This window comes from Mustelus asterias, chromosome 5 (assembly GCF_964213995.1).
Source record: "Mustelus asterias chromosome 5, sMusAst1.hap1.1, whole genome shotgun sequence".
Taxonomy (NCBI): Eukaryota; Metazoa; Chordata; class Chondrichthyes; order Carcharhiniformes; family Triakidae; genus Mustelus; species Mustelus asterias.
The window spans coordinates 120,604,301-120,676,389 of NC_135805.1; the positions used below are offsets into that span (position 1 = coordinate 120,604,301).

The following is a 72,089-nucleotide window of genomic DNA, read 5'->3' on the forward strand; positions in this document are numbered from 1 at the left end:
GTTTGGTTGGTACAGTGCATTTAGTTGTAAAGGATTATATAATATCATGGTTTTTTTTCATTTGTAATTGGTAGAAGTTATTGTTAATTCTCTTTCTATGTGTTAACTGTATTCTTAATTAAATTTTGTTTTTTAAAAGCTCACTAGTGGGTCATTTGAATTATACCTGAGGTGAAACATTATGGGCAGAATTTTACGACCTCTTTATGCCCATTTTGCGATGGGAAAATATTGTAAAATTGGGCGTAAAGTGTCTAGCGCAAATGGCGCCCATTTTTGCGCCTGTTATAATTTTACAATACTCAGATTTGTGGCACGGTCAGTCCCTCATCAAAAATGGGCAAGAGGCTGCTTAATATATTTAAATGTTGATTTTAATGTGTTTGGTGCTCAATCATCCGAGCTCACTTGCCTTTACGGCATCACCGGGAGAGGTTCTCTCCGGCGGGGAAAACACCTGCTCCCCATGAACAGGGAACAGTCATGTTGGCCTCGTTGGTGGAACCGGAGACCATTGAGGCCCCACGGGGAGGCTGAGTGCAAGCCAGGAGTGGCTCTTAGGCAGTGCTAGACTGGCAGTGCCATCCTGGCACCTGAGCAATGCCCACCAGGCAGTGCTGGAGGTGGGGTCCGTGGGGCAGTGCTGGGGTGTGGCCAATGGGGGATTGGGGACAGTGGGGATGGGCCAATGGGGGAAGGGGGGGCCTGTTGCTACGCTGCCTGCGATCGGTGGGGGTGAGGAGGGGGACCTGCTGCCACACTGCATGTGATTGGTGAGGGAGGGAATAGGGGCCGTAATCGGTCTGAGCAGTAGGGGGGGTTGCGGGGAAGGGGTGCTAGTTGAGGCTCCCTGTAGTAGCCAAGGCCTGACAGCTCTCTCCCTGTCTGTCGGACCCTTGCTACTGATAATGCACATGTGCAGACCTCTGATGCGGCACATGCACCAACCTCTAATGCTGCACATGCGCAATACCTCCCTCGACAGATTGTCTGGCAAATACCAGGTGGTATCTCTGGCCTATCACAGCCTCTCTGGCTAGAAACTTTTCAGAGACAGAGTGCATAAGATTGGGTGTGAAAACTCAGCCAAAAAACAGATCTGGAACTCTCTCATTTTCAGAATAGCTGGACACTTAGAATAAATCTCATAAAATTCCACACGTTATGCTTATGCGCACCAAATTCAAAGTACAAAACTTATAGTCCAGACTGACTTCATAAAACATTTGGAGTTTCTGACCTAGATTATAACACCAGATGCTGTCAGACTTGCTGCATTTTCCAGCATTTTCTGTTTTTGACTTAGGTTCCCTTGATAGATGTGAAGCTGATTTTAATACATTTTAATAAATTTAAATGTATTCATGCAGTCCCCTTGGCACATAGTCCTCTCTCATTCATGCCTCTCTGACGTAACGTCAGCAAGGTTCTCGACTGGCTTTTAAAAATGTAAACCTATTGAGGGGATTGCCCCAGGGGGTGGGTTGGGGGTGGGTGGGGGGGCGGGTGGTGGAGATGGGAGAACATCGCTAGGCAGTGCCCTGGCAATGCCCTAGCACTGCCACCTGGCTTAGGTGGGCCAAGGTAAGATGCTCTTTCAGAGATTTGGTGCAGACTTGATGGACCAAATGGTCTCCTTCTACACTGCCATGATTCCATGGTTCCATGGATTCTATGGTGTCATCACCCTCTGAAGCCTTCCGTTCTTTCATGCTATTCTCAAATTCAAAAGTATATAGCCCCTTCCCGGTGACACCATTGACTGCTTGTGGCTCTTTGAAACCTAGTCAGTCCTTGACAGTGAAAGCCAGTGAAGGAAAAGTCTGAGGTAACAGAAAGAATGATAGATTAATTTTCTTCTTGTCCAGAGTCCTTTATCTCAGATAAACACGGTAACTTCAAAGGATACAGAAGATGGCTACAATGCGCTGTCAATTCCTATGCTTTTAGTTTGATGCTGAACCTTTGGCAGTTTGTCAGACATTAAATTACATTTGGCATGTCCTGAAGGATAGAGCTTAACATTAAAACTGAGAGCCGTCCTCATTTCCAACCCTGCATCCTGAATGAAATTAGTTATCTTTTATTTGCAGATTGACAAATATCAGAGAAAAGAACCAAAGATCATTATTTGCTAAGGTGTTGGAAGATGAGGCAGCTTTTAGAAAAGTAGATAAGCTATCAATGTCGTTGTACTACTAAAGTAATTTAATCCACCATAAAAATTGCTCTCCCTATCCTGCAATGCTACTTCCACTTGTCAGCTTTTGTGGGTAAAGTTTATGGCTATTATAAATGGTGCAGGGCTACATTAATCAGATACACCATTCTTTCAGTCCTTGAGTTTAGTGTCTGGCTCCGAAGCATGGACCTGGATCCACCTATTTCCAAATTCTGCTCAACTATGTCCTGTCTAAAAGAATGCTCACTGTCTCAGGACAATTTCTTTCCTTCATACTCAGGTTTGCTGAGGATTGGAAGATTTATTGACCTGTCTCCTGATTATTTATCTTCCTGCATATTTGGTTTGATGTGTTGGCACCTGTCTCATGATGCCATCGGTCACTTCCATCACTACCAATTACTAATTAGACCATCTACAATCCAATCTGTAGTCTTATTGCCTGAGATTTACTGAAATGAGATCATCACCTGAGAATTATAGCACAAAACTCTTATTGTGTATGCTTGCCCCTGGCTGAAAAGTATTCTAGCTGGCTGAGGCGCAAACTTAAACATACTTGTTTACTTTACATAAAATACTTGAGTGAGCAGAATACAGCAATGTTCAATGAATCATAGAATAAAGGCATATCGTAGAATCATAGAATCCTAGAATCAAGGAATCCCTGCAGCACAGAAGAGGCCATTGGGCCCATCAATTCTGCACTGGCCCTCAAAACCACACCCTATCTAGGCCCAATCCACCACCATAACCCTGTAACCCCACGCATTGATCATGGCAAATCCATCTAACTGACACATCTTGGGACACTAGGGTCAATTAGCATGGCCAATCCACCTAGCCTGCACATCTTTGAACTATGGGAGGAAACCCACTCAGACACGGGGTGAATGTGCAGACTCCACACAGAGAGTCACCCGAAATTGGAATCGAACCCGGGTCCCTGGCACTATGAGGCAGCAATGATACCATGCTATTTATTATGGTAACAAAATGTAGCTCTGCCTTTGTTGTTGATGAGAACCCAGCTTCGAACTAGTTAATCTCTGATTAATTGGTCATATTTCCTTGTTACGGAATGTACCCATCCATAAATCCAATGAAGTCTCTCTACATATCTGATTATGAAAGACAAATCTTTCTCTTGCCTATAGGTCTCTAGATCTTCCACCCACAATTACTCAAAACAAAGGAACCCAACTATATTGTCGATTAAATATCACCTCTTAATGATATGACCATTTGCTGAGTGACTTCTGTGGTGCCCCCACCATTACTGAAAGCGATTGCAACATGCATAATGAGACAGTCTGATGGCTGTTCTATTTGTTGCCCAAATTGAGAACCATTCCATCACCAGGATGTGAATTATTATTGTTTCTTAATTAACATTTTAAATGGCTGTAGAAATAACTTAGATCTCAAACTAGTTGGCTTTAAATATTCAATGCGAAATGCTACATTTAATGGATTAAGAATTCTATAAATTAACAAGCTTAGATTGATTAAGATGCAGAAAAACAGTTGGTAAAGCTTCAATATAAGATTAATTTGATCATGAAAGTGATCTTTGATAATGTACAAAACAGAACATCTGGAACTATGCTCACAGTATCTTCACTCCCAAATTGAGCTTCTGTGTAGCATTATGTCTGTTTAGTGCAATAACGTAGGTGGGTTATTCAATGCATCACAGGAGTTTTACTTGGAGCTGCTTTACATAGCCGCCCGCTTTGTCCCTTCAAACAAGACACATGCCGTTAGCTCCTCAAGAAAACTCCTTCATTTCTTTGTAAATGCTCATCTACAACTCTCCTTCCTTAACATTCTCCATTTCTTCCTACTCTTTGTTGATCCCTTCTGTAGATTCTTGGATGACGTGGATACAAAAGGCATCATGTGTCGGGAGCGGGCGAGTTCTCCCCTGGGCACGCTAAGACACATGGAATGTAAGAGCTGCTCAGTGTTGTCAATAAACTTTTATTGTCGGTATGATCTCTGGTCACCAGTTATTGCAACCCCATACTTTCTACATGGTGTCAGGAGTTGGCAGATTGGCACAGGGTCTTTGCCGTATCGACCCACTGCAGACAATTGGAGAAAATGCAAAAGAGAGTGACATATCTATTGTGGTACCAGCAAATCAGACAAATCAAAGGTATAGATGTACACTCTCTTAAATTTAGTGGGCCCTGAGATGGTCAATAAATTAGAATCCTTCATTTTGCAAACTGAGAAAGAGAAGGAGGACCCCCAGATGTTAATAAAAAAAGTTTGATTCACATATGTTATGTCAGTAAAGAACATTATACTGGATAGATACACGCTCAGTACCACCAACCAAAAAATTTAATGGTATTATTCAGTCATACACCACAAGTCTAAAAATTCCAGCAAAAAATGTGCGTTTGGCACCCTTGACAATGAACTTGTGAGAGATCGCATTGTGCGTGGGGTCCATAGCGATGTTACCAACAAGCAGCTTCCTTGCAAGAAAGACTTAAAACTGGAATCTGCCATTGACATCTGTATGCAGAATGAGCAATCAGAGAAAAGCAACAAAGAATTAAGAAGGGAAACAAAAGTTTACGCCGTACAGGGCACACCCTGCCCCAACTACGGCAACCATCGCCCACAGAACAGAACTGCATGCTTTGTGTTTCATAAATGCTGTATCACCTGTGGCACATGGAACCATTTGAAAAATGCTGAAGATGAAAGCCACAGCAGCCTGCCTCTGTCACCAGCCACACCACAGCCAGTCACTACTCCAAGGTTCAGAACACAAACAGGGTAAATGAGATTGAGCTCAATCAGGGTAACCAAGGTACTGAGCCTCCAAAAACACTCTATTGTCGGCTCCATAGCCCTGTTCAACTTTGTATGTTGTAAATAGTTTACACTCTGTGACTGTCCTATTACACTGTTACATGTCCATACTACTGGTTGTCCCAACCTAAACGGGGAAGGTGTAGTCTGGGTGGTCATGTTGATGCTGGGATAAAGCAGGTACAAAAAGGGTCACATGTCGAGAGTGCAGGAGTTCTTCCCTGGGCAGAAACACAGCTTGCAAGAGCTGCTCAGTATTGTCAATAAACCTTTATTGGTGTTAGTCCCTGCTCGTCAGTTATTGCAAGCCAGTACTTTTTAATGCCTTCAGCAAGATAGATTTCTAATGTTACATCCTGGGTATTGCCATTGACCAGAAACCCAGCCTGGATGTGGAAAGGATATTTCCTCTTGTGGGAGAATCTAGAACGAGGGGTCACTGTTCCAAAATTAGGGGTCATCCTTTTACAACTGAGATGAGGAGAGTTTTTCTCTCTCAGATAGTTGTGTATCCTTGGAGTTCTCTTCCTTAAAAGGTGGTGAAAGCAGAGTCTTTGAATAGTTTCAAGGCAGAGGAAGAAAGATTTTTGATAAGCAATAAGGTGAAAGGTTAGCAGGGGTATTCAGGAAAGTGGAGTTGAGGTTGCAAGCAAATTAGCCTTGACTTTATTGAATGGCAGAACAGCAAATAACTCGCTTCTTGACATCCCAAAGCCTATCAACTATGTACATGGTACAAGTCGGGAGTGTGACAGAATGCTCTCCATTTGCCTGGATGATTTTGATTTGATTTGATTTGTTATTGTCACTTGTATTAGCATGCAGTGAAAAGTATTGTTTCTTGCTCACTATACAGACAAAGCATACCGTTCATAGAGAAGGAAATGAGAGAGTGCAGGATGAAGTGTCACAGTCATAGTTAGGGTATAGAGAAAGATCAATTTAATGCGAGGTAGGTCTATTCAAAAGTCTGATGGCAGCAAGGAAGAAGCTGTTTTTGAGTCTGTTGGTATTGGTCCTCAGACGTTGGTATCTTTTTCCCAACAGAAAAAGGTGGAAGAGAATCCAGAGTGCGTGGGCTCCTTAATTATGCTGGCTGCTTTTCTGAGGCAAAGGGAAGTATAGACAGTGCCAGTGGGTGGGAGGCTAGTTTGAGTGATGGACTGGGCTTCATTTATTACTCTTTGTAGTTTCTTGCAGTCTTGGATAGCACAGAAGCCATACCAAACTGTGATACAACCAGAAAGAATACTTTCTATGGTGCATCTATAAAAGGATGAGTGCATCTCCAATATAACTCAAGACATTTGACACCATCCAGGAAAAAGTAGTCCATTTAATCAGCACCCCATCCACCAGTTTGAACATTCACTCCCTTCACCAGTGGAGCACAGGGCAGAATGTACCCTCCACAAGATGCACTGCAGCAACTCACTAAGACTCCTTTCAAAACTTTACCACTCAGAAGGACAAGGGCAGTTGAGGCATGGAAACGCCCCCACCAGCATGTTCACTTCCAAGTCACAGGCCATCCTGACAGGGAACTATATCGCCGTTCCTTTACTGTCGCTGTGTTTAAAATCTGCAATTCCCCTCCTAATAGCACTGTGGATGTACCTCCACCACATGGACTGCAGCAATCCAAGAAGGTGGCTCACCACCACCTTCTGAAGAGCAATTAAGGGTGGATAATGCTCACTTCCCATGAACAAATACATTTTTTAAAGAAATTTGAGATAATTGATAACTGTTTAGTATTATCCTACTGTCAAGCAGTGCGCATAGGGTCAGAATTTGACTAAATATCAAATAAAGGTGATTAGTGTGTCTTTAGAATTTAAATATGACACTGTACTTGGATCACTTTTTTTCTTCATTGATTACCAAATACATTGTTTGCAAAGAAACTCTCCTTGAACGTAGTGCTGTATTGCTTTAGAACTATTTATCACTCTACTTACCAGAGGTCATTAAATAATGGAGACAGGGAGATGTATCACAACACCGTCTTGTTTTCATAACTCTACACATGTACAGAAAACATGATTATGAAAGCACTTTCACAGCACTTACAATCCATCTAGCAGTGGGGTGTTTACTTTGAAGTGGCTTACCATTCAGCTTAGTAGTAAAGTCATTGATTTCCATATCAGGTGGTAATTCATTTAAAGAGTATAAAATGATGCAGTTAGCAAATTGAAGATGTTTCTGTACAGTTATATTCCTAATCCTTTCCAACTTGACTTTCAAGCTTTTAGGTAATTGTTCTGTGCAGCTCCATTTTCCCTACAGCTCCATTTCCCTTCCCATTGATTTTGAATGTCGCTTACTGGCCTTCCTGCCAGTGTGTTGAATTTGAGTCTTCCGCAAGACTGGGACAATTTTTCTCCCCCTATTCAGCTGTGCCTCCGTTACTGCTTGCAAATTCAAATTTCACTTTCGCACAATTTTCCTCACCTTGCTCAAATTTGCTCCTGGATCTGCGAATAAATTGACTCAGGAAAATTTAATTTTTATTAACCATATTCCATTCTAGCAAGGCTAGCATTGATTCATAGCCATTCAGAATTGCTTTGTGTTCAGTTCTCAGTGAACAGCTCCTTACTCTCTCAGCTGCAAATAGCAATTGTCTGCTGTCTGTTTCAGCCCATGATACTCATACTGTGGGCTTACAAACCTTTTGACTTGCAAAGTGGTCGTCCTTCTGAATCCAGCCTGAATCTGCTTCTGGGGCTGATCTTGATTTGTGTGATGCCTTGTGACTGACATCAATGCTATGGCCTGAAGTTCTTGACCATCTGAAGTGCGAAACACCTTCCCAGTAACACATGATGGCAACATAGCAGACAATGCATTTCCAATGGGACGTCTTCATGTGGCATACCTTTGCCGATAGTTGAGGAAGTCAATCCTTGAAAGGCAGTTTCTACCACAAGTGATGCACATGAAGCTTCCAAGTGTTGCTGTGGACTGTTGTTTTTGGCACACATTCCCAGCGGCGGGTTCCCCTGGAGCATAATTCATGTTGGCTGGTCAATTAATGGCCACCCAGAATGAAACACATTCTGTGAAAGGCTGAGCGCTGTCGGAGAGCACAGGGTGGTGGCAGGTGCCAAGAAATGGGAGGATGCGGGCTGGTGCTTCCATGCTCCCTCAGGGGGCCAGCATCTTCAGAGTTATCTCAGGGTGCTGTTGATCCTTGAAGTATAAATATTGATATTAAAATGATGCCACAGGTGCCCAGGCTGCACAATCTTTCACAGACCCTGGTCCCCTGACACATCTGTGAATGTTATTTCAGTCCCGACAGTTCATCCCACCCTGGATCAAGGTTGCCGCTAAAATCTAAAGGCCGCCTGGCCAAGCGGCCCACCTGCCAACCATTAAACCAGCTGGACCACGCAAAATTGCGTTCAATTGGCCCCTTAATGGACTAAAATTGCATGCCCGATTGTCAGTGGGCATTCTTCCGACTGTCTCATGCACCTGCTGACCAAATATTTCACAAGTGCATGCTAACGTCTGGGTACGTGACCAACGTGTTCTCTTGCGATTTCATATACTTCCGGTCGGGCGCGTGCCCACCTGAGCAACATAAAATTCTGGCCCATTCCCGAACTTCATTGACTCCTGGTTTGTCAAGAATTTTTAATGTTTCCACGAGGTTAACCCATAATAATACGTGAAAGCTCTGCTTCAAGGATGGTATGAAGAGCTAAACATCGATTCTTGTACTTGGGCGACACTAGCTGAAAATAGAAAAATAGAAAATAGAGAGTCCTCCTGTGGGCTGGCATGTACCATCATGATGACCAGTGGCTACTAGGACTTGGAAACAGGTGCCAATGCCAAAAACAACAGCCCACAGCAACACTTGGAAGCTCCACATGTATCACTTGTGGTAGAACCTGCCTCTCAAGGATTGATTTCCTCAAAGGTATGCTATATGAAGAGATCCCATCTGAAATGCACTGTTTGCTGTGTTACCATCATCTTTCTTGGATGGAAAGATAACAGAGCATGTATTATATCTATACATTCACAGGCTTAGGTTGGTGTTTGTGTGAATGCAGTGTGTTTCTTATAATAAGAAATATTATATCCAAATGGCAATGAATTTGAAATAACACAAACTCTTAGATTAATTGCCTGAAATGGGCTAGTTGTATGTAAAAGAAAGAGGCCCTCAAAACCCTGTAGCTATTCAGTAAAAATCCTATCAGAATTTCTTCAGGAGTTCAGCAGTACGGCTCGAAAGTAGTAGTTTCTGAGCCTTGTGCTTTTGGATCTATAGTAAGAAGAGCGGAGCTCCCTACTACCCTGAGAATAGGAAATGAGACCAGGAAGTCTGAGTTTCTGAGTGTCAGGGTTTCTTTGAGACTTTGCCTTTGATTTGATTTGATTTATTATTGTCACATGTATTGGGATACAGTGAAAAGTATTGTTTCTTGTGCGCTATACAGGCAAAGCATACCTTTCATAGAGTACATAGAGGAGCAGGAAAGGCGAGGGTGCAGAATATACTGTTACAGTCATAGCTAGGGTGTAGAGAAATATCATATTAATATAAGGTAGGTCCATTCAAAAGTCTGATGGCAGCAGGGAAGAAGCAGTTCTTGAGTCGGTTGGTATGTGACTTTTGTATCTTTTTCCTGACGGAAGAAGGTAGAAGAGAACATCTCCAGGATGCGTGGGGTCCTTAATTATGCTGGCTGCTTTTCTGAGGCAGCAGGAAGTGTAGACAGAGTCAATGGATGGGAGGTTGGTTTGCGTGATGGACGAGGCTATGTTCACAACCCTTTGTAGTTTCTTGGTCAGAGCAGGAGCCATACCAAGCTGTGATACAACCAGAAAAAAATGCTTTCTATGGTGCATCTGTAAAAGTTGTTTATTTAATAGAGTTCCCTAGATATATATCAAGCTCATTGAAAACCTTCTATCCCAGAACGCACCACTGACTTGCTGAACCTTTTGGGTCACCTGATGTGCCCTCTTGCATCTTCTCTTTTTTTGTACTCACTCATTTGTCTTGCTATTTTCTCCTCCCTGTTATGTTTGAACTTTTTAAAACATTTTAACTTATCTTTCCACATAGCTTGCACTTTTTTTTAAACATACTTCACTGACCATTTCATGGGTGGCACAGTGGTTAGCACTGCTGCCTCACAGCTCCAGGAATTCGGGTCCATTTCCAGCCTTAGATCTGTGCAGAGTTTGCATGTTCTCCCTGTGTCTGTGTGGGTTTCATCTGATGTTCCAGTTTCTTCCCACATATGTGCAGATTTAGTGGATTGGCCATGCTAAATTGCCCTGGAGTGTCCCAAGATGTGTAGATTATGGGAATTAGCAGGGCAAATACATTGGATTACAAGAATAGGGTATGGATAAAATTCTTTCTCAGACAGTTGGTGCAGACTCGGCACTCCTTCTGCACTGTAGGGATTCTATGATTTTTTTTGTGTTCAGCCTAATTTTTTTGGATGACAATCAGCTTCAAAGGGCACATTCCCAACCAAGGGAAATCTTATTGGGTCACATGATACTTGCAACCAGGTCAATATTTGAAGGATAATGCTCATTAAAGAATTACTGTTGATAACTCCTCAGCAGCAAAAACAGCAGCTAGTAAAATAAACTCATCTAAGTTGGAGGATGATTACACGAGAAAGGATATACTGGCACTGGAGGGGGTGCAGAGGAGATTCACTCGGTTGATTCTGGAGTTGAGAGGGTTAGTTTATGAGGAGAAACTGAGTAGACTGGGACTATACTCATTGGAATTCAGAAGAATGAGGGGAGGTCTGATAGAAACATATAAGATTATGAAGGGATCATAGAAACATAGATACCCTACAGTGCAGAAGGAGGCCATTCGGCCCATCGAGTCTGCACCGACCACAATCCCACCCAGGCCCTACCCCCACATATTTACCCGCTAATCCCTCTAACTGCACATCTCAGGGACAATTTTTTTTTTAACCTGGCCAATCAACCTAACCCGCACATCTTTGGACTGTGGGAGGAAACCGGAGCACCCGGAGGAAACCCACACAGACACGAGGAGAATGTGCAAACTCCACACAGACACTGACCCGAGCCGGGAATCGAACCCAGGACCCTGGAGCTGTGAAGCAGCAGTGCTAACCACTGTGCTACCGTGCCGCCCTGATAAGAATAGATAAGATAGGAGCAGGGAAGTTGTTTTTACTGGCGGGTGAAAGTAGAACTAGGGGGCATGGCCTCAAAATAAGGGGAAGCAGATTTAGAACTGAGTTGAGGAGGAACTTCTTCACACAAAGGGTTGTGAATCTGTGGAATTCCCTGCCCAGTGAAGCAGTTGAGGCTACCTCATTGAATGTTTTTAAGGCAAGGATAGATATATTTTTGAACAGTAAAAGAATTAAAGGTTATGGTAAGCGGGAGGGTAAGTAGAGCTGAGTCCACGAAAAGATCAGCCATGATCTTATTGAATGGCGGAGCAGGCTCCTAGTTCTTATGTTCATATGTTCTCATTAATGTATTCTATCACTGAAAACAAGTAATGTTGAAGAGGTTTTATGATAGCCTCAAAGGGCAAGGGGTAATCATCAATAGACCTCCCCATGGGCTTCATGGAGTACAAACTCCCTTATTGAGCGAACAGAAGCTTGGCCAATTAGAAGTGAGCAGCAGGGGGCTAAAACACATTGCTGGTATTCTCTAGGTCCCTGGGTATTGACTTGCATGCAAGGTAGCACAGCACAGTGGTTAGCACTGCTGCTTCACAGCTCCAGGGACCTGGGTTCGATTCCAGCTTTGGTCACTGTCTGTGTGGAGTTTGCACCTTCTCCTCGTGTCTGCATGGGTTTCCTCCGGGTGCTCCAGTTTCCTCCCACAGTCCAAAGATGTGCGGGTTAGGTTGATTGGCCATGCTAAAATTGCCCCTTAGTGTCCTGAGATGTGTACGTTAGAGGGGTCAGCGGGTAAATATGTAGGGATATGGGGGTACGGCCTGGGTGGGATTGTGGTTGGTGCAGACTCGATGGGCCAAATGGCCTCTTTCTGCACTGTAGGGTTTCTATATTTCAAGCCACAGGTATGGCTCTTTCCTGTGTTAGCATGAAAGGGCTTTTGGTGATGGAAGATTGGCTTTGGCAGGACTATTACTTGAAAGTTCTGTCACAGGCCAATATTTAAGACTATGTCAGTGTAATGTCTGATTAAAACTGTGACTGTTAAACTGAACCTAGTTCTTGAGGGGTTACATTCATTTGCTAACAGGGGTAACATGTGTAAGTTACAGAAGGGGCATCTGAACCAACATCCAGAGTTAATGAAAGATAGTTTGGCATTCCAGTGATGGGGCACATTCACTACTGCTGCAACAGTTCCATCAATTTGAACTGGAGCTTTGGACTCATCCATGAGAGGGAATATCCTTTCCACTCCCACATTATTATGACCATTCAGGATCATATATACTTCAATTCTGCAGTCGTTCCCCATTTAAGTAATACTCTGCTTTTTTATTCTTCTTTTCAAAATGAATAACTTCACATCTTCCCACATTATACTCCATCTGCCAGATTGTGCCCACACACTCAACCTACCTATATGCATCTGCATGCACCTTATGTCTTCTTAACAACATACGTTCATACCTATCTTTGTGTCATCTGCAGATTTAGCTACCATGACTTCCCTCTCTTCATCTAAGTCATTGATATAAATTATCAAAGATGAGGCTCCAGCACAGACCCTTGCAGGACTCACCAATCACATTCTGTCAATCAGACTGTCATCATTCCTGTTCACCAGGTAAATAACAATTGCAGTGTTTATTGATATCATAGAATCATAGAAACCCTACAGTGCAGAAGGAGGCCATTCGGCCCATTGAGCCCCGACAACAATCCCACCCAGGCTCTATCCCCTCAAGCCCACATATTTACCCGGTTAATACCCTGGCATTAAGGGGAAATTTATCATGGCCAATCCACCTAACTCGCACATCTTTGGGCTGTGGAAGGAAACCAGAGCACCCGGAGGAAACTCACGCAGACACGGGAAGAATGTGCAAACTCCACACAGTGACTGGAGGCCGGAATTGAACCCAGGTCACTGGCGTTGTAAGGCATCAGTGGACTGGAGGCCGGAATTGAACCCAGGTCACTGGCGTTGTAAGGCATCAGTGCTAACCACTGGGCCACCGTACCACCCTATTATGTAACTATAATACAGAAGCTTGCAGACTCATGGCTGCCAGTCAGCTTCCAGAATTGAACTGATATAGAAGCCCACACTTGCTAAGGTGATCCCCCACACTGATCCCTGATTGGTCACCTGGGTCACGTGACCCTCTTGGCAGATTGCCCCATAAGAGGAACAAACACACAATGACCCATTTATGCATACTCTCTGTTTTCTGCCAGTCAAACAATCTTTTTTCTATGCTAATATGTTACCCCCAACATGATGTGCTTTTATTTTCTGCAATAACCTTTGATATACCCCACCTCCCCTCACCACTGCCCAAGCACCTCTTTCATCAAGCCAGCCCCTCCCCCCCATATAAAAGTCTCCAGAGTACAGAATCAGATGCCATACTACTCCACCCCAGATTGAACATTTGTCTAACTCTTAGATCAGACTCGTGCCAACAGAGGGACACTTTCCTTCTCTAGGAACAGTGACAGGAAACTTCTCCCCTGGAGATAGAATCTACAGCTCCAAGGTCATGAATCAGATTTGTCTGTTCCTACACTTTTCTCCCCGCACAACTAGAAGCCAAGTTTGTCAACCTGGCTGATTTACAGGAACCGCTCAAGGCCAAATAACCTATGCCCTGAAGTTGAAACTCTACAGCATATGGGGAAATCTGACTTTCCATGTTTCTTGTCCAAAGTTCCAATACATCCCCCCCTTTCCCGTACCCCCAATCTGCCCCGATTAACATTGAGTTTATAAGCGCATCAATGCAAATACAGGGAAGCTGTTATCACCAAACATAGCAACTAAAAAGAACATAGAAGTACAAAGAACAATACAGCACAGGAACAGGCCCTTCGGCCCTCCAAGCCTGTGCCACTCATGTGCCCACTCGACCATTCTTTTGTATCCCTCTATTCCCAGTCTGTTCATGTGGCTATCTAGATAAGTCTTAAACGATCCCAGCGTGTCCGCCTCAATCACCTTGCTTGGCAGTGCATTCCAGGCCCCCACCACCCTCTGTGTAAAATACGTCCCCCTGACATCTGTGTTCAACCTTGCCCCCCTCACCTTGAACCCGTGACCCCTTGTGTTCGTCACCTCCGACCTGGGAAAAAGCTTCCCCTGTTCACCCTATCTATGCCCTTCATAATTTTATACACCTCTATTAGGTCGCCCCTCATCCTCCATCTTTCCAGGGAGAACAACCCCAGTTTACCCAATCTCTCCTCATAGCTAAGACCCTCCATACCAGGCAACATCCTGGTAAACCTTCTCTGTACTCTCTCCAAAGCCTCCACGTCCTTCTGGTAGTGTGGCGACCAGAACTGGACGCAGTATTCCAAATGTGGCCTCACCATTGTTCTATACAGCTGTAACAAACAGGTTTTGTCTGACATATCATTTTGGGAATTGGTACAAGCACAAGGATCTGCCTTGCTTCAATTTAAAGACTCTACATTTTATAATTTACAAGAATATGTCGCCATAGGTACACCATGGTAAGACTTTTTGACATATCTTTGATGATTGTTTTCTGAGGCATTGCTGTTCTCTTTATGAAGGAGAACATACACAAGTTGTCCAGATTTGACATTTTGTGCAAGAAGATGGGGTGAAAACAATTTCTCATTCAGCCTAGATTGTTTGTCTGGGTATCTCCAACTTAAGAAACGTTGCAGCAAGGTGGCTACTGAACTTCATTGAGCCTGTTTTGTAAATGTAAACAGGTGTACTGAGGATTAGTTGTAGAGTCCAGTATCTATTGCCCAAAGGACTAATTTGGCCAGTCCATTTTTCAGCCCATTGTTCAGACATTCCCAATGGCTACCTAAAAACAGGGCTTCTCACATCTGTAAGTGAGGAGCCTATCACCCATTCTGGCCCTTACTGAGAAATTAAACATTGTAGAACAGGGCAGCACTGAGGCCTAGCTCACTCTGGAATCTTTCAGAATATGAAAGCCATCACTTTCATGAATCATGAAGAGAAAAACATGCCTATGGAGCCAAAAGGAGCAGGATTACTCCCTCGATTTGGCAAGATTTCAATAATCTCCCCTTATTGTTGCATCATTACCTGCCTTGGAACTTAACATTTGGGCCATATTAGTGAGCTAAGAACCTGAAGTCGGTCCTTATAAGATAAAGGTGGGCTGTCCATAAAGGGTAAAATTGGTCGATCACTTTCTCAGAAATATACAATTTCTGAGAGCATAATTTCACAAAGTCACAATGTAATTTAAAATTAAGGAAATGTTTCAGCCGGTTGGCTTTTGTCATTACAAGATGCCAATTCTACAGTCTGTCCAGTCCAAAATCTTAAATGGGACCGCAGTCTGGTGCCAAATGATCTTACAATCCATTCCAGCTGGTGTTCACCATAATAAAGAAATGCCTCTTGAAACCTATCCCAACCATGGCTTCACAATGCTAAAATCAGCTTCTTGACTTGCTAAAACCAAGCTCTGACATTTTAGAAACATAGAAAAACTACAGCACAAAACAGGCCCTTCGGCCCCACAAGTTGTGCCGAACATATCCCTACCTTTTAGGCCTACCTATAACCCTCCATCCTATTAAGTCCCATGTACTCATCCAGGAGTCTCTTAAAAGACCCTATTGAGTTTGCCTCCACCACCACTGACAGCAGCCGATTCCACTCGCCCACCACCCTCTGTGTGAAAAACTTCCCCCTAACATTTCCCCTGTACCTACCCCCCAGCACCTTAAACCTGTGTCCTCTCGTAGCAGCCATTTCCACCCTGGGAAAAAGCCTCTGAGAGTCCACCCGATCTATGCCTCTCAACATAGGGAGTGTTGCTCGGGCTGCAGTGGAGAGTGACAGTTGGTGTCTCAGTGAGGGAGTGTTGCTCGGGCTGCAGTGGAGAGTGACAGTTGGTGTCTCAGTGAGGGAGTGCTGCTCGGGCTGCAGTGGAGAGTGACAGTTGGTGTCTCAGTGAGGGAGTGCTGCTCGGGCTGCAGTGGAGAGTGACAGTTGGTGTCTCAGTGAGGGAGTGTTGCTCGGGCTGCAGTGGAGAGTGACAGTTGGTGTCTCAGTGAGGGAGTGTTGCTCGGGCTGCAGTGGAGAGTGACAGTTGGGGAAGTGTGGGGAAGTTTTTTTTGTTTTCTTTTTTTCTTGCTGGTAATGGCTTCAGGGATGGCAGTTCAGGCAGTATGCTGCATCTCCTGTGGGATGTATGTGGTGAGGAAATCCAGTAGTGTTTCAGGAGATTTTAGTTGTAAGAAGTGCATTAGATTGCAGCTTCTGGAGGAGCGTGTAAAGGAGCTGGAGGGGGAGGTAGAGGAACTCCGCATAATTCGGGAGGCGGAGGTGGAAGTTGATAGGAGTTATAGAGAAATAGTAACTCCTAGAAATGAGGCTTGGGTCAATGCCAGGAGGAGGGGTAAGAAGCAATCGGGAAGACAATCCCCTGGGGCGGTTCCCCTCCATAATAGGTTTTCGGTGCTGGAGGCTACAGTTGAGGAGGAATCAACTGAGCATAGAGAGCAGATCTCTGGGGGTGAGCCGAGTGAGAAAGCTCAGGTGGTTAGGGGCTGTAAAAGACTGGGCCTTGTGATTGGGGACTCCACAATTAAGGGGACAGATAGGAGGGTCGGAACTAAAGGTAGGGACTCAGGGTTGGTGTGTTGCCTACCAGGGGCTGGGGTCCGGGATGTGTCTGACAGGGTATTCAGGATTCTTAGGGGGGAGGGAGATAAACCACAAGTTATTGTACATGTGGGGACACACGACATAGGGAGGATAGGGGAAGGGGATATTAGGCAGGGATTTATGGAGTTGGGGTGGAAACTAAAGGCCAAGACTGACAGAGTGGTTATCTCTGGACTCTTGCCTGTACCACGGGATAGTTTAGAGAGGAATAGGGAGAGGGAAGGTTTGAATTCATGGCTGAGGGGATGGTGCAGGAGGGAGGGGTTCAGGTACTTAAGCAATTGGGGCTCATACTGGGGAAGGTGTGACCTCTATGAGAAGGATGGTCTACACCTTAATCAGAAGGGGACCAATATCCTGGGGGGTAAATTTGCTAAGGCCATGCAAGGAGGTTTAAACTGATTCGGGGGGGGGGAGGGATCCTGAGTAGTGGGGCTGAAAGTGAGGGATGCATGGATGGGGACTGCAATGCACGGCATTGCAGAGGTGGGGTGGAGCAGGGTTTGAAATGTGTATACTTCAATGCCAGGAGTATTCGCAATAAAGTGGGTGAACTTGCAGCGTGGATCAGTACCTGGGACTTCGATGTTGTGGCTATTTCAGAGACATGGATAGAGCAGGGGCAGGAATGGATGCTGCAGGTCCCGGGGTTCAAATGTTTTAGTCGAAGTAGGGAAGGAGGTAGAAGAGGGGGAGGGGTAGCATTATTGGTCAGAGATTGTATCACAGTGTCAGAGAGGAGGTTTGATGAGGACTTATCTGTTGAGGTAGTATGGGCGGAGATTAGAAATAGGAGAGGAGAGGTCACCCTGTTGGGAGTCTTTTATAGACCTCCTAAAAGTTCTAGAGAGGTTGAGGAAAGGATTGCGGAGTCAATCCTGCTTAGGAGTGAAAGTAATAGGGCAATTGTTATGGGGGATTTTAACTTGACTAATATTGACTGGAATTGTTATAGCTCTAGCTCGTTAGAGGGGTCAGTTTTTGTTCAAAGCGTGCAGGAAGGTTTTTTGACTCAGTATGTAGACAGGCCAACTAGAGGTGAGGCTATATTGGATCTGGTGCTGGGAAATGAGCCAGACCAGGTGCTAGACTTGGAAGTTGGTGTGCATTTTGGTGATAGTGACCACAATTCGGTTATGTTCACCTTAGTGATGGAAAGGGATAGGCATGAACCTCGGGCCAGTGGTTTTAGCTGGGGGAAGGGTAATTATGAGGCTATTAGGAGAGAATTAGGAAACATAGGTTGGACTAGGAGATTACAGGGACTGGGAACGTCCGACATGTGGAGTTTTTTCAAGGAGCAGCTACTGCGAGTCTGTGATAGGTATGTCCCTGTCAGGCAAGGAGGAATTGGTAGGGCTAGGGAACCGTGGTGCACCAAAAAAGTTTCTTTGTTGGTTAAAAAGAAAAAGGAGGCTTATGTTCGGATGAGACGTGAGCACTCGGGTAGTGCACTAGAAAGCTTTAGATTGGCTAAGAGGGAGTTGAAGAGCGAGCTTAGAAGGGCTAAAAGGGGACATGAGAAGACTTTGGCGGATAGGGTTAAAGAGAATCCTAAGGCGTTCTATAGGTATGTCAAGAACAGAAGGTTGGTTAGGGCAAGTTTAGGGCCAGTTATAGATGGCAGAGGGAAGTTATGTGTGGAACCGGAGGAGATTGGTGAAGCATTGAACCAATATTTCTCTTCGGTGTTCACGCAAGGGGACATGAATATAGCTGAGGAGGACACTGGGTTGCAAGGGAGTAGAATAGACAGTATTACAGTTGATAAGGAGGATGTGCAGGATATTCTGGAGGGTCTGAAAATAGATAAATCCCCTGGTCCGGATGGGATTTATCCAAGGATTCTCTGGGAGGCAAGAGAAGTGATTGCAGAGCCTCTGGCTCTGATCTTCAGGTCGTCGTTGGCCTCTGGTATAGTACCAGAAGATTGGAGGTTAGCGAATGTTGTCCCATTGTTTAAGAAGGGGAACAGAGACTTCCCCGGGAATTATAGACCGGTGAGTCTCACTTCTGTTGTCGGCAAGATGTTGGAAAAAATTATAAGGGATAGGATTTATAGTTATTTGGAGAGTAATGAATTGATAGGTGATAGTCAGCATGGTTTTGTGGCAGGTAGGTCGTGCCTTACTAACCTTATTGAGTTTTTTGAGAAAGTGACCAAGGAGGTGGATGGGGGCAAGGCAGTGGACGTGGTATATATGGATTTTAGTAAGGCGTTTGATAAGGTTCACCATGGTAGGCTTCTGCAGAAAATGCAGATGTATGGGATTGGGGGTGATCTAGGAAATTGGATCAGGAATTGGCTAGCGGATAGGAAACAGAGGGTGGTGGTTGATAGTAAATATTCATCATGGAGTGCGGTTACAAGTGGTGTACCTCAGGGATCTGTTTTGGGGCCACTGCTGTTTGTAATATTTATTAATGATCTGGATGAGGGTATAGTTGGGTGGATTAGCAAATTTGCTGATGACACCAAAGTCGGTGGTGTGGTAGACAGTGAGGAAGGGTGTCGTAGTTTGCAGGAAGACTTAGACAGGTTGCAAAGTTGGGCCGAGAGGTGGCGGATGGAGTTTAATGCGGAGAAGTGTGAGGTAATTCACTTTGGTAGGAATAACAGATGTGTTGAGTATAGGGCTAACGGGAGGACTTTGAATAGTGTGGAGGAGCAGAGGGATCTAGGTGTATGTGTGCATAGATCCCTGAAAGTTGGGAATCAAGTAGATAAGGTTGTTAAGAAGGCATATGGTGTCTTGGCGTTTATTGGTAGGGGGATTGAATTTAGGAGTCGTAGCGTTATGTTGCAACTGTACACAACTCTGGTGCGGCCGCACTTGGAGTACTGTGTGCAGTTCTGGTCCCCACATTACAGGAAGGATGTGGAGGCTTTGGAGAGGGTGCAGAGGAGGTTTACCAGGATGTTGCCTGGTATGGAGGGGAGATCCTATGAGGAGAGGCTGAGGGATTTGGGATTGTTTTCGCTGGAAAGGCGGCGGCTAAGAGGGGATCTTATTGAAACATATAAGATGATTAGAGGTTTAGATAGGGTGGATAGTGATAGCCTTTTTCCTCTGATGGAGAAATCCAGCACGAGGGGGCATGGCTTTAAATTGAGGGGGGGTAGTTATAGAACCGATGTCAGGGGTAGGTTCTTTACCCAGAGGGTGGTGAGGGATTGGAATGCCCTGCCAGCATCAGTAGTAAATGCGTCTAGTTTGGGGGCGTTTAAGAGATCCGTAGATAGGTTCATGGACGAAAAGAAATTGGTTTAGGTTGGAGGGTCACAGTTTTTTTTTTTTTTAACTGGTCGGTGCAACATCGTGGGCCGAAGGGCCTGTTCTGCGCTGTAATGTTCTATGTTCTATGTTCTACATCTTATATACCTCTATTAGGTCTCCTCTCATCCTACGTATCTCCAAGGAGAAAAGATCAAGCTCCCTCAGCCTATCCTCATACGGCATGCCACTCAATCCAGGCAACATCCTTGTAAATCTCCTCTGCACCCTTTCAATCTTTTCCACATCCTTCCTGTAATGAGGTGACCAGAACTGAGCACAGTACTCCAAGTGGGGTCTGACGAGGGTCTTATATAGCTGTTTCATTATCCCCGGACTCCTAAACTCAATCCCTCAACTGATAAAGGCCAGCACACCATACGCCTTCTTAACCACCTCCTCCACCTGCGGGGCCAATTTTAAAGTCCTATGGACCCAGACCCCAAGGTCCTTCTGATCCTCATTTTGGTGTATTTATTTATTTCGTGGTGAAAAAGAATGCAGGAATTAAGTGACATAGTAAGATAATATTTTGTCTCGACATTTTATAACAAGAACATTTGTCCCCAGACCTTGGTGATATTTGCATCAGCCACATTGTTCACAGGAATGATGGGGCAAGTCACACCACAACATAATCAAAGTTCTACCATCCTGTTTCAGCTAGGTCTGTTTGCTAATTAGCTTTAATTGAAAAAGCAACTTATCACTAAATTCACAGGAGCTTTAACATTGTGGCTCAGAATTTGGCAGTCAATGGTGAAGGAACAGCACTCACCATTCACTGTGCCAACAGCTGCCTGCAGACTTGTCACAGTCTTTTGAGTGGCAATATGTTGTCACCTGGGGCTGGATTTTCAGTCACCCCTAGGCCTGAGGTCGGGTATGGGCACACTTTGAAAATATCGTAATTGAATGCCGTATCAGTCTACTGAGGCCTCCATGAACACACTGCAGTTTTCAAAGCTCGGGTCAGGGGGTGCATCAACCTGCACGCCTCTAAGGGATTTGCTATTAATCTCATTGAAGGGCTTGTTAACAGGTGAGAGAGGGACAGAATTACATTTTTAAATAGTAAGGACAGGAAGAGCGAACAGTCTGGGCAGGTTAATGCATCGGCATTTGGAGAAACAGCAGGGATCCATTGTTTAATTTTGCTGCAGATTTAAATGTTGGGATTTTATGGCCCAGTCAGCAGTGGGCTTCGCCAAGGTTGGGACAGAAAATTTGGAGAGCAGCCAAAAGTCAATTAACTTCTACCAAATTTTCCCGTCCCATCCACGACAATGCCTGCCTCTGACAGGGCCAGAAAATCCTACCCAGGAAACAAAGGGGTAGGTCAAACTGACATTTCTCAAGTATTGACAAAAAGGGTGGGTTTTCCCCCCATTGCACTAAGTGCGTGAGCAGGCATGAAAAGCTGCATTCTACCTGCTGATGCCAATAGTAGGTTTTTGCCATAGGAGTGAGGATGCCCTGAAGCTGAAGTGTGCTCTTTATTATCAATGACACATGCCCTTGAGGGCTTCGTGGTTTCTAAACATTTTGGGCTTTGCAAGGGCCAGGTCTGGTCAGGAGGGCACAATGTCTGTGATAAAGAGGAGGCAGTTTAATTCCTGGCAGGAAAGTTAGAAATCATAGAAACCCGACAGTACAGAAAGAGGCCATTCGGCCCATCGAGTCTGCACCGACCACAATCCCACCCAGGCCCTACCCCCATATATTTTACCCACTAATCCATCTAATGTATGCATCCCAGGACACTAAGGGGCAATTTAGCATAGCCAATCAACCTAACCCGCACATCTTTGGATTGTGGGAGGAAACCGGAGCTCCCGGAGGAAACCCACGCAGACACGAGGAGAATGTGCAAACTCCACACAGACAGTGACCCAAGCCGGGAATCGAACTGATGCGCGACAATCAAGCACGAGGTACAAGGCTTCAGTGATTGAAGGCTTTTATTGACAAACAATGGAACTATTTAAACACGAGTACACCATTCCAGACTGGAGGGGTCCCGCCTGAGCAGAGGGTCTTATACCTCTCCCAGGAGGCGGGGCCCGACCGGGATGTGCCATAACAGCATCCACCACAGGTATATTAATCCCACAGTGTAAACACCCTAACCCAACAGCAACATTGGAATAACCCCACAGTGGTAACCAACGATGGTTCACCACATTCACCCCTCCTTTGAAAACAAAGGCCGGCTGGGTGCGAAAACAGACTACATATATACAAAAAAAATCTACAAGTCCAGACGGTCTGGAGGACCGCACCATCGCTGTGATCTCCTCAACACCGGTTGTGACACCGGAGCAGGTGCTTGCGGTGGCGTTCTCTCCAAAACAGCGTCCGGCTGTCCCCTCGAGGACTCACGAGCCGGTTGACCCTGGTGAAGCGGTGGTGCAGGGGATCCCGGTACCTTCTGTGGTGGCGCCGATCTCCGAGTCTCAGGCAAGCTGTACATGGGAGTATAACTGTTATGCACTGGTCCCGGTGCTGACCGCGCCACGTCCGGGGAAGAAATAAGTGATAGGGGATTCGTGACAGGGGGTATGGGAGCGACAGGAGTTGCTATGTCCCCTGCGGGCGCCAGGTCTCGAATCGAGACTGTGTCCTCTCGCCCGTCAGGATATGCCACATAGGCATACTGAGGGTTGGCGTGGAGGAGTTGGACCGGTTCGACCAAGGGGTCGGACTTGCGGGCCCTTACATGTCGCCGCAGAAGGACGGGTACTGGGTACGTCAACCAGGCTGGTAAAGATATCCCCGAGGACGACTTCCGAGGGAATGAGAACATCCTCTCGTGGGGAGTAGCATTGGTTGCCGTACACAGGAGGGAGCGAATGGAATGAAGCGCATTTGGAAGGACCTCCTGCCAACGGGAGACTGGAAGGCCCCTGGACTTCAGCGCCAATAGGACAGCCTTCCAGACTGTAGCATTCTCTCTCTCCACCTGTCCGTTGCCCCTAGGGTTGTAACTCGTGGTTCTACTAGAGGCAATCCCGTATGAGAGCAGGAATTGCCTCAAGTCGTTACTCATGAACGACGAGCCCCTGTCGCTATGTATGTAGCAGGGGTACCGGAACAGGGTAAAAAGATCACGGAATGCCTTGATCACCGTGGCAGTCGACATGTCCTCACAGGGGACAACAAACGGGAACCGGGAGTATTCATCTATGATATTGAGAAAGTACACGTTCCGGTCCGTTGAGGGAAGGGGGCCCTTAAAATCCACACTCAGCCTCTCGAAGGGGCGAGTGGCCTTGACCAATTGTGCCCGGTCAGGTCGGTAAAAGTGCGGTTTGCATTCCGCGCAAATCCGACAGCTTCTCGTTACTGACCTGACATCCTCCACCGAGTAGGGCAGGTTGCGGGCTTTGATGAAGTGGTAGAGCCGAGTGACCCCAGGATGGCACAGGTCATTATGGAGGGCGTTCAAGCGGTCCTCCTGCATAGTAGCGCATGTTCCGCGCGAGAGGGCATCCGAGGGCTCATTGAGTTTCCCTGGACGATACATAATATCGTAATTATAGGTGGAGAGCTCAATTCTCCACCGCAAGATCTTGTCATTCTTGATCTTGCCCCTCTGCATATTACTGAACATAAACGCCACGGATCGCTGATCCGTGATCAGGGTGAACCGCTTCCCCGCCAGGTAATGGCGCCAGTGTCTGATGGCCTCCACAATAGCCTGGGCCTCCTTCTCCACCGCTGAATGCCGAATTTCGGGACCTTGAAGGGTGCGGGAAAAAAACGCGACGGGCCTGCCTGCCTGGTTTAGTGTGGCGGCCAGGGCGAAATCCGATGCATCACTTTCCACCTGAAAAGGGATGGATTCATCCACCGCGTGCATCGTGGCTTTCGCAATGTCGCTTTTCAAAGCCTTGAAGGCCAATTGGGCCTCCGGCGTGAGTGGGAAAGTCGTGGACTTGATGAGCGGACGGGCTTTGTCCGCGTAGTTGGGGACCCACTGCGCATAATAGGAGAAGAAGCCGAGGCATCTCCTCGGTGCTTTTGCGCTAGCGGGCAAGGGAAGTTCAGTAAGGGGGCGCATACGGTCTGGACCAGGGCCGATGACCCCGTTTTCCACCACGTATCCCAGGATAGCTAACCTGCGCGTACGGAATACACACTTCTCCCTGTTATAGGTCAGATTCAGGCGAGACGCAGTGCGCAAAAAGTTCTGGAGGTTTGTGTCATGGTCCTGCTGGTCATGGCCGCAGATGGTGACATTATCCAGGTACGGGAAGGTAGCCCGCAACCCGTTCTGGTCCACCATTCGGTCCATAGCACGCTGGAAGACCGAGACCCCATTGGTGACACCAAATGGAACCCTAAGAAACTGATACAGACGACCATCCGCCTCAAAAGCCGTGTATTGTCGGTCCTCTGGGCGGATGGGGAGTTGGTGGTAGGCGGACTTAAGGTCTATGGTGGAGAACACCCGGTACTGCGCAATCTGATTGACCATATCAGATATGCGCGGGAGAGGATACGCATCCAGCTGCGTATAACGATTAATGGTCTGACTGTAGTCGATGACCATCCGGGGTTTGTTCGCGCTTTTAACCACCACGACCTGTGCTCTCCACGGACTAGCGCTGGACTGTATGATCCCTTCTTTGAGGAGCCGCTGAACCTCAGATCTGATGAAGATCCGGTCTTCAGCACTGTAACGCCTACTTTTAGTAGCGATGGGCTTGCAGCCTGGTACCAGATTCTTAAATAAAGAGGGTGTGGTGATCTTTAGTGTGGAAAGATTGCATGCGGGGCACTTTGGACGATTTGGAGGCTGCGGCTGATTCCCTACTGCCAGCGAAGGGAGTGGCCCACCGTACTGTAGGATCACACTCTTCATGTGGACCATGAAGTTTAGTCCGAGGAGAATTGGCGCGCAAAGATGCGGCAACACAAGGAGCCTGTATCGCTCGTAAATTGTGCCCTGCACCTCCAGAGTTACCACACAACGCCCTTGGATCGGTACAGACCGGGACCGTGATGCCATAGAAATTGTCTGTTTGGCAGGTAGAACCCGGAGTCCACACCTCTTTGCAGTGTCAGGGTGAATAAAACTCTCGGTGCTCCCACTGTCAAACAGACAATACACAGTACGACCATTTACCTTGATGTTCATCATTGAACAGTCAAGCCTGTGATGCTTAGCCTGGTCCAGGGTGATCGACGCCACCGTTGGCCCTTGGACGTCACTGCAGGCAGCCGAGGTTGATGCTGGGGACCCCTGCTGGTCGCTCCTGGTCATCGTCGACCAAGATGGCCGCCCCCATGAATCGCACGTGGGTGAGGGCGCCAAGCATAGCGACTCCTGGTGGTCATCCTCCTCCTCCGCCAGCCACAATGGCGTCGTCCTGGGTTCGCACGTGGTCGGACCTCGTGGGTACTGCGACGCCGATGGAGATTGTCTCCGTTCTGGAGGGTCACAGGCTGCACTGCCGTTCTTGGGCTTCGATCTGCAGACTTTCGCGTAGTGCCCCTTTTTACCGCACTGACTGCAGATCACCGTTTTAGCTGGACACTGTTGCCGTGGATGCTTGGCTCCTCCGCAAAAATAGCACCGCGGGCCGCCTGGGGCTGCCGCCGTCGTCGGGTCGATATGGGAGCGCGAGCCCGTGGAGCGAGGAGGGATTTGTGACTGCTCCTGCCACGTTGTCTCCACGTGGTCTTCTGGATACAGAGCCAAGCTTTTCGACGCCGCCTCCAGCATCTCAGCCATCTCCATCGCTTGGGTCAGGTTGAGATTCCCTTTCTCCAACAGCTTGAGCCGGATGTACGAAGACCCTACCCCTGCCACAAACGCATCTCGGGCGAGGTCGTACATGTACTGCTCAGCCGACACAGCTTTGCAGTCGCAGCCCCTGGCAAGCTGCAAGAGCTCATTGGCGTAGTCCTCCATGGTTTCGCCCGACTGCCGACGTCGTGTAGCGAGGAGGTAACGAGCATGGATCTCGTTGGGTGGTCTCGTGTATCGCTTTTTCAAGAGCTCGAGGGCCCTCGGATAAGTGGTGGCCGCACGAATCGCGAGGTAGACCGTGTCGCTTACCCTCGCATGGAGGACCTGGAGTCTGTCGTTATCCGTAGTAACTGCTGCAGAGGCTGCCAGGTAGTCCTCGAAACACTTCAGCCAGTGGCCGAAGGTGTTAGAGGCGCCGACCGCACGTGGGTCCAGCATCAGACGCTCTGGTTTCAGCATTTGCTCCATACTCTCTTTACTGTCGAGAGTTTCGTGTTTGTCAATAAAATTGATGCGCGACAATCAAGCACGAGGTACAAGGCTTCAGCGATTGAAGGCTTTTATTGACAAACAATGGAACTATTTAAACACGCGTACACCATTCCAGACTGGAGGGGTCCCGCCTGAGCAGAGGGTCTTATACCTCTCCCAGGAGGCGGGGCCCGACCGGGATGTGCCATAACAGCATCCACCACAGGTATATTAATCCCACAGTGTAAACACCCTAACCCAACAGCAACATTGGAATAACCCCACAGTGGTAACCAACGATGGTTCACCACACGAACCCAGATCCCTGGAGCTGTGAAGCAGCAGTGCTAACCACTGTGCTACCGTGCCGCTATGCTCAGGTGGTCCACATCAATATTAAGCTAAAGAGAAATGCAGCCCAGCATCCCAAACAGAGACTGCCTCATGTCCGTGTGATTGGAAAAGTGGACAGATGACTGAGTCATCCCTAAATGGATTCACACCAGCAGAATGTCATTGGCTGTCTTGTCCCATGTGTCAATTATCTTAGTCACTATTGATGTTACACTGAGTGCATAGTTCCATTGCTTGAGATGGATCTTCTTGAGGAGACTTGTCGCTTTGAAGGTTTACATCTGCGAGTTCACTGAGGATCGACTCACAGCTCCTGGCTCTTGTAGGGTGGTGTTGTGACTGGGATATTGGACAGACGCTTGAAGAGGCAGCAACTCCTGACATCTGATACCCCCAAGATGTCTTCCTCCTGTTAGCATCTCATCTCAGCAAGCCCCGTGAGTCTGTGTGGTGCCCTTGACAGTGACAAGTGCAGGCAAATGTAACAACAGCAAGGCTCTTCACCAATCAGATTGCAGAATCTTACTGAGACATGCAGGAAATAACTTTAGCCTTTACCCCCCGGATAAGGTGTGATGGAAACATTTAAAAAATCTAAAACCAGATCGTGGTTAGCACTGCTGCCTCACAGTGCCAGGGACCCGGGTGCGATACCCAATTTGGATCACTGTGCGGAGTTTGCACGTTCTCCCTGTGTCTGCGTGGGTTTCTTCCTGGTGCTTCGGTTTCCTCCCACAGTCCAAACGACGTGCTGGTTGGGTGCATTGGCCATGCTAAATTCTCCTTCTGTACCTGAACAGGCACTGGAGTGTGGCAACTAAGGGATTTTTACAGTAACTTCATTGCAGTGTTAATGTAAGCCTACTTGTGACTAATAAATCAACTTAAACTGAAAACTTAAAAACTTAAACCCAGCTCCAGTTTCCCTCTTCAGGGTTTGACAGAGCTGTTATGGGCTGCCAATCCGCTCCTGGATCTTGGCCAGTCTAACCTTGGCTTTCTCAGGTCTTCAGAAATCTGGCTGCTCAATCGTGGGGTGAGGACAACCTCAAGGAAAGTCAAATGTCTTTAATGCCCTGCTTGTGAACCAGGAGCAGTGAGAGTATTTACCCCCACCCCCATCCCACCATGACTCCCTTAGTTCCTCCCTACCTTACCCTTTTCCCCACAATCAGACCCTCCATTGAAAGATTACTGCCCCCAGATTGTGGCTTACGTCAAAGAAACTTTACAGTTTTCTTAGGCACTTGAAGCACTCAGTTGATGAATAAATGTAAATTGAGGCCCTATAATGTCAATGATGTTTGGTAAAAGCTGATGGACATTTGGTAGACACCCTTTAGGGTAAGTTTGCAAAGCCCAGAAAATCAGGAGTCACTGCTCCTTCAACAATCCCCCTCCCCATCCCCCTCCCCAGGGCGGCACGGTAGCACAGTGGTTAGCACTGCTGCTTCACAGCTCCAGGGACCTGGGTTCGATTCCTGGCTTGGGTCACTGTCTGTGTGGAGTTTGCACATTCTCCTCGTGTCTGCGTGGGTTTCCTCCGGGTGCTCCGGTTTCCTCCCACAGTCCAAAGATGTGCGGGTTAGGTTGATTGGCTTTGCTAAAATTGCTCCTTAGTGTCTTGAGATGCGTAGGTTAGAGGGATTAGCGGGTAAGTATGTAGGGATATGGGGATAGGGCCTGGGTGGGATTGTGGTCGGTGTAGACTCGATGGGCCGAATGGCCTCTTTCTACACTATAGGGTTTCTATGATTCTATGATCCCCCCTGCCAAAGGGCCCGATTTTACCAATCGGTGCCGAAGGGCGGGATCCGAGCGTAATACAGATCCGAGCCTCTTTCCAGCGCGCCCATATGCGTTTTGCCGGCTCTGGTCCGATTCGCGCTGAGGGCGGGGCTTAGCGCTGCCGGAACGATCGGAGCTCTGAACTGCGCATGCGCAGTTCGAAAAAAATCTGAAGCAGCGCGCCCGGACGGGGAGAAAAAAGCAGAGAGAGCGGCTCTCTGACACAGGCCATCTGCCGGGGGCCAGGGGGGGGGGGGGGGGTGGGAGGAGAGGGGGTGTGACGTATCATCCTCCGTGGGGGGGAGTGGGAGGGGAGGGGGTGTGACGTATCATCCTCTCGGGGGGGGGGGGGGGGGGGGGGGGCGGTGGGAGGGGATGGGGTGTGACCGATCATCCCCTGGGGGGGGGGTGATGGGAGGAGAGGTGGTGTGACATATCATCCTCTGGGGAGGGTTCCGCTGCCACTCTGTGGCCGATCGGTGGGGAGGGAGGGGGCAGGGGGTTCCGCTGAGGTGAATAATGACAGTCGTGGTGTTTGAAGTATGCGGCCACTCCGGAGAGGAGGGATTCATTCCTCTGGCGGGGAGGAGGGACCAGCCGCAGAGTGGCAGAGGAAACCCCTGCCCCTTCCCTCCCCACCGATCAGCCGCAGAGTGGCAGCGGAAACCCCCCCCAGAGGATGATGCGTCACATCCCCTCTCCTCCCACCCCCCCCCACCCCCCACAGGGGATGATCGGTCACCCCCCCCTCCCCCCAGAGGATGACCTGGGTCAGAGAGCCGTTGCAGTCTCTGACCCCGCTCTTCGGAGGCTGCAGCGGCGACTTTGGATTTTTATTTTGCAGGTCGGTTACAGCGTGGATCCGCATCGGACCAGAAGACGGTAAAGTGGGATTTGGTGGTAGAGTTGGGCGCGCGGTCCATTAAGTCGATTTAAATGCATGCTAATGCATTTAAATCGTCGGGCCGCCCAATTCGGGTGCAGGCCGGACCCGCGCCCGAATCAGGTGTCGGTAAAGCCGTGATCTGCTCGGAATCGGGTGCAGATCGCGGTATAGGCCCGGCGCCCAACTTTACCGTGATTTTCGGGCGCAAAGTTTTGGTAAAATTGGGCCCAAAGTCTCCTGAAACCTCCAACAACTTACCTGAGTTCTGGTTGAGATGTGGGCCATTTTAACTTCTCAGGTCACAAGCCAACATGCTCTGTCTGGATTCCCAGTGTGGGTGGACAGCTTGACTGATAAAATTGAAATGAGGTCCCAGCCTTCAGAATGGGCTGGTCATCCCACTGCAACTCCCAGGTCAGCAATTTACTTGGCAAACTGGCTTTCTGCTCAGTGGGTTAAAATTCCCTCTCCTGTTGCTATTGCACTGACAGCAAAGTTACAAGGGTGAAGCAAAAGCGATTCGAAGGGAATTCTCTGCCTAAGTAAATATAATCTAAATTCCACACAATTCGGTTTGTATTTGTACATTCAGATTGAGGTGATATCCAAACCTGAGACTGAATAAACATATTCCATCCTAGTCATATACTAATGCAAGTCTTCTCAGTCCCTCTCAATATCCTTGCTTCTCTGACAACTTCGTTTATAAGTAACTGTTTATCTCCCAACTTAATCCACAAAAGTTAGAATTTCTCAATCAGCACAAAATTTGAAAAGTGTAGAGGTAAAGAACAGTACAGCACTGGAACAGGCTCTTTACCCCACCAAGCCTGCGCCAATCATGTTGTCCTATCTAGACCAACCACCTGTATCCCTCTATTCCCTGCCTGTTCATGTGTCTATCTAGATAAATCTTCAATGTCGCTAACCGATGAACGCAAGTATGCTATATGCTTTCTTCACCACCTTTTCCACTAGTGCTGCCACTTTTAAGGATCTATGGACCAGTAATCCCAAACCTCTCTGTGTGTCTGTGCTCCTGACGGTTTTGCCATTGATTTTATAACTCCCACCTGAATTGGATCTACCAAAATGCATCACCTCGCATTTGTCTGGATTAAATTCCATCTGCCATTTCTCCGCCTAATTTACCAGCCTATCTAAATCCTGCTGTATTCTCTGACAATCTTCATCACTATCCGCAACTCCAGCAATCTTTGTGTCCTCTGCAAACTTGCTACTCAGGCCAGCTATGTTTTCTTCCAAGTCTTTTAAATATATTACAAACAACAGAGGTCCCAGTACCAATCCTTGCAGAACACCACTAGTTCCAGATCTCCATTCAGAAAAATACCCTTCCACCGCTACCCTCTGTCTTCTATGGCCAATACAGTAAGAAGTTTAACAACACCAGGTTAAAGTCCAACAGGTTTATTTGGTAGCAAAAGCCACACAAGGCTTTTCATACTGTGTTTACCCCAGTCCAACGCCGGCATCTCCACATCATGACTTCTATGGCCAAGCCAGTTCTGAATCCATCTAGCTAATTCATCCTTGATCCTATGTGATTTAACCTTTTGCACCAGCCTGCCATGAGGGACCTTGTCAAATGGCGGCACGGTGGCATAGTGGTTAGCACTGATGCCTCACAGCACCAGGGACCCGGGTTCAATTCCAGCCTCGGGTCACTGTCTGTGTGGAATTTGCACATTCTCCCAGTGTCTGCATGGGTTTCCTCCGGGTGCTCAGGCATTTGACAGGCATTTGACAATCCTAAGGATTATCCTAAGGACTAACTTGCACATGCAAATCTACAGATAAAGTGCAATATTATTATTCAGTTGTAGTGGAGATAGAGCAAACAGTGCAAACTGTTTGCAAAGTTGAGGAGGTTGGAATCTGTTAACAGTTTAAACTGTGTGTTGGACAGTGATCCTGACATTTTTAAGATATATGTACCATAAAAATGTGAGCCAACTTCAGTGCATTTACAAACCTGATGTGCATTTAGTTGCTCCCATGCTTGTCTGTTCACAAGAATAAGCATTCCTTGTGGGTTTTTATTTTCCATTCAATAATAAAAATGGAGAAAAAAAATTAATAAATAAACAGACAAAATGCCAAGCCTTCACCCAAGGTCACTTACTGCTTAAACCGCATTATGCTGTCCATATCTCAAACAGTGTTGGCACTTGTCACTGGCTCTCATGACAAAGTTGAACATAAAACTTCTTGACAGCAGAAGAGAGGCTGAACAGAAGTCAGCGAGGGCAATCAAGACTTGAATGAGAAACCAGTCTTGACACACTGGAATACAGAATTTAGGTCATCTGGCTTTCAGTAACATTTTTTTTCCTTTTCTTCTATTGAAGAACTTCAAAAGTAAGAATATGAAAGGTAATCAGGGGGACATTAGGGGGGGAAAATTCAATTCATGGATGTATATTAAACCAGCATTAAAATTGGTGTAAGATTTCAGAATGTTGTAGTCCGCTTCATCGTGTGCACTGGACTTGTACCAGAGGCCATATTGACTAGCCGTAGGGACACCTTCAAGAAAGCCCCAGCAGCCTAACAGCTTTTGTAAATTAGAATCTTGCATGTGTTGAAAAATTTGTCTTCCAAATCACCCACAACTCCACGGTACTGCTATGTTACCGAAGGCTGTCTTCAGGCAAGATTCTGGTTAGTTGTCAGTGGAACTTTAGACCAACCTCTTGTGTTTGTTTGCTCTAGCAGAGCTAAATAGGTAATGCAGTTTTGTTTTGGAGCTAGAGGACAATCTCTGCCCAGAGGGCTCATGCATACATTTACTCTGTCATCCTGGCATGTTGTTCAGTCTGCCATTAGGGCTGGATGATAAGGGAGGGGAACAGCAATTAATGAGTTGATAGGGAGTGAAATTGAGCTTGTGCTGAATCCTAGTGTAAAATGGGCAGTGTATGATATAGGAGTGCAACAGCAATAGTGAGGGGCACCAGCCTGTGTCTCTTCTGATTATGATTGAATAACAGCCCACTCACCTGACGAAGGAGCAGCGCTCCGAAAGCTAGTGGCTTTTGCTACCAAATAAACCTGTTGGACTTTAACCTGGTGTTGTGAGACTTCTTACTGTGTCAACAGCAATTAAATCAGAGTGCAGGGATCTGTAACTGCTCCGAGGGCTTCTCCTTGCTACCATCTTTCCTGCAGAGCAATAACTGAGAGCCAGGAGTGAAAACCATCAGAGGGTAATTCCCCTTTAACAGCCTGTCACTCACATTTGATTTTCCACCCCTCTTCCCCAACCCTCCGATCAGCAAACTGGCAATACAATCTACCAATAGCGCTTGCAGTTCATCAATCTTAATCAGAAGAGACACAGGCTGGTGCCTCTCACTATTGCTGTTGCACTCCTATATCATACACTGCCCATTTTACACAAGGATTCAGCACAAGTTCAATTTCACTTCCTATCAACTCATGCAGACTAATTGATATGTGGTAAACCATTGTTAGCTTATTGCCTGTGTGTGAGACATGTCTGGACACGGCCCTGCCTGGGACTCCTCCCCCCCCGGTCCAGGTATAAAGGCGACTGCTCCCCAACCCCCTGCCTCAGTCTGGACCAGTTCATCGGCATGGGTGTGCTTCAAGTCTTTTGCTAATAAAAGCCTATTTGTTCTTGCATACAAACGAGTCTTTGCCTGATTGATGGTGCATCATGATAATTCATTGTGCATATATGCAGTGGGTTATCTTTCTGCAGGCTATTCCGCTGCTCAATGGATGAGTGAAGGAAGAGGTTTGGGGATATTCACCAAAATCCTGTTCCCATTCACACCAGGGGGATCTTACGGTCCTGACAACAATGCACCCCTACCGCAGGTATCCAGGCAACGAGGTATGCATTCAATGGGAAGCTAAGTTTACAGTAAGATCCCATCGCCAGCAACCACGTGCCATCTACTACTGCCATGAACATGCCGGACAGATGGACAGAAATCCCTCCCCATATCTTAAATTATAGCACAGGTCGGTAGCATAGCTGTTTGCCTTTATTAGAAGGCTTTTCAGGACAAAGCATCAATAGAGATGAGATTTTCCATTTCCATTTCCATGCCCCAGAAATTGAGTTAAATTGATCCTTCATTGACAAGGAAGTCAAGGGTAATGGTGGGCAAGGGGTTGTTGGAGGGAGTGGGGAGGAGGGGGGGGGGCAGGGGGGGTGTGGACAGGAGAGTAGAGTTGAGGCCACAATCAGTTCAGCCATGATGTTATCAAATGGCAGTAAAGGCTCGAGAGGTCAAATGGCCACTCCTAATTCTGGTGTTCTTGTGTGTGTGTTGTACAGTCTTTCTCTGTTGGATTTTAACATGTTATACAGAAGAAATTTATAATTTGCATCAAAGTTCATAACCTCGAGCGTATTGTTCTCCTTTTTATACATTGCAGCCAGCTAGAAATGTGGCTCGTTTATGAGAAAATTAGATTAATCACACGCTTGTGGCTTGCAACTTTTAAAAAGGATAGGTTTATACTGACCTTGGTCCTGCCATTCTTAACAAGAGGCATCAGAAACAAGCTGTTTTTCTTTAGTCCAAAGGGAAGGGTCATGAAAGGATTTCGACCCAAGGTAGTCAGGCATGAATCACTGAGTCTATCAAGGCCAGCTCAGAATCCCAAACAGCATGGAAGAAAGTGAGAAAGACATGTTTGTAACCACTGTGGTAATAAGCAACTTGCTTACATATTTCAGTTTGTGGTGGAAATCAAACTGCAAATGTTTAAACCTTTATCATGCATTCTTTTCACATTTATTCATGCTGATTGCTTTAAGTATTGGAAATGTCATGATTAAAAGTCACACATAATGCTGTATGGCATAAGGATGTCACAATGAAGGCAGTTCTTTTAAAAAAAAGTTATTTCATAACATTGCATTGTGCATGCCTGTACTGCACAGCACAGCTAACTTTGTATCTTGGTGGACAGGCACTGCTACAACTGAGTCAAATAACTTGCAAAGAAATGATCTCATACAGCAACTGTCTTCAATGTCTCTGATGGGAGCATCAATATATTGAATTCCCCTCTTGCAAAGAGTGTGGCTTATATTAGTAGAGATAGCACAAGGGAACTACAAGAGAAACATGTCCTAGCTTAAATGTTCATACCCAGGTTACCTTTCCCTGATTTCCAAACTCACTAAATGCAGGGCAGAATATTCCCCCCAAAAAACTGCAGGCACGATCTTACGAGAAAAATTCTAATTCTGCTGAAGGAGCGAGAAAACGGGAGAGAACGATGCTGTTTTTTTTGGCAAGCTGCAAGTCGCAATCTTACAGTACTCAGTGCAATGAAAGAGCCTCAATGCGATTCTCACCAAAGGGGGACTAAGCTCACCAGTGAAATTGGCTTCAGAGTGCTTGGGGTGCCATTACGCAGGTGCCCCAATCTCCCAGTGAACTGGGAGACCACCTGCCACCCCCCCCCCACCCACCTCACAGACATCCCCCCCTCACTGATCACCCCCTATCCATAGTTCCTCCCCACCAATCACCACCTGTCTGCAGAGCTCCCCCTTGCCTTCGTTCATCATTGCCCCACCTCCATGCAGGCTCCACCCCCTTGGCGCTGCCTCTGGCACAGTTATGGTATCCAGTGGGCAGTGCCATGGTGCCCAGTAGGCAATGCCAAGATGCCCAGTGGTCACTGGCACTGCCCCATGGACACTGTCTGGCCATGCCCCCGATCCCCTGGGGCTTCAATGACTTCCGATTCCCGCCGGTAAGACCATCACATCTGATCTCCTCCGTTGGTGGAGACTAGCTGTGATTCCCGCCAGTGTGCAGCTCGACCAGCGAGGGGGCAAATTCAAGTGAGCCCAGACTATGCAGTCTGGGGCTCACTGGCATTAATATTTAAATTGGTTTTGTGCTCCTTCTGGATGCAGAGCCAGTTTCACTGGCAAAACGGGGCCTGTACGCTCAGGGGAGGCATGAGCGTCTAACCCAATCTTACCACCTTGCGTCAATGATGGGCAGGAGAAGGTTGTAAGGTTGCTCCCCAAGTGCCATAATGGCGAGAATACCGGAACAATCTACGTCAGTCCGTCAGGTGTGTTGCAGACCACAATCGTCCCACACTCACTCATTTTTTGGGAGAGTGATGAGTTTCACGCTGCTACTGGAGTGACTGGGGCCTAAAATGCTGGTGAGCCTAGCAGCAAAGCATTGAGGCGGCATTGCAAAAGGATGCCCTGATCTCATAGTGCACTGGGAGACCCCCTCCCTCTCCCATGGATATCGGGAAGGCCCTCCCCACCCTCATTGGCAAAATATTCCCCACACCCTCCCCAACATGTGTTGCTGGCATCAGGGCATTGGAGCCCTCCCAATGCGTCCCCCTCCTTGACCCGCGATATGCCCCCCCATCAGGACCCGACATGCCTCCCCATCAAGACCTCAGGCATGATTCCATTGTGTCCCCATTCATGCTCCATCCCTGCACGGCAGCCACTGCATAGCACTACCGTGCATAGCCCCCACTCAGCCACCCCACATCATAGCCTCCACAGGCCCCACACCCACGGCACTACCCCAGACACACTGGCAATGTTGAAATGGCTTAGACTCCACTGCCCCCTTTGGCGACAATTGCATCGAGTCTGTTTGTTTGTACTGAGGGCAGCCAGCCATTGCCCAGCTATGCCCCCAACCACCCGAGGCTTCAATGGACGCACACACGCGCGCCCACCTCTCTTTTTTGCATTGTCCTGTGACTGAGATGACTGACCTCCCACAATCACAAGCATCTTTTGTTCCTGATTCCCATTGACTCCAGTTTTACTCAGGCTCCTTGATGACACACTCGGTCAAAAGATGCCTTGATGTCAAAGGCAGCCATTCTCACCTCACGTCTTGAGTTCAATAATCTTATCCTTGTTTGGACAAAGCTCTTAATGAGGTCAAGAGGTGAGTGGTCCTGCCAGAGCAAACTGAGCAAGGTAATGTTGTGTAAGTGCCACTTGATAGCACTGTCAATGACACTTACCATTGCTTCAAGCCTACCTACTGTTTTTTTAGGTTAAACTTCCCCCAATACCAGAGTGGGAAGTCAATAATGGAGGGTAGCAGTAAGCTATTGTTGTAAGTATCATTAGGCTGCTGGTTTAGTGCCTAATGGTACCCAATACTTTGACATAGACTTTGAGTTAGCTTTAGCACAGTACCATGGCTAACAGCCAAGTGACTACCAAGGCATTAGGGTCCTTATTTAATGCCTCGCATTAATCCAATCTCACTGCTCAGAGATCTCACACTTGATGAACAAATCATACCATGTGTGTGGCAAGGTAACACTTGCAAAATACTCCAGTTACCTTGACATTAGCAATGTCCCTGTCAATATATGTAATTTCTTTGTCCATTATTTTAATGAAGGCATTAATCCATTTAATGTTGTATTGAATTTTGTAGGAAAGCATTAGTGCGTTGATTACTGTTATTGCAAATCATAAAACTGTTCATTGACCTCGCACTGACACTTTTCACCTTGATGAGCGCAACATAACATGAGGTTGGTACTGGGGGATTTAAGGCACAGGAAACATATGTATTTCCTAGTTGGTTTATTTTACAAATCCTTTAATCTCCCAGTATTAATAATCAAACGGTTACAGATTCTGTTTAATATTTTGCATGAACACTCCTCATAAATGTTTCTTCTTCATGTGGAAAAGGGACAGGTATAATTTTTTAACTGACATTTTTCAATCATTGTTGAGTTGTAACTTAGAGTCATAGAGTCATGGAGGTTTACAGCATGGAAAAGGCTCTTTGGCCCAACTTGTCCATGCCACCCCTTTTTTAACCCCTAAGCTAATCCCAATTGCCCGCATTTGACCCATATCCCTCTATACCCATTTTACCCATGTAACTGTCTAAACGCTTTTTAAAAGACAAAATTGTACCTGTCTCTACTTTTACCTCTGGCAGCTTGTTCCAGACACTCACCACCCTCTGTGTGAAATAATTGACCCTCCAGACCCTTTCGCATCTCTCCCCTCTCATCTTAAACCTATGCCCTCCACTTTTAGACTCCCCTACCTTTGAGAAAAGATATGCCCCTCATTATTTTATCGACCTCTATGAGATCACCGCTAAGCCTCCTAGGCTCCAGAAAAAAAAGTCCCAGTCTATCCAACCTCTCCTTATAACTCAAATCATCAAGTCCCGGTAGCATCCTAGTAAATCTTTTCTGCACTCTCTCTAGTTTAATAATGTCCTTTCTATAATAGGGTGACCAGAACTGTACACAGTATTCCAAGTGTTGCCTTACCAATGTCTTGTACAACTTCAATAATACTCCTGTATTCAATGTTCTGACCGATGAAACCAAGCATGCCGAACATCTTCTTCACCACTCTGTCAACCTGTGACTCCACTTTCAAGGAGTTATGAATCTGTACGCCTAGATCTCTTTGTTCTATAACTCTCCCCAACGCCCTACCATTAACTGAGTAAGTCCTGGCCTGGTTCAATCTATCAAAATGCATCACTTCGCATTTATCTAAATTAAACTCCATCTGCCATTCGTCAGCCCACTGGCCCAATTGATCAGGATCCCATTGCAATCCAAGATAACCTTCTTCACTGTCCACTATGCCACCAATCTTGGTGTCATCTGCAAACTTACTAACCAAGCCTCCTAAATTCTCATCCAAATCATTAATATAAATGACAAATAACAGTGGACTCAGCACCGATCACGGAGGCGCACCACTGGTCACAGGTCTCCAGTTTGAAAAACAATCCTCTATACCCATCCTCTGGCTTCTGTCATCAAGCCAATTTTGTATCCATTTGGCTACCTCACCCTGGATCCCGTGAGATTTAACCTTATGCAACAACCTACCATGCGGTACCTTGTCAAAGGCCTTGCTAAAGTCCATGTAGACAACATCAACTGCACTGCACTCATCTACCTTCTTGGTTACCCCTTCAAAAAACTCAATCAAATTTGTGAGACATGATGTGCTACATCTGTAAAATAAATAGTCCACAAAATTCAGCTCTGTAGTGCCCATAGCTTCAGTGCTACAAGTGCAGGCTTATTAATATAATGGCATCAATGCCATTTTGTATTGGCACACAGCTAAATAGGCATTCGGCAGAATGACACCCAATGCAGCCCCCAGCGCACCCCCCCCCCCCCACCCACCCCCCCCCCCCCCCCCCCCCCCCGCCCCCCAACCTCCGCAAACTCTACCAGCACTATTTAAAGGGAACATCAAAAACTTGCAAGCTAGATTTTGATTACTGTTTACTGGCTGTGTTGGAGTCGGTGGAAAAGCAAGGTGCGATGAGGAGTTGGTTGCAGTTTATAGGTACTGGATAGATTGATGCTGCACATCATGAGGGAAGGCATTCTTTATGACTGTAAGGTCTCAGATTATAAAACCCAAGCCCAGTCTTAGTAGCAGTCCCTCAGTTGTGCTCCAGCTTGGAGGGATGTGGATCAAAGGCAGCAAGTAAGAAGACAAGATGTGTGATGTTGGGGTGAAGGGCTCTCAATGGGAAGTCTTACTTACTCAGGGTCTTCCAGGAACACTTCTATTCACAATGAACCAGGAACAGTGTATTTAGTCATCTGGAATGTGTGAAAAAGGTGCTCATAGAATTCTGTCACCTGGAATAAGACCTTAGATCAGTGCAAAGTCAGTGCTGCCAATGTCTGGGAAGGTGACTGTGGACTTTTAACTTCCTCATGGATAGATCCTGCCTCTGACATTGTATTCATCTCCAAGATTAAAGTGCTGGACTCCATTGTTAAGGAAATTGTAACGATGTACCTAGAAAAGCAAAGTATGATTAAAACAAATGAACATGGTTTTACAAAAGGGAAATCTTATTTGACAAATTTATTCGAGTTTTTTTTGAGGATGTAACTAGTTTGGGGTGATATATAAGCAGGGATAGAGGATTGGTTAATAAGCCTGCACTAACAACAATCCCCTAATCCCATAACCCCATTTACACTACTGATATTTAGACTAATCGCCCTGACACACAAGGGCAATTTAGCATGACCAATCATCCTAACCCACACATCTTTGGACTGTGGGAGGAAACTGGAGCACCCAAAGGAAACACATGCAGACATAAGGAGAATGTGCAAACTCTACACAGACAATCACCCAAGGCCCGAATTGAACCTGGGTCCCTGACACTGTGAGGCAGTCGTGCTAACCACTGTGCTAACATGCCGCCCTTGCATCCATTGAACAGAAATGTTTTACATTCCATAGCCATGCTGCTTCCTTAACACCACTAGAGACTGGGGCTGATTTCAAGAATGAGCCAGGAGTTGAGCAGATACTTTTGAATAGTCGTCCTGGTTTGAAAGGATTGTAAATCATCAATGATACCATGTAGTATTTCTCTAGGTTTCTGGTTCTCAAGCGTTTACATTAGAAGTAAATGTGGTCAGTCGTTTAGCCTGCAGAAATTGGAATGATTTCCAGTTTCTGAATTGTTCATCAACGAGCAATTGACCACATTAGGAGGTGAGGCTTAGACCTAAGGTGTGTTCCCTCACTGGGACAAGAGCAAAAGACATAGGCCACACCAAGGATTTGGTTATAAATGCATTAAATGTCCATATGGTGATCAGCAAATAGCACAGTTTTAACATCCAGCTTCTTTGTTATGTTAGAAATGCAAATAGCCTGGATAATAGCATACAAATGCACTGGGGTACATGCAAGATGTATCATTCTGGAGGTGAGATTTTTTTTAAAGATCAGTTTGCCATGCATTTTGGAGGAAAAGTAATTATCAAGAACAGGTATTAAGGTAAGGGAGAAATTCCATTAGTAATTAAGGTTTATGCAAATAAATTACATTTTTTTTGTTTTTATAGCAGTGAGTAACACATGTAAATATATTTATAACTAATTAACATGTAACACTAATATCCCAATAAATATCAGAGCAATTTCTTACACCTTTCTGTCTATTGGGGTTTGCATCTATTATGCAGAGTAGCCCTGCATAACTAGATTCTCAGTCATATGAAGGAGTTGCCATGGATACACCAACCTAAAGGACATAAACCTTTCACCTCCTTCAGAAAAGTAGGTAATGCAACAAACTAATTAATTTTATGCTCTCAGCGTGATTAATTTTGTGTGCTTTTCTGATGTTATGCGAACGCAAAGTGCAAAAAAACTCAGCCGAGGAAGGTAAATGTTAACATTAATAAGTCTGACATTTGGGGGAATTAGCAAACCAAAAAACTTTTGATATGGAAGATCCTGTCCAATTCTGCTCATTTCAGTTCAGATAATTTGCATAATTCTCATGATTCTATAAGTAAACAGTTTTCTTTCTGAAAGAGTAATTAAGTTATATAGATTTGATTTTTTTTTTAAGTATTCGATTCAGCAGGGAGAGTCACACACAGATTGCTGTCAGAAACACTCTATTAGAATGGTAAATGTTCTACTGTGCACTGCAGTCATCGCTATTCCATGACGTTTATAAGGGGCCTTGTATTGCTGAAAGGAAAGACATGTAGCTGAAGATTTTCATCTTGCACTTGATCAGGACAAATGCAAGAATGTCAAATTTCATACGGTCACAACGCACTGACATATTTCTGTCCTCGGCCCACTGCATTGTTCCAGTGAAGCTCAGTGTAAGTTTATGGACTAGCTTCACATCTTTCAATTAGGTATTTTACAGTGTTCTGGAGCTCAACAATGTGTTCAATAATTTCTGGCCGGAATCTGATCGATTTTTTTTCCTTTCCTTTGCTTGGTTTGTTGTTTTTTTTATTTTTGTCCGGCACCAGCATACCCACTTGAGGTACATCTTGTTTCATTCCTTGCCCCGCCACCATTCCCTTTGGCCCTGGAACTCTTCTGCCATTCAATCTCACCTGCCTTTAACCCTATCCCTGACCTTCCTTTTGTCCCTGTCCCACCCACTCAGAATCCATTACATCTATCTCTAATCTCTCCCAGTTCTGATGAATGGCCACAAATCTGAAAACTCTGTTTCTCTCCACAATTGGCCTCATTACTTGCTGAGTATTTCCAACATTTCCTGTGTTTATTTCTGATTTTCAGTAATCAGTTTTTTGGTCCCTGATTATCTTTTGAAAGTTGTACTATATGCTTTTCCATTCAAATTTACCTTCAAAATTCCCATTAGTAAGAGGGTGGAGCCATCAGACCACCTCCACCCCCTGCCCCACCTAGCTGTAGCACACTCGTTTGCTGTGTCTTGTCATGTGCAGATCCCACCTCTCTGCTACTCTCGCACGTATCTGAGCTGGTGGCTGCAAGTTTAATATAAATGATGGTATTTCTTCAACATCAGTCCCTTGTTCATCTTGCACTTCAGGTTCCCATGCCAGTTGTTGACAAGGTGATCGATGCTTGGTAACCCAAAGGAGAAAGGAACAAGGGTTTAGGTGAAGGAATGATAAAAAGCAAGAAGTGCATGTTTACAGCAGCCTGTAAATCAGCAGGGATTGTTAGATGAGGGTGAATTGGGATGTGGTACAAACTTACTATTATCTTCAATTGTTTCATCTGCATTGATAGCCACCAGCATGGTCATGTTTGCACCAAAGATTGGCAGCAACATCTCTTCCATGAGCATAGTGCAACTTGTTTGGGTGATCCACATCTCACCATTCGACAGCCAGCAGTGTTTGCAAGATGTGAGGTATGGATGTGAGGTTTACAGAAGTGTTAAATGTGTGAGGGTGACAAGAGACAATGAATGTAGGGTTTGAGTTGTGCTTGATGAAGACTGTTGAAAGGTGAGTGAAAAGGTGTGCTGCTGTGTGTGAGATTGATCACTTGTTTGCAAGGAAAAGACAAAAGAGGTTGCATGCACTGTCCTTCAAAACTTGTGTGAGATCATTGAACATTTTGCCACATCATATTCAGGTCCTGATGGCTATCCTGTTGGCATTGACTATGATGGCTACCTAGCGGGACGTCAGATCCCTTGAGGGAATAGGATCTCTCTCCTCCTATGTACCTCTTGCACCAAGGTTTCCAGTGCTGCTTTGGAGAAGCTTGTAACACACTTTCTGTTCTCTTGTGCCATTTCCACTCCTTCTTCTGCTCAGAAACTCTCCACACTGACTACCACCACTTCTTACTGCGAAATGTAGCTCTCCTTTAAATGTAGGCTGACTTTAACTCGTATTAACTTCTCACGAACTTGGGTCCCCTGCTTAAGCCACACAACAGTGTGTTTAGCACTGGGCTGCATAACATTATCATCCAAAATACATACCAAGTGTTGAGTTTTATGGCAGGGGCGTATTAAAAAACAACTGTCTTAATTTCACGTGCTTCCCCATACCAACCATTTTATGGTGTAGACAACATATTGTTTGGGTCAATTGGCTTGTTAAAAGGTCAATTGCCCGATAATTATTTATTTAAAAATGGCAGGTGAGCTGCTGATTTTGGCACCATGTGTTGTGGAACGTGTGTCGGGGATAAGATAGACAGGTGCTGGATTAGCCAACTGTCATGACCACCCCCACTGTAAACCCAATGGATGACAACAAATCCAGCCTCAAGTCATGTTTGCCCATCATTCATGACCTGATCTGACAATGAAATTCTCATCCTTGTTTTCAAATCCCTCCCTGACTTCGGCTCTTCCCATCTGTTTTCTTCTCTTGCCCCTTCAGAGATCTGGTGGTTCTGGCATTCAGCACATTCTCGACTTTGATCACTCCATCAGTAGTGGTTCTGCCTTCAGCTGCCTTGACCCTAACCTCTGGAATTCCCTCTCTAAATCTCTCTGCCTTTCTCTCTCTCTCTCTCCTCTAACGCGGCATTCCTGAAAACTTAGCCTCTATTTCTAAGCTTTTGATCACCTGTCCTAATATCTCCTTTTGCGGATCGGTGTCAAAATTTATTTCATCATGCCTTTGTGAAGCACCTTAGACAGTTACGATGTAAAGGATGATACTTTGCAAACTGCTGTCATCCTTCTCAGCAAATATCACACATGCACACGCTCAACTTGAGTCACGTCACTGGGAATGTAGATCAATGAAAGTAGTGCTTGACATTTCTTATTCAGGGAAGATTTTTACACATTGTTCTGTTGTAAGTTTATTTTTGGTGAACGGTAGAACAGATTCCCAACACACATTGTGCTCTTGAAGCAAGCCAATATCTCCTAGTGCCAAGTCATGAGAAGCACCAGCACAGCTACACGCAAACTAGAAGATTGAGAGAACCTAACCATTTTTCATTCAGGGCTTTTAGGAGCACGTGCCTTACTCATTTTGCTGCTACTGGGATGTGACCTCGGATCTTAAAGCTGCCCTTCTGATTGGCACTAACTAGTCGGGAAACCAAACCGAGGTTCAAGGCAGGTCTCGGTGCTAACAAAGTTCTGCTCTGAGACCGATCAGTGAACATGTTAAAGGAGCTCCCAAGAAAGAAGGCACAGTTGAAGTTGGAATCGATTCGGTGACAATTAGGATAAAGTCAGAGATGGAGGAAATCTGCAAAGTTGAACAAGCTGGCTTTTGGCGAGATTGAAGCACATGCAACCAGCTCTTTGCCCTAATTACCTTCATTGAAAATGGCTTTGAAAATATCCTCAAAACAAACGCTGGCTTTCTTTTTTATACATTCGTGGGACATTGGCATTGCTGGCTGGCCAGCATTTATTGACCATCCCTGATTGCCTGAGGGCAGTTGAGAGTCAACCACATTGCTGTGGGTCTGGAGAACCATGTAGGCCAGATCAGGTAAGGACGGCAGATTTCCTTCCCTAAAGGACATTTTTAGTGAACCAGATGGGTTTTTCCAACAATCAACAATGTTTCATTGTTAAATTCTTAATTCCAGATATTTTTTATTGAATTCAAATTCCACTATTTGCCTTGGCAGGATTCGAACCCAAGTTCCCTGAAAATTAGCTGAGTTTCTGGAGTAATAGTGTAATGATAATACCACTAGATGTCACTATGGGGCGGCACGGTGGTACAGTGGTTAGCATTGCTGCCTCACAGCGCCAGGGACCCAGGTTCAATTCCTGGTTTGAGTCACTGTCTGTGTGGAGTTTGCACGTTCTCCCCGTATCTGCATGGGTTTCCTCCCACATTCTGAAAGACATGCTGGTTAGGTGCATTGACCCGAACAGTCGCCAGACTGTGGCGACTAGGGGAATTTCATGCTAACTTCATTGCAGTATTAATGTAAGCCTTACTTGTGACTAATAAATAAACTTTAACTTTAGGTCATCGACTCCCCTCTTGATCTAACTGCAAGGTCTGGTGCACTGGTCTCCTTGTCAAAATCTCAAGAATCTTCCTTCCATGGGCTACTGATGCCATCTGAAATTCTGAGATACGTGGTTCAAGGTGTACATGGGTGATTAAACAAGTGTCTGGAGGAAACACCAGGCTTCCCCATGGATCTGTTCTAACCCCAACCCTTTTCAAATTCCATGTTAACATTCTGTCTTCAACCCTTTCTCAGAAGTTCATCAATGTTGACGATATCTACTGTCTCAGGCTTTGACATTTTCTGAACTAGAGTCAACACTAAACGACCATGTTGCAAAACTGGACAACTATTGTCTTCAGCCCAGCAACAACAAAGTTGGCTCAAGTGATTCCACCTCCACATTGCCAGCACCAAGAGAGAACACAAATCTCCTTGAATGGCAAGAGACTGAATCACAGACAACATCCCGTTTATCTTGGTGTTACCCTCGACCGAACACTGACATACACAAAATATCTGAGCAAGACAGTTACAAAGATCAAATTGCAAAACCATCTTCTCAGCAAGCTTGCTGTCTCTTCATGGGGTACAGAGGCTCAAACCTTAAGCACCTCAGTTCTTGCCATCATTGACTCGACTCCAGAGCACTGTGCACCAGTCTAGTTCAACTCGCCCCACATCAGTCTTGTCGATACCAGGCTCAACACAACAATGTGTATTATTTCGGGTAGTCTTCGATCAACTCAATTCCCCTGACTTCCAGTACTGAACAACATCCCGCCCCTCACATAAGGAGGGAGATTGCAATAAGAAAGCTTCTGGAGAAGGTTTACATCAAATTTAAGGTTTAAATCAAATTACATCAATTTACACCAAAGATGTGCGGGTTAGGTTGATTGGCCAGGTTAAAATTGTCCCTGAGATGCGTAGTTAGAGGGATTAGCGGATAAATATGTGGGGGTAGGGCCTGGGTGGGATTGTGGTCGGTGCAGACTCGATGGGCCGAATGGCCTCCTTCTGCACTGTAGGGTTTCTATGATTCTATGAACACAAGCCTACTGCTACAGAGAACCTTACCAACCCACCTGCTGCTCACCACCCATCAAGCCAGCTGACATGGCTAAGACAACCGTGCCAAGGAATAACAGCAGAGGCCTTATGGCAGCAGGAATCAAACCAACACATCACCATTAAAATCCATCTGCTCATCACAGATCCCATAGCCCCCACATCTGGCTTCAACCTGCCAAACCAACATTGGGCACTCCTCAACCATTACCACAATTGACACAAGTGGGGCCTTGCAGGGAACCTGAACTGCAGCTGAGGTGCACCCCAAGCAATGACTCAAATCATTGAAGACTGCCTCCTGACAACATTTAACAGAGAGTTCAGAAAGCTCCATTTAAACACTGCAGAAATAATTGCCTGGCTTGGTGATTACTGCACACACTCAAAAGAAATTAGGTGATATTGATAGGTGGCCTGGTGGCATAGTATTTGGCACTGCTGCCTCAGAACTCCAGAGACCTGGTTCCGATTCCCAGCTTGGGTGACTGTCTATGTGGAGTTCGCACGTTCTCCCCGTGTCTGCGTTAGTTTCCTCCGGGTGCTCTGGTTTCCTCCCACAGCCCGAAGATGTGCGGGTTAGGTGCATTGCCATGCTAAATTGCCCCTTAGTGTCCTGGGATGCATAGGTTAGAGGGATTAGTGGGCTAAATATGTGGGATTATGGGGATAGGGCCTGTGTGGGATTGTTGTTGGTGCGGACTCGGTGGGCCGAATGACCTTTTTCTGCATGGTAGGGATTCAATGATTCAATAATAGATCAATGCAGGATCAGGTTGTATGATGTTTTTTACTATCTCTCTGACAGTCCTTTCCTGCACTTTCTGGGATCCCTAAATCAAGTCTGATGCTAGAGGAGCATTGTCAGACAGATTTCAACATTTTGAAGCAGTATCGTGCAACATTTTATCATAATGCTTCAGTAGGAAAGTTGTGCACCAGTTAACCTTTGCAATGAGATATAATTTCAGCAATAGTGCACACACATAATTTAATTGACATCTTCAATGCATATGATGCAGGAGTCACTTCCCTAAAACCAATTGGGTAATGTGCATGAGATGATTGAGAAATGAACACTGTTCCAGTCTCCTGAATTACTCAACGTTGCACCCTCAAATCATTGTTGGGGAATTAAGGCTCAAAGGGGAATAAATTGCTACAAGCCTGCGAAGGAAGGACCCAAAAGGGAGTACAGTTTAAGAGCAGTGCGTCAACGGGAATGATAAGATCCCTAGGCATGATCAGAGCTGCTTTCCTTCTGCACAACATAATTGTCCCTTTCTTAGTCAGCCAGGTGTCTATATTCATAGTTTGTGAAATAGAAGAAATTTGAGAGAATTTATCCTGTCACTAATCTGTTCACCTTCAATGAATTTCTTGAAACCAGTTGACAGAACACTTGCAATGTTACTGCAGGGTTCTTCATTTTGCCAATTGCAATATTCAGCACTGCACTAATAAGTGTATCTAATAATTAGAAGCACAGGACATGGATAATGACCATTCCTATGCTGCTGATGAGAGTGTAATGAGTGGCTCTGCACATTTATATCATTGCTAATGTAAAAACAACTGATCACCTGTGAATTAGTATATGGATTGTATATAATTTGAAACTTCCATTTGCAAAGCACCTCGCTGATATTTCTCCAACATCAGTAAAAGATTTCGGCCAGAATCTTACCACTGTTTCTGCCAGCAAGATTTTCCCATCCCACCGCAGTGAATGGAGATTTGGCTGGCTGCCAAATTCTCCAACCTCATGCAGTGTGAGCATGGCATGAACGGCAGGTAAGATCGGATGTAAATTAAGAATCCTCTATTCAGTGTTTGAAAATCTGTGTGAGCGTTGAGCTGAGCTTACAAATAATAGTTGCCAAAATGTTTTGATTCTCTGCAGGGTTTTCAGTTGCAACATTATCCATGGTCATTTCAGTCATCACTAAATGCCCAACTCGAAGGGTTCATTTCTGGGTGCTTCGACTTTATTACCATGATTAGTGTGGGGCCAAGTGTTGCTAGCTGTCTCTGTGTTTAGCAGGGGGGTGCATACAGTGGTATACTGAGAGCATGTGGTCCAGCCAACCTACTCTTCTTAAAGGCCGCCTGTGCCTCTTAAAGGGAAGCTGCAGTGAATAATGTATGTGCAAGTTAAAATGTGGAAAATGGAACACGAGGAGAGAGTGGTTTCCAGGGCAACAGAGGCAAGATTGGGGGCATTAATGGTGGAAATGGGCAAAAGGAGAGATGCTATAGTTCCACAGGGCACCAGGAGACCCTCAAGAACTACCCTCAAAAGGGAATTGGAGCCATTGGCCAAGAAGGTTACCTCCTGGAGTCTGGCCCTGAGAACCTGGCAACAGTACGGCAAGCAATCTATTCACTTCAAGTGTGTGCTCAAGGTCAATGAATGCATCTTCATATGACATCTGCTCGAAACACCGGTCTCTCATGCTGCTCAATCTCCACAAACCCATCACTCAACCCTCAGCATTCACAACTTGCACCGAACATCGAGATACTCCACCTCACCAGCACACATCTACCAATGTTGCCAGCCTCAACCCCTACCTCTCGCAGCTCCACATACCTCAAGATATTCAGCTGTGGGAGGCATAATATTCTAACGATGGTGCTACAAAATCACTGGCATTCTGCCTTCTATCTTCCAGGACAAGTTGACACACAGTAGAAGGGAGCAGCACAATAATGGTAGGAGACAAGCTTTTTTTTATTTCTTCATTGCATGTGAACATCACTGGCAAAAGCAGCATTTATTGCCCATCCCTAATTGCCCTTGAGAAGGTGGCAGTGAGCCAGCTTTTTGAACCGCTGCAATCCATGGGGTGCAGGTACATCCTCTGTGCTGTCAGAAAATTCCAGGATTTTTTGGAGGAGAACAGGTGCTACCCTTGTCGCTCTATATGGCAGAGGTTGCAGGTTAGGAAGTTGCTAATATAGTAGTCTTCCTGAGTTGTTACTGCCCATCTTATAGATGGTACACACTGCTGTCACTCTGTGCTGGTGATGGAGAGAGTGAATTTAACAGGTCGAAGGTGACTCAATGAAATTTCAACAAGAAAGGCTTTATTGCCAACAGAGTAATTATATATAAAACCATCAAAGTAAGACTAGACTGCAAGCGCGACTGCTCCTCTGGATTCCCGAGCACCAACTGCCAGTTCCTCCTCGACCTGTAGTCCATGTCCTCCTGCTAATTAGCTTAGCTTCCCACCAGCGCGATTCATAGGATCCTCGCCAATCACATAGCCCTCAGAACATGACCTCCCCCCTCCACGCTTCAAGGGCCACGCTACTACAGTCCTTCCCCCCAAAATCTGAAACACCCCTAAGAAGAACAAAAGAACATTAATAGACACATCACAGGCTCTTATACCAAAAGGATATCCAGAAAAACCTCTAGAAAACTCATCAAAGACTCAAAGGGTCTGGGGCCTTCCTGGCTCCGTTAGATTGCCTCAGTTCAATGGCAGGTTTGTCTGTATTTAAAGGGCAAGACAGGATAGACAAGAACAGCAGGCTCATTAATGCTGGGTCCAGTGGCTCTTCAGCTGCTTCAGGCTCCACCATCTCCTCACCCAAGGGTTGTTAAGGCCCCACATTCTCCACTGCAGTTCCAGAAGGCACACTTAGCAACCTCAAACTAACCGCAGGGATTGCCTGGGTATCCCTTGTGTCGATTACTGCTCTCCTCCTCAGATGGTCCATATGTTCTCTAAGCCTGCAGCTTTATACTTCCATGACGTAGGAGACCCATCCTGTCCTCTTCACTATTTTACCAGCTGCCTATGCCAGGCCAGCTGCAAAGTTTCTAACCAAGACTGCATTCTGCACTTTAAACACTTTCTTCCTGCATCATGATTGATCTTCTGGGGCACTTGACTAGCTTATACCCTCCCTGCCAAATTTGTGAATATCATATCCAATCTTATTCTTAACCGACGTCTCATAAGTAACTTGACTGGTGTGATTCCTGTGGTCACATTTGGGGTTATATGATATTAGAAAACTGGCTATGTGTAAATGAAGGGGCTATTTGCCTATTTTTGCATTGATGACTTAAATCTTTGTACCGCCCGCTCTGCCGGCCCATTAGATGTTGGGTGTTGAGGTGCTGACCTCACATGGCGAATAGCATTGAACTTGAGAAATGTTTGGAATTATTTCACCATGAATAATGTGCCATTGTTCGACACCACCACTTCTGGAATGCAACGGTTAGCGAATATCTTCCTTAAATGTCAATGGTGTTCGTGACTCTTGTTCGCATCAACACTTGCACATCTAACCACTTAGAGTGCGTGTCCACTAGTATAAGAAACATATGATCCATACATAGTTCAACAAAATCTCTGTGTAACCTCATTCATGAACAACCAGGCCACTCCCACAGATGTAAATTTGCTGGTGGTGATAAAACCTGTTGAGTTTCTTAACAAGGGCATTGACTAAACATCTGTTCTATTTCTTTGTCAATGTCCAGCCACTAGACATAACTCATAGAATCATAGAACCGTCGAATCCTACATGCAGAAAGAGGTCATTTGACCCATCAAGCCTGCACTGACAACAATCCCACCCAGGCCCTATCCACGTAACCCCACATATTTACCCTGCTAATCTTCCTGACACTAAGAGGCAATTTAGTGTGGCCAATCAACCTAACTTGCACATCATTGAACTGTGGGAGGAAATCGCAACACCCGGTGGAAATCCACGCAGACACGGGGAGAACATGCAAACTGTACACAGTCACCCGAGGGCGGAATTGTACCTGGGTCCCTGGTGCTGTGAAGCAGCTGTACTAACCAGTATAATCTCTTGAGGAACTGGTGGTGATGCTACTGCTTGTGGCCAACATAACTGACTCAGTGTGTTTGCATGTGATATCTGCATTCTGGGGCGCTGCTGAAAAGTATAACTGTAGACCGCTAACAGAAGAGCCCATCTCTGCACCCTTGCAGAAGCGATTGGAAGCACTGGCTTATCTTCTCTGAAAAGACCTAAAAATGGCTTGTAGTCTGAGACTATTGTAAAATGTCAGCCATAAATATACTGATAGTAATTTCTAACCACACAGATGACGACCAAACTTATCTTTTCTATTTGGGAGTATTTCCTCTCCACGTCAGAAAGCGTTCTTGAAGCCAAACAATAGCCTTTTTGCACTATCAGGCATCTGATGAGATGAAACAGTTCCCACTACATACAGTGAAGCATCCCAGATCACTATTAAGGGTTTGTTTGGGTCAAAATGCACCAACAAGGAAGATAACTGCAGGGCCTGATTAACTTTTGTGAAACTCCCTTCTATTCTGCTTCCCATTTCCATCTTTGATGTTTTGTTAACAGTTAGTGAAGTGGGGCTAAAAAAGTAGATTTTTTTTTAAAATCTGCTATTGCTAACCATGCCCAGAAATGATTTCAGCTCAGAAATGTCTTTTGGCTGTAGGACCTCCTTGATGGCTTTAGCCTTTCTTCCAAAGGATGTAAACATCTTGAATCCCAAATAGGTAACATTATCTGATTGAAATGTACATTTTTCCCACTTCACCCAAGTCCTTGCTTACTTGAAATGTCTCAACACTTCTTCCAAATTGGATCTGTATTCTTCAGGTGAAGTGTCAGTGATAAACCACTACATTGGGAATGCCTTGCAAACGGCTCTCCATCGTATGCTGGAAAATGGCACATTTTCATGGCACTGATAAGACTCCAAAAGGCAATCTGGTATACTGATACAATCCCTTGTGCATGTTGATTGTCATCAAATTTTGCAAGTCCTCATCCAACTCTAGCTGCTGATGTGCATGGCTGAGGTCTAATTTTGTATATTCTAAACATTCAGCAAGCATACCATAGAGATCTTCATTTCTGGGTATGGGGTAACTATATATCTGTGCTCCTTTATTGACAAATCATTTGTAATCCCCGCAAATTCTGACCGTCTGACTCGGTTTTAAAATGGGGACTATGAATGCAGTCCATTCGGAGAATAGAACATAGAATATAGAACAGTACAGCACAGCACAGCACAGTACAGGCCCTTCGGCCCTCGATGTTGTGCCGAGCTTAGTCCGAAACCAAGATCAAGCTATCCCACTTCCTATCATTCTGGTGTGCTCCATGTGCCTATCCAATAACCGCTTGAAAGTTCCTAAAGTGTCTGATTCCACTGTCACAGCATGCAGTCCATTCCACACCCCAACCACTCTCTGAGTAAAGAACCTACCTCGGACATCTCTCCTACATCTCCCACCATGAACCTTATAGTTATGCCCCCTAGTAACAGCTACATCCACCCGAGGAAATAGTCTCTGAATGTCCACTCTATCTATCCCCCTCATCATCTTATAAACCTCTATTAAGTCTCCTCTCATCCTCCTCTTCTCTAAAGAGAAAAGCCCTAGCTCCCTCAACCTTTCCTCATAAGACCTACCCTCCAAACCAGGCAGTATCCTAGTAAATCGCTGCACTCTCTCCAATGCTTCCACATCCTTCCTATAGTGAGGTGACCAGAACTGCACACAATATTCCAAATGTGGTCTCACCAAGGTCCTGTACAGTTGCAGCATAACCCCACAGCTCTTAAACTCCAACCCCCGTTAATAAACACTAACACACTATAGGCCTTCTTCACGGCACTTGAATGGCAACCTTCAGAGATCTGTGGATATGAACCCCAAGATCTCTCTGTTCCTCCACATTCCTCAGAACCCTGTAAACCGCATTCAAATTTGTCCTACCAAAATGAATCACCTCGCACTTATCAGGGTTAAACTCCATCTGCCATATTTCGGCCCAGCTCTGCATCCTATCAATGTCTCTTTGCAGCCTACAACAGCCCTCCACCTCATCCACTACTCCGCCAATCTTGGTGTCATCAGCAAATTTACTGACCCACCCTTCAGCCCCCTCCTCCAAGTCATTGATAAAAATCACAAATAGCAGAGGACCCAGCCCTGATCCCTGTGGTACACTGCTGGTAACTGGTCTCCAGTCTGAAAATTTTCCATCCACCACCACCCTCTGTCTTCTATGAGATATGATGTGGAGATGCCAGCGTTGGACTGGGGTGAACACAGTAAGAGTTTTCACAACACCAGGTTAAAGTCCAACAGGTTTATTTGGTAGCAAATACCATTAGCTTTCGGAGTGCTGCTCCTTCGAGGAGCAGCGCTCCGAAAGCTAATGGTATTTGCTACCAAATAAATCTGTTGGACTTTAACCTGGTGTTGTGAAAACTCTTACTGTGTTCTATGAGATAGCCAGTTACTTATCCAATCGGCCAAATTTCCCTCTATCCCACACCTCCTTACTTTCTTCATGAGCCGACCATGGGGAACCTTATCAAACACCTTACTAAAATCCATGTATACGACATCAACTGCTCTACCTTCATCTACACACTTAGTTACCTCCTCAAAGAATTCAATCAAATTTGTGAGGCAAGACTTACCCTTCATGAATCCATGTTGACTATCCCGGATTAAGCTGCATCTTTCCAAATGGTCATAAATCCTATCCCTCAGGACCTTTTCCATTAACTTACCGACCACCGAAGTAAGACTAACCGGCCTATAATTACCAGGGTCATTCCTATTTCCTTTCTTGAACAGAGGAACAACATTCACCACTCTCCAGTCCTCTGGCACTATCCCAGTGGACAGTGAGGACCCAAAGATCAAAGCCAAAGGCTCTGCAATCTCATCCCTTGCCTCCCAAAAAATCCTAGGATATATCCCATCGGGCCCAGGGGACTTATCGACCCTCAGGTTTTTCAAAATTGTTAATACATCTTCCCTCAGAACATCTACCTCCTCCAGCCTATCAGCCTGTATCCCACTCTCATCCTCAAAAACATGGCTCCTCTCCTTGGTGAACACTGAAGAAAAGTATTCATTCATCGCCTCTCCTATCTCTTCTGACTCCATAAACAAGTTCCCACTACTATCCTTGACTGGCCCTAACCTCACCCTGGTCATTCTTTTATTTCTCACATAAGAGTAAAAAGCCTTGGGGTTTTCCTTGATCCGACCCGCCAAGGACTTCTCATGCCCCCTCCTAGCTCTCCTCAGCCCTTTTTTAAGCTCATTCCTTGCTACCTTGTAACCCTCAAGTGACCCAACTGAACCTTGTAAATTGTACGGACTTTATAATGCCCAAATCTTCCAGCCTCCTAAGCTCCATTTCTAACTTCTGATGAAGGACGTAAGGCACCCGATGGGCCTTAAAAAGTTTAGGTGTTGCCTTTTGATGCAGATAGATTTTCGCTTTAGCTCCCCGCATACATCCTTATTCACCTCTGAAGACCTCTGAGTATTTGCACAGCAGCTCCTGAAAACCTCCATCCCTCAGGTTTAAAATTTCCAGTCAATTTAGCTATACCTGTCTTAGTCAATTTCTCCCCCTTACACAAGGTCTGTGACTCTTGATTACCAATATTGGCAGCTTTGCCTTCTGGTTCTGATACGCCACTGTTACTGTTGCTACATCATATATGGACAATATAGCATCTGATTCACTTAGTCATAATGGTTGGAGTCCTTTTTGACGATAATGAAATGCCTGTGCCCTCTGACTGTGGCTGCTGCTCTTATATCCATTTCTATTTTGAATGCTTTGCCAGTTACCTGCAAAATTATCTCGTTTGGGAGTACTTTGTTTAGCTGGACCTTGTTTAGGATGAACCACTCGAATCCTCTGCTGGGCTCCTTATCCAAATTGTTTACAGGAGTTAAGCTAGCAGTCGCTGTTTTCTTTTCTGCACTGACTGTCCTGATTGATTTGCTCTGCTCTGACTTTATGTAACCTTTCTTGTTACACTTGAAGCAGACATAGTTCTTGAATCAACAAACTTCTTGGGAGTGTTCCCCCCACTTTGAAAACATACTTCAGCCCTCTATGTTGCACTTCTTCTGCCGGGCACTGTTGCAACTGTTCCTGAGCTGTTTTGCTATTTCCTGCCACAAACGATTTAACTCGTTCAGCACTCCTTCTAAACATTGCAAGTCTCCCAGCTCTGCACATTCAGTCACCTGGGCCAGCTCCACAGCTTTCTCAAAGGAGATTTTGGCCTCCATCAGTAGCCTTTTTTGAATAGTTAAGCTGTTATACCACAAACTATTCTGTCCCTTAACATTTCAGCAAATGCTGGGCCGAATTCGCAGTGTTCTGACAATCCCCTAAATCTTACCATGAAACCGGAGATGGTTCACAGATTGACGTATGAAATTTGTATCTTTGCAGAATGATCGAGGGGTGGGAGTTAAAGTGATTGTTGACCAGCTCCCCAATCTAGTCAAATTACTTTGTGTCTAGAGTGTCAGGCGATGTTAACGTTCTCACTAAGCTGTAAGTCTGTGCGCTGTAAACTGTTAGCAAAATAACCTTCCTCTTGTCTTCCACAGTTATTTCATTTGCAACCAAGTAATATCGCAGCTTTTCTATATAATATACCCAGTCATCGATCTCTGGGTTGAATGGCTCAATTTTTCCTATCATAGGTATTGTGAAATGAGTGCACCAAATTTTTTACACTCAACACTCAAGTCTCCTCCCTCTCTAGCTGGACACTGCGATCCCGATGATTTTGATATTTTGCCTCATCACCAATGTAAGAGATAAAGGGTGACTCGATGAAGTTTCAACATATAAAGGCTTTATTGCCAACAGAGTAATTATATGCAAGAACATCAAAGTAAGACTAGACTATAAGTGCGACTGCTCCTCTGGATTCCTGGGCTCCAACTGCCAGTTCCTCCTTGACCTATGGTCTGTGTCTCCCTGCCAATTGGCTCAGCTTCCCACTGGAATGATCAATAGGGTCCTCAGCGGTTATGTGGCTCTCGGAACATGCGCCCCCTTCAAGGGCCATGCTACTACAGAGAATATTTAAGGGAGTGGCTAGGGTGCTGACCAACCTGCTTTGTCCTGCTTGGGGTTGAGCTCCTTGAGTGTTGTTGGAGCTGAACACATCCAGCCAAGTGCAGAATATTCCATCACACTCTGGACTTGAGCCTTGTAGGTGATGGAAAGGCTTTGGAGAGTTAGGGAATGAGTTACTTGGCACAGGATTGCTAGCCTCTGACTTGCTCATGCTGCCACAGTGTCTGGTCTGTTAAGTTTCTGGTCAATGGTAAATACCAGCTTATTGATGATGAGGACTTCAATGATTGTAATGCCATTGAATGTCAAGGAGGGATGTAGATTCCATTTTGTTGGAGTTGGTCAGTGCCTGGCACTTGTGTGGCATGAATGTTATGAAGAACTCCTATTGCTTATGTTCCTATAATCCATTGTTACAGTCAATGGTGGTCAACATCCTTGGAACATAAAAAAGAAATAAGAGCTTAAATTTACATAGCAGCTTCCACAAATCAGGACTTCCTAGAGCCCTTTACAACCAGTTCATTACTTTTTGAAGTTTAGTCACTGTTATTATAGAGTCAATTTACATACACACACCTACAAACAGCAACGTGAAACAATTTATCAGAGACACTGCTGCTTATGGGTCTACTGCTAAGACTCAATTCCAAACTAATGAAATGTTTGGATGTTAGGGTGGGATTTTCCATCCCCGGCAGCATGCTTTGTGACGGCAGAGGCAGTTCGCCGTTGGCCCATGGCAGAATTTTCCAGTACTGCCCCTGTTAATGCAGTTTTCCATCATTTGCACCCTCTGCTGCTGGGGAATCTATGGCAGGGAGATGCTGTCGGTGGGACCGGAAGATCCTGCCAGCAGGAACAACCAGAAAATCCCACACATAATGTTGACTGAGGAATGGCTCTACTCCTTACTAGATCATCTGTGACAGACTGGAATGACTGAAGTACATAAATTCAGAGGTGCAAGTACTTCGCTCCTCTGTAGGCTTGCAAGCTGCAATGTGGATGTGGTGAAGCTCTTTAAGGTGGGATTTCAGAACTAGTGGCCAAAATGGAGGCAGACGAGAAATGATTTGGGGCCACGTGTCAGTACTCGACGGCAAACCCTACTGAATTACCCTTAGCAGGACAGTAAGAAATCCAATCCCAAATTTTACATGAAATAAATGAAGATCAAAAGAAACTGGACGAACAAAATGGAAGCCCAGTTATTGATAAAGACCAAGAATTATTGAAGATAAGATGATTAGCAATGTCTGAGAAAATTTATTCACAAGCGCATTATGAATGGACAGCCAATTTGAGGCAAATTGATTGAGTTTTATCCGAAGTGACAAATTAAAAATGGTGTAAAATAAACAAGGATATAATTTGCTCAGCTTACAGATGACGCCCTAAAGCCTCTACAATCTAACTGCTGGATATCTTCAGAGAGCTCATGAATTATACATCCAGCAGCAATCCAGAATTCAAGATTTGTTCAACTCAGGTAGCAAACTGGACAGACTCCGAGGCAGTCAGGCTGTCCTTGTTGACCTTGCTGAGAAAGAAGGAATTGTTAAAAACACCAGGACAGAAAAGTGTAAAACTGAAATTAAGGATGTTCAATGAGCAGTGTTTGAAACGATGAAGCAAAGTTTATCGTGGGTTCTCTCCCACTGTTCCTAAAAAACGTACACAATTGGCCAAAGTATGCTGTTTAATGCTGTTTCACTGGGATGTCTGCCGATTTTCTGAAGAGCAACACTGCTGTTTGTAATATTTATTAATGATCTGGATGAGGGTATAGTTGGGTGGATTAGCAAATTTGCTGATGACACCAAAGTCGGTGGTGTGGTAGACAGTGAGGAAGGGTGTCGTAGTTTGCAGGAAGACTTAGACAGGTTGCAAAGTTGGGCCGAGAGGTGGCGGATGGAGTTTAATGCGGAGAAGTGTGAGGTAATTCACTTTGGTAGGAATAACAGATGTGTTGAGTATAGGGCTAACGGGAGGACTTTGAATAGTGTGGAGGAGCAGAGGGATCTAGGTGTATGTGTGCATAGATCCCTGAAAGTTGGGAATCAAGTAGATAAGGTTGTTAAGAAGGCATATGGTGTCTTGGCGTTTATTGGTAGGGGGATTGAATTTAGGAGTCGTAGCGTTATGTTGCAACTGTACACAACTCTGGTGCGGCCGCACTTGGAGTACTGTGTGCAGTTCTGGTCCCCACATTACAGGAAGGATGTGGAGGCTTTGGAGAGGGTGCAGAGGAGGTTTACCAGGATGTTGCCTGGTATGGAGGGGAGATCCTATGAGGAGAGGCTGAGGGATTTGGGATTGTTTTCGCTGGAAAGGCGGCGGCTAAGAGGGGATCTTATTGAAACATATAAGATGATTAGAGGTTTAGATAGGGTGGATAGTGATAGCCTTTTTCCTCTGATGGAGAAATCCAGCACGAGGGGGCATGGCTTTAAATTGAGGGGGGGTAGTTATAGAACCGATGTCAGGGGTAGGTTCTTTACCCAGAGGGTGGTGAGGGATTGGAATGCCCTGCCAGCATCAGTAGTAAATGCGCCTAGTTTGGGGGCGTTTAAGAGATCCGTAGATAGGTTCATGGACGAAAAGAAATTGGTTTAGGTTGGAGGGTCACAGTTTTTTTTTTTAACTGGTCGGTGCAACATCGTGGGCCGAAGGGCCTGTTCTGCGCTGTAATGTTCTATGTTCTATGTTCTATGTTCTACAGTGAAATTCTAGCCCAATGATTCTATTGCCTGGATCATTCAGAGGAAGAGCTGCAAGACACCCCAGAAAAGGTGTTGAAGGCAGTGATACTGCACTGCGTGCTGCATAATATTGTCATTGAGAGAGACATCAACATGCAAGTCACTAGTAGGCTGAAACTCTAGGGGCTGATTACGATGAAGAGAGTGCAGAAGATGGGAATGCTGAGGGACAGTCTGGCCATTGGAGTAGCCCATTGATCTACGGCTGGACCAGACGATCCCTGTGGCGAGCGAGGCTCAAACTTCCATCCACAGTGACTGGCTGGCAATATAGTAGTAACATAGGGAAACCATTTTTTCACCTGGTCTATCTTTCCAATCCAATCCTCACCATGATTCCGGAATGAATTGCCAGAAAAGGAACTCATCAAAGAAGTAGACATGTTCTAAGCAATTGAGATAAAGCTCATAGGTCTATAACTTGAGGTTTCATTCCTCATGCTTTTAAAAAATATTTTGCAGTTCAAATGAGCTAGGATATTACCTGATTTTATAGGTATAGGGCGCGATATTAGCAGCTCACTGTGCCAGTCAATCAGCGCGATGAACCGGGAAGATTGTGTGGGAGGCTAAAAAACCAAGAATTGGTTTTGTATCCTCCCAACCCTGTTTTGCCAGCGAGAATGGCTTTGCACCCAGAAAGGGTGCAAAGCCTAATTACATAAAACAGAGGTAAATTGAAAGGACTTTCCTGTTCCTGCACGGCTTCTTCCAGCCTCACGGCTGTTTCCCCCTTCATCGGCGAGACATGGTCATGGCCACGCCAACAGGATCGGCAGCCTTTGAAGCCTCTGAGTGGTCGGGGAACGGCCAGGCAGTGCCCACCTGCACCCTGGCTGTGCCTACCTGGCACCTTGGCAGTGCCCAGTTGGGCACCGTAAGTGTGCCAAGGCAGTACTAAAGGGATGGGGCTTTTGGGGGTGGGGCTATGATGGGGGGTTATGCATGATGACGTGGGGCTTATGCAAAGGGGAGCTCTGCATGGGGGTGGTCAGCAGCGGGCTGCTCTGAAGGGGGGTTTGCAGGGGATGCTCTGCAAAGGGGGGGGTGATGCAGCTATGCAAGGGAGGGAGTTGTGCAGGTGGGGCTATGCGATGGGGGGGAACATGTCGGGGTCTTCCAGGAGACTCGATGGGAGGATCCTGATGCCCCGATACCACCAACCTGTATGGTGATTGTGAGGGGACGGTTCTGATGTCCATGGGGAGGAGTGGGAGTAGATCTGCTAGTTCAATAGGATATTGGGGCACGCTGTGTGATGGTGCCCGAGTGCTCTGAAGACAGCTCAATTTCTCCATCTGCTGTTTGATAGCTCTCCCTCTTCTATTCTGACCTCTTAATAACCTCCAAGTTTACCTTGCATTAATCCCATTTTCTACAGCTAAGAGATTAATTCTTAAAACTACAAGTTATATTCTGAAAGGGAAAGTCATATTCTAAAGCAAATGAACCATGAACTAGATATTCACAACACATTTCCCTATATTAAACATATTTCCACAAACATAAGCAGGTTCCAAGAAGTTGGATGGGATTCTGTCAAAAAAATTCTAAGTGTCCAATTCACGGAAGAACTGGAGTAACTCCCACTGTTTTTTTCAATGGGAGTTTCAAAATGAATCTCCCACACTCTGTGCACTAGAGTGTGATTCACTCCAGAAACCAATGGCCCGCTGGAGAGGCCGGCAGCATAGCGCTGTGTGGACCACTGCACGGACCACTGCACATACGCCAATCTCGGTGCCGACAGATCGGTGGGGGGAGGCGGGGGCTAGCGGGCCTGGAGATTTCAGTCCGGGGCCTGTTAATAGGATTTAAATTATATTAAAATTACCTGCTGCATATATTAGGCAGCGCTGGAAATTGGTGAGGAGCTGATGGCGCCAGAAATCCGGCACTAGGAGACATATGGAGCCCCGGACGCCCAGTGCAAATCGCGTGAATCGACCGCCACTAGAGTTTCCCAGCCCACTGTGCTAAAAAGCAGCACAGCGGGATGGGAGAATCGCCCCCGTTAAATTCAGGTTAAGATTAGGATCTGTAAACAAACAGTAAAGGACAAATAATCTGCAACAGCACACAAAGTAATGTGTTCTGGGCACCAAGCCAGACAATTGGGAAATGATCCGAATACTTATGAATATAACAGACAAGTTGACGCAGGTTCAGATATTAAGGTACAAACTGTGAGAGAAGCAATGATTGTGTCATGCAGGTGCACGAAGAAGGATTACACAATTTTGAAGGTGACTTAATGGGTTATCATGTTGCGAGTTAAGTTTTTTAAAAAAGCAGAATGTGTTGACATGTTGGTCTGCAGTTTCCACTTGATTGCATTGTATTTTATGGTGTAATTTCATCGATATTGGCTTTAAAAAAACATCACATTGGAAGCAAGCCTGAACCCACAAAGGTGACCGTGCCCCAAAGATGAATTAGTCACAGCTGAGAGTTTCTGCTCATTGTGCTCATTTGCAGACCTCTAAGGAAATTCCAAAAATGAATCTGAATCTTTTAGACCGAAGAACATGAATAGATGGGTTTTAAATGTCTTTTACTTTTAATTTGTTAAGTAACTGACAGATATCCCACAAACTAACTAGAAAATAGTTTTGTATATTTAAAAACAGAAACATTTTTGTAATTTAATATCAGTTTGTGCACAAATGATGGATTGACACTGATATAAAATGTTTATTTTGTGCTAAATTCATTTTCAGCCGCACGAATCAAGCTTTAATAGGTTACACCACCCTTAAGTACATTTTAAGGGCTGTCTTTTAAAACAAATTTGCTGGTTAGGAATCATGAAGCACTGTGACATTTCAGAACTTGCATTCAGCATAATGCAAAGTTTGAGTCAGAGCTCGAGAAAAACAGTAGCAATTTGTGCCAGAATTGCAATTCTGGCCAATGTAGAAAATCCATCCCATCATCATCATGGTAGTAAGACCTTCCAAACCTTAAGTGCTACACACAAAATCTCAGACAGCATGAACTTCAAGCTTTGACCAGTATACGCATGCTAACACTGAAAATGTATGTGTCTCTATCCGTAATCTCATATTCGTGTGGTGGGCTGTATTAAGGCATTAAACCCCCAGTGTCTCCCAATTGCTTAGTTTTCAACCTTATTTAAAGGGGTGTGGATATGGATTGTCCTGTAAAATTCTAATGTGTATTTAACCTAGAGAGGAGGAAAACCTACAAGATAAGGAATGCTATATTCCTGACCTAGGGATCGAAACTGAATCCATGCTGTTTTTAAAAGTGAAGTAAATGAACATATGGAACTGAAAATTTTGAAAAGACAATGGGGAAAGGGCAAGGAAAGGGAATTAAGCTGATAACTCTTTCAGGGAATGGGTCAGGCACAATCGGTCCATTGGCATCTATGGCCAGAATTGATCACGCAGCTGCAAAAGAAACGTGTGAAATCACATGAGCAGTGTAACATTATGGTCGGAAAGTGTGTGCCAGAGTTTGAAACACGTCCGTCCACAATTAAGCAGGCAATTAAACACATTAAGAAGGCAATTGATGATTGTTGGAAAATCCCATTTGGTTCACGAATGTTCTTTAGGAAAGGAAATCTGCTGTCCTTACCCGGCCTGGCCTACCTGTGACCCCAGAGCCACAGCATTGTGGTTGACTCTCAACTGCCCTCTGGCAGGGCCTGGCAAGCCATTCAGTTCAAGGTAAACGAGTGATGGGCAATAAATGCTGGCCCAGCCAGCGACACCCATGTCCCATGAATGAATAAAAAATAATTGTGACCCGTCCACTTTTATGGTTGACGGAAGGGTCACTTGGCCAGGCGGCCTTCACATTTTCACAAACACATTCCAGGGTGGGATAAAATGTCTGGGGTGATATAAAACGATAGAAGACATTTGAGGTCCCTTGAGGTCTGTTGGCAGATGCTTGAATTCGCAGTGGAGGCACAGTTTGAAGCACGTCTGCAACGACAGTACTGCAGCTCCTGGAGGTTCCTCGCTGGAGACGCCCACACTCACCTTCACCCTCACCTCGCTAAGTGCCTGCCTTTTTCCCCCTCCCTAGCGCCTCCCAGCTGCGCTAAGCCTTTCTCAGCGTTCTGCCAGTTAATTGAGCAGCTGGCCAGAAATTGCAGTCATGGTCCAATCACAGCTGAATGTTCAGATTACATCTATTTCCAGGCCCATCAATTGCAGCTCAAGATTCAGGCCTATGGTTTCACAATACATTGTCAGGTACTGATTGTTAAGGGAATGTCTCTAAATTTCACATCAACTTCAGTTTGTAACATTGACACTTACTGAAGTAAAGGTCATCTAGAAATGTTCATATGGTCTCAGTGAGTTCAGTTGACTAATTTGTGATGCAAAATACACCAACTGCATAGATTATGAACATCGGAGCATGAGTACACCATTCAGCCCATTCAGCCTCCTTCGCCATTCAATGACATCATGCTGATCTCAACTTCACTTTCCCACATTATCCCATATCCCTTGGTAACATTAATATCAGAAACGTATCAATTTCTGTCTTGAACATGCTCAGTGATTGAACTTTCAAAGCCTTGGAGGTCAAAAATCTGTCTAACCCAGCTTTGAACATTTTCAATAATACCAGCTCCATAGCCCTCTGGGGCAGAGAATTCCAAAGATTCACCATGTTCTGAGTGAAGAAATCCTTCCTCATCTCAGTGTTAAATGGCCTACCCCTTTATGTCTCCTGGTTCTAGAATTATTAGCCAAGGGAAACATTCTATCCACATTGACCCTGCCACGTCGCGCAAGAATTTTATAAGTTTCAATCAGATCACCTCTCAATCTGTACTTCTGCTAAAGTAGTTCATGGGACTTCCCTCCTCTTTCCCCATACTAATATCAGGGACCATGAACAGCAACCCTCAGACAATGAGGACAATACATGTCAAGAGAAATATGCTCATGGAACAGACTGATATTCCTATGCTGGTGTTCTGTATTGCCAGGGTGGCTACACATGCAGAGGGAGGAGCACAGTTCATCAGAAGTTGTGAACTCAGCTTCTGATTGTTTTATTTAAACTTGCTCCCTTGTCACTTGTGCGGTGAGTATGGTTAATCTCAGTATATACATAGTCCCTTTGCACTGCAGCGTAACTCTCTGTACAATTGGAGCAGGACTTCCCTATTTTTATACTTATTTTATACCTTCCCTATTTCTATTGAATTTCAATAGAAGCTAAATTTCCATTGTCTTTCTAATTGGTACCAGGGATGAGAAACCTAAGTTCGCCTCGCAGAGAAGAAGGCTAAGGGGAGATTTGAGAGAGATGTTCAAGATCATGAGGGGGCTAGAGAGAGTAGAAAGGGAGAAACTGTTTCCTTTCGTAAAAGGATCAAGACTGAGAGGGCACAGATTTAAAGTGATTTGCCAAAGAAGCAAATGTGAATGTAAGAAAAAACTTTTTCACACATCGGGCTAGATTTTTTGGTCTCCCCTCAGCATTTTTCCTGGTGGCTGGAGACAGTACCCTATTCGCTGGTGCCGGGATCCTCTGGTCCTGCCGCTATCAATGGGAATTCCCATTGAAGTCACCCCACACAGCTGTGAAACCCACTGCATGGGGTGTACCACCAGTGGAACCAGAGAATCCCTCCAGTGTAAGCGGTCAGAGAATTCCAGCCAGTGTGTGGTTTTGGGAGGAATGCATTATGTGATGGAGGCAGGTTCAATTGAGACATTCAAGATGGTGTTAGATGATTATTTGAATGGAAACAATATGCTGGATTACAGGGACAAGGCAGGAAAATGGCACTAAGACATGATGCTCATTTTGGGAGCCAGACAAACATGATGGGTTGAATGGTCTCCTTTTGCACCATACCAATTCTGTGATAATCACTTTCTGTATCTACATGCTAACTTTTTGTCATTCACATATAAGAGGACACCCAGATCCCTCTGCACTGCATTCTGCTTTTCTATTCCTCTCATCAAAGTGGACACCGTCATATCTTCCTACAATATACTTCACCTGCCAAATCTTAGTGCACTCAATTAACCCATCTATATAGGTATCAAGGGGGCAGAATTGGCAAGGTCAAAAGGAAGGAAGAGCCAACTCGAAGGTATAAAATGAAATATGTAGGTATGGTAAACTGCATCTACCTTGGATTTCTGATGCACAGGACTGAATGTTCAACTGCTCAGGATGTCTATAAGGATACACAGTTCATACTTCAAAATAATCTCCCCAGATGACAGAGATATTTGGGGTGGAAATTTATGTTAGGCTGAAGACAGAGACAACTGTAAACATTACAACCGCCTATTATATGGCTCATGTGATATTCAGCTCTATTGATATCATTGGGACAAAATATTGAGTGGAACATATATCAACAATGAGACAACTTACATTATATAGTGCCTTTAACATAGTTAAATGTCCCAAGTTTCAAAGGAGTATTACCAAACAACGTTTGACACCAAGCTGCATGAGGAGTTACAAGTCAGATGACCTAAAGCTTGCTTAAAAGGCTTGGTTTTAAGGAGTGTCTTAAAGGAAGAATGAGAGATAGGTTTGGGGAGGGAATTTCAGAGTGTACAGCCTCGACAACTGAAGGCATGCCCACCAATAGTGGAGTGATTAAAATCGGGGATGCTCATGAGGTCAGAATTGGAGCAGCACAAAGTGGTTGCAGAAACGAAGGAGGTTACAGCGATAGGGAGGCATGAAGTCATGGAGGGATGTGAACACGAGGAGAATTTTAAGATCAAGGTCTTGCCTGATCAGGAGACACTGTAGGTCAGTGAGAACAGGGGGTTTGGCCTGAGTAAAGACATGAGTAACTGAATTTTGAATTAGTTCAAATTTGCTGAGGGAGGTCAGTGAGGATAGCTTTGGAATAGTCAAGTGGTTAGAAAGGCACAGAGAAGGATTTCATAAGCAGCTAAGCTGTGGTAAGAGTGGCGATGAGCAATATTAGGGAGGTGGAAGTTGGAGGTTGGAAACTCAGCTCCCAAAAGTCCAGCTATTTTAACACTATCATATAAGACTAATTTCTATTTCAGGTAGGATAGGGCAGATGCCTCTCAGGAGACCACATCTGATCAACCTTAGCTAATGCCCAAAAAGAACTGAAGATATGTCATTTACAGGGAGGGCCAGACAGATATGGTCCAAACAGTTATCAAGCTATATAATGCTTCTGCATAGAATGAAATAGGGACAAGTAGCAAAAAGCTCCCATAGGTAATTTATAACCTGTCAGACTGAGCCAAGATCTCTCTAAGGAAATACACCAGAGTAAGATACATACACTTCATATGCTTTTCATTTTTAGGTGAATTAAGTAACAGCACTTCTTAGTCCAGAGAGTTTCCCTGAGAAGGACCACATTAAGGGAAGCATGAAATTGATGGCTGTGCATGAATAGTCCTTAAAGTAGAATAAATTAAAATAGATGGCGCAGGCTTCAAGAGTAATCCCATCATGACAGGCAGGGGAAGGTCAGTACGTAGGTGAAAAAGTTAAAATCCACCTGCCATCATCTCTACAGCATCAGTTATTTTGGACCACTGCTCATGCTATGGTGAGACAGGAGACTCAAAGTTTTTTAAGGCAGGATCTATTATTATGAGTCAGACTCCTTGCTGATTTTTTCACAATAACTTCATTGCAGTGTTGATGTGTTGTGACAAGAACAAAAAAACTTAAAATTTAACTACTGCACGGATTTTAATCCTGAGCGAGATGAAGGCGAGATTGTTCATAATTTTATCATTGTGGTTAAAGGTGAGTAGGCCTGATGTGAATCAAGGTTCAGTGCTCACTAGGTTTTTCCTCTGTTCCTCATGGACTGTGGTTAGGTGACTTAGTCATGGGCTGAATGACCTCTTTCTGCACTGTAGGGATTGTATGAAAAAGATGACTATTTGGTCTACTGTGTCTATAGCAGTTCTCTGTAAGAGCTACTCTGCTAGTCCCACTCCTCTGCCCTTTCCCCATAGCCCTCCAGTTCTTTATTCTCTTCAAATAGTTCTTCAATTCCCTTTTGAAAGCCTAAAATGAAGCTGCCACAACGCACTCAGACAGTGTGTATTCTGGATCCTAACTGGATAAAATAAGGTTCTTCCTTGTGTCAATGTTTGTTGTTTTGCCAATAACCTTAAAACAGTGTCCTCTCACTTTTGACCCCTCCACCAATGTGAACAGTTTCTCCCTATCTACTCCTCATGACTTTGACCATCTGTATCCAATTTCCTGACTGGTAGATCATAGTGGAGCTAAAGGAAGAGGGGAAACAGAGGATGCTCCTGCATAAAGAGTTACACGGATCTCTGTTGTTCAGCCACAATAGAGACTGCTAACTGGGTATGGGCAGAGGAACAATCAGGAAAAGGTTGAAACTCAACTGAAGATGATGACTGAGGTGTACTAACTGAGTTGCAATGATCTCCAAAACCAGACTTACATTTGCATTGCACTAACAATGAGCTATCAGTGAAATTTTAGTATGTTGGCTCATTCAACGTTGACCTCACAGGGATCTTGTGGGCTTCAATAGAGGATATCTCAGAATACAAGCACCTGAACTTATGGTGCAAGGCAGTATTTTTGTAATAAAACTGCTGCTGGAGTTCAGTGGAAGTTTGATCTGTTGTCAATAGCAACACCATTATAATCACGGAACAGAGATAGGAACAGGCCCTTTGGTCCACCAAGCCAGTGCCGATCACGTTGTCCTATCTAGACCAACCGCCTGTATTCCTCTATTCCCCGCCTGTTCATGTGTCTATCCGGATAAGTCTTAAATGTCACTAACATGCCTGCCTCAACCACCTCACTTGGCAATACACTAGTCTCAATGAGAACGGGTTTGGAAAGTTTGCCACTCAATTTAACAACTCCCTGTTCCTTCCCTGTTGCCTGTGGAGAGTTAAAATCTCCCTGATTGATTCTACATCAGATTATTGTAAGGGTTTATTCAATAGGTCTCAGTCACTCTGAGGTCCAGAGGCTTGTAAGATTGAATAGTAATATCTATTGGTAACACATAACTATTTATTATTTACAAAATATAGCCCAAACTAGGAGCTAACTTTATGCTGATTTCTCCATGACTGTCCATACAACTATATCTCCTGTCTACTGTCACATGTCTACATTGTGCCATGGGAGGTACTGTTCTCCAGTCCCACATTATCCCATATGCCAAACACCTGTATGCTACTGCCAACATATCATGTTACGCTACTCCATGCGTGGCACTAGAATCATAGAATCCCTACAGTGCAGAAGGAGGCCATTTGGCCCATCAGGTCTGCACTGACAACTATCCCATCCAGGCACTATCCCCATAACCCCACATTATTTACCCTGCTAATTCTTCTAACCTACACATCCTGGGACACTAAGGGGCAATTTAGTATGGCCAATGCACCTGACCCGCACATCTTTGGACTGTGAGAGGAAACCGGAGCACCCGGAGAAAACCCATGCAAACATGGGGAGAACATGCAAACTCCGCACAGACAGTAACCCAAACCGGGAATCGAACTCAGGTCCCTGGAGCTGTGAGGCAGCAGTGTTAACCACTGTGCCACCGTGTCTCCACTGTGGAGGTCTTCGCTGTGCCTATAGACTGATATGAGCACAGCACACTGAGCATCAACGATGGTTTTGGATTCATTTAATATTGCAAAGTGAAGCAAACACTGTCTGCACTTTGGATGTTGAAGCTTGATACCGCCACAGCAACAGTGAGAGCTTTGAAGACAGATGCACTTAAAATGCCTGTATCCTGTATAACTAAGGTCTTGACTGATCCTGTGTACCCAACAGAGGGTCGAGTTCAAATGAAAGGAGGGTTGCCAAATCAGCGCTGGAGTATTATTACCCGATCTCTGACCTTACACCTTCTGAACATAGCTCCCCACCAGTAATGCAGGGTCAGTGAATCTTCATTGATATGGTAAGTCCCACATAATCAACTCCAGAATATTGATATACATATAAACTATTAAACGCTTAACTTAATTTTTTTTAAAAATCAGATATATATGTAAATTGAAGGCTGGATTTTAAAGCTTTGGATCACAATTAGTGACAAAGGAAGTTTTGTGTCAGGGCTAAAGATGTTTTTGCTCTACAATCCTTCTGTAAGTTGCCAGTTAATGTACAGGGCATTTTTCTCCTTTGTGTGTTATTATCTGAGTGTTAACCATGTCATTTGAATTTGGGATAGGATGTAATCATCAGATCATTAAAGAAACTTAAAAGAGTACTGACCACTGAACTCAACAATAGAAAGTAAAATAAATCCTAACCACACGTGTCCTTCTTAGCTTTCAAAATGCGTCTGCAGAACATGTTCTATTTTCAGCCACTGGGGGCTAAATTCTCAAAGCCCGTGTGCTGGTACTTGGCCAGAAAGTGGAGCTTTAAAAGAATTATTTGCAATCCCTCAATAGGCTTAGCTTTTTTTATCTTTAAAATTACAATGAAAACAATGTTCCTCTCCAACTGTTCTTGACATTGACCCCAGCATTCTATGCTGCAAATCCTATTTTCTGGCGTTGAAATTCAGAAATCACCCAATTGTATATTCATAAAATGACCAGTTTTCACCTTACTCGGTGTTGCAGGGAATGTTGTAAATACCTCACATCTCCGTCATTCCTGTTATTGTACACAGGGGCTCTTGCTGAAGGAGTGCCCAAGTTTTAGAATTGATATAATAATGTTGAAAATTGAACCATGTAACTTTTTGTTGTAGTCGTATAAAACTTAACCCAACAAATCATGACCTCAAAGTGAACATTTCCATCCCTGTGTTACTGATAGGTTGATGTGAGTCTAACTTTAGTACATGGACACTTCAATATATTTCCCTGCTATTTTAATATAGTCATTATCCCTTCTTCAGATTATTGCCTCTGTAAAAATATAGGCAGAGGATTGTCATCAGAACCATCTAAGAACCTGGACAGAAAATTTAACCCACTCATTTTCTAGATGTTTACCCATGATTTCCATTGCCTTGAAAGCACTCATTTAATATTGTCTTCCTAGAACTTCACAACTAATGTACCACTAATGCTATTACTATACCACTAATTACTGCTGTAATATAAGTATTTTTAACGTAGAAAACTATCCCAAAGCACTTCATGAAACAATGAGAAAAATACACAGATGCTCAGTCAATAAAGTAGAGATCTGGAAGGGTGCTCAGAAATGGGAACCAAGGATAATTGTTGGAGGAAATAATGGCTCATTCAACACTGGATGCCAGTCTAAAGGCTTAGAAATTGCAGTGTTACATAGAGCTAGGAAGGAAAGGTGGGAGATTAGGAGTAGGTTTTTGAATATATGTGATTACAGTGGCACAAGAGGGGTACAGTGCTTGATGAGATGGAAGTGCTTGTGTTACCAGCATAGTTCTCAGGAAGAAAGTTGAGTTGTAAGCAGTTTAATGGGAATGTGATTGCGGGAGCAGGAGGTAAGTCTGATGGATGAGGTAAAATAGGGAAAATGTGGGAGGATGGAAGAAACACTCGAGAGAACAGACGGTTGAGGGTTAGAATAAAAGAGAGAGGTGCTGGGGAGCCATGCTCCCTCTAAGCTGTGTGGGTATGTAGCAATCTGGAACTTGCTGTACACAGCACAAACAATGTTCCCTTTTAAAATGTGCATGTGCCAAACTGCACAACAATCTTAAAGGGACCATGTACCAAGTAGTCTGCACACAGCAAGCAGAAGTGGAGGGATCATTGCTGGAGAGGTTTGGCTTGAACAAGAAGAAGGGGCAAAGTAGTAAAGCTTGTTTGAGCAAATGGTCTCAATTTTAGTGATTTAAAAAACCCTTGTTAGAACACACTTTTACAACACACTTGTTAAATGTGAGTGTAGATAATGCAGGAGAGCAAAAAAGGGGATAGTTAATAAGAAATTAAAGGTTACCTTCATTCCAGGAGGATCTTGGAGTAGTGAACGATTTTGCAAGAGAAGACTGAGGCAATAAAATTAATTTAGCAAAAGTTTCGGCAGCGAACATTTTACATTCTTAGTTTTTGACCTTGCTGTTAAGTGTTGTTTTCTGACTTCAGGATATACTTTAATGAGCTAATTGATGAAGAAAACAGGTTACATTGTTTACTGCCAAATGAGTTAGTGCTGAAATCGATCATGGGTCTCACTAGGGCTTTCGAATTCTGATAGGGAACTTTGAGACTGATTTCAATAGAAGAAATATTCCAGCTACTTCATTACATTGTTCACATACCCAATGTCCATAACCCCATAAAATGGTAATCAACAATGAAAATAAAATCATTTTTGTTTTACTGTGGGTTTACATGTATTTCAAAATTTATTATGCAATGTCTGTATTTAGTACAATCAATGCATACAGCAGAAGACGATTCCTCATGTAGCAAGCCTGCCATCTACTGACCAATGTTACAGGTGGGAGTAGGGAGATGCGATCTTGTACCATTTGTATAGTCTACTGAGAAACTAATGATGAGATGGTAAAGTTCCATCAAATGGGTTGTTAAAAGTGGGACCAACAAGACAGTTCTCCTGTATTATGAAAACTGCAATAAATTCTATATGATAGCTTTGCATTTTTTTTGCTTTTTCTAACTTAAGATTGTAGTGTTAAGGTTCATTTTTAGCAAAAAAACAGCTCAAGTGACACTGCCTACACAGTTAAAGCACGATCTGTCTGAATGTTTTGACCCCTGAAAATGCATGGACCAAAAATCTTGTCCCAAGCACTGACAAAGAACAAATAATAATACAGCACAGAAACAGGCCCTTCGGCCCTCCAAGCCTGCACTGATCATGTGTTCCTAACTAGACCATCCGTTTGCATCCCTCTGTTCCCAGTCTGTTCATGTGGCTATCTAGATAAGTCTTAAATGATCCTCGTGTGTCTGCCTCAACCACCTTGCTTGGTAATGCATTCCAGGCCCCCACCACCCTGTGTGTAAAATTTGTCCCCCGCATATCCGTATTGAACCTTGCCTCCCTTACCTTGAACTTGTGACCCCTTGTGTTTGTCATTTCTGACCTGGGAAAAGCTTCCAACTGTTCACCCTATCTATGCCCTTCATAATTTTATAAACTTCTATTAGGTCGCCCCTCAACCTCCGTCTTTCCAGGGAGAACAACCCTAGTTTACTCAATCTCTCCTCATAGCTAATACCCTCCATACCAGGTAACATCCTGGTAAACCTTTTCTGCACTCTCTCCAAAGCCTCCACATCCTTCTGGTAGTGTGGCGACCAGAACTGAACTGGACCACTCTAGATTTTACGGGGTTAGTGAGAGGGCACTTTCTATTCAATACATGGCTGAGAATCCGTCACGATGAATGGATTGATTGTCAGTCCTTACCTGCCACATGATGTTGAAACTCCGGAGCGTGGCTACCATCAGTGGGGGTGCCCAACCCCCTTTGAGATTCTAGCTTCTATCTTGTGTGAGAGATCTAATTTTAAAAAAGAGAAAAGGTTTTTGCCTTTCTATCTTGCTGCTTTGGACTCCCTGATAGAACCTGTATGCACCCTAATGAGACGTAACTCATTGAGCCATCAGCCTCCAACTAGTTACAGAAATGTTACATTTCTGCTTCTAAAAAGGACCTTCAGATATTAATGGTTTTATATACCCATGTGGGAGAGT

At 45.0% G+C, this 72,089-nt stretch overlaps 1 long non-coding RNA gene across 3 annotated transcripts; it reads right to left on the reverse strand.

Moving 5' to 3' along the window:
• Positions 1-4,355: 4,355 nt before the first annotated feature.
• Positions 4,356-60,386, reverse strand: LOC144493778 (uncharacterized). 3 transcript variants are annotated; one of them, XR_013497791.1, is made up of 4 exons: positions 60,253-60,386; positions 38,983-39,243; positions 6,976-7,494; positions 4,356-4,711 (listed from the first exon to the last, which is right to left on the reverse strand). It is a non-coding gene; the product is annotated as an uncharacterized LOC144493778 (long non-coding RNA). The 3 variants fall into 3 exon arrangements; XR_013497790.1 differs by lacking the exon at positions 4,356-4,711 and having other exon boundaries at positions 5,442-7,494; positions 39,081-39,243; XR_013497789.1 differs by lacking the exon at positions 4,356-4,711 and having other exon boundaries at positions 5,442-7,494.
• Positions 60,387-72,089: the final 11,703 nt, after the last annotated feature.